The following is a 71,252-nucleotide window of genomic DNA, read 5'->3' as shown; positions in this document are numbered from 1 at the left end:
TGACTGAAAGGAAAAGGAAGAACAGATTTGTTGGGCTAAACACATGGGGGCTGTTCACGGCCATCAGTTGTTCGGGTGCTGTCATTAGCCCAGGCTCAGTTGGGAGCAGGTCTCTCTTGAGGGAAAAGGGTTGAGAGCCGTGCATTCTTGTGAGTCACACTCGCTCATCTGACGCCGTCCACAGGCCAGCTGCTTTCCCTACACACTCAGGCAGCAGCCATGTTTGTGCATCCATCCACGTCTGCCACCCGCCAAAGGGTCAGTGCTTTCATCAGTGCCTGCTGAGCAAATCCGTGGGCCTCTCTCCCCGAACGCGGACAGAGCCACACGGGCAGCACATGGGGACAGGCACCGCAGGACGTCAGCCTCACAGGCAGACAGGAGGAAGAGGGACCAGTTCATCTGGTTCTGTGGGCACAGTTAGGGGCTTCCATCTGCACGGGAAAGAGAGAGCGCCAGAAGACACCAGTGGAGGCTGTGAAGACGCTTTTCTCCATGCCTGGCTACTGGAAGGAATTTGCCAGCATCCAGTTTCATTGGGGTTGGGACATGATAGCCTCCCGATATCACTACTCGCAGGGGGTTGGCCTGATTGCAAGGTAGGAGCTCAACGTTTCCTTTTCTTTGGGTCTCTCTTGGGAATGGGATTTCCGTGTGAAATAGTCCTCAGTTCCAGGCTGCCAGCTCAGCCCAGCAACTGGAGCTGAACGCTGTCTCCCCCTTGAGAATCAAAAGGGACTTTCTGTTCCATGTTCTAGAGCCATGATCGAGTTTGAGAACCCTCAGCTCCCTGCAGTTTTCAGAGAGGCAATCACCATCGTCCAGAGTGGGAAGGAGGAGGAGCAGAGAACTATCGTCCTGGCTTTCTGCACTGAGGTAAGATTCATGAGTTGACAGGCATAATTGGGCTTTCTGGAGAGCAGCTCAGGACAGTAAGCTCTTGGCTACATTGTCAGCAGCTTAGCAGCCCTACCGCCAGCTAGCTCCTCTCCGCACATGGATGGATGCAGGGCATGGCAAAGAGAGGGAGGGAGAGACATGGTGAGATTGCTCCTGGCTGGATGTGCCCAGATGGGGTTATGGGACAAGAATCCATGTTTCTCCAGTGCCCCAAGGCCATGCTTCTCTCCTCACCTTTTCCTGGGGTTCTGCTTTTCTTCTGCCCCACGGCTCTCTGCATGGCACTCAATGAGGTCTGGAGATTCCCCTTTCCCTGGGGGCTTATTTGTGACTTCTGCATTAGTCTAAATTTGGGGAAGGAACCAACTGAAACAGCAGCAATTGGCTCCCTCCTCACCAGAGACTTTGCATAGGAGGAAGTGGCCCTTTGGGAAAGACAACTGTCCAGGGAACAGACCCCACAATAAGACCTCTGCTCCTCAACCTGATCTTCATTTGGCTCTTGCCAGTTTCTCCAGAGTCCTTCCATTGACACCATCCTGACAAGATCAGCCCTCCAGGCACAGCTCATGGACTGGACCAAAGATGCAAATTCCATCATACGGAGGCTCAGTCTGCGAGGCCTTGGCAGTATTGTGTTCCAGCCAGAAAAGGTGAGAGCCGGGGATTGCCCAGGGGACCCAGGAAGCCAATGTCCATCAAATAGCTCAGAAATGAGAGGGAGAGCCACACACAAGCCTTCTTGTTTAAAACACAGCCCTTAAATGGTGGAGGGTGCCTCACCTGCCTCAGGAATGGATTTGAGCAATTGGGGAATGTTCTGGGGCAGAGTGACCCATCCGGAGGTGGGTCACGTGACCCTCTAAGAGCTCCTCCCACTTGGGGTGGCCTCAGCCCCTTAGGAGCCACCAGAGAGGGGATTTCACCAAACAGGGTAAGTGCCTGGTGGGGCGACCTGCCCGCAAGAGGGGTCCATCACCCCTCAATGAAATCCCCGCACCGTCCTCTGCTAATCAGTCAGGGTTTCGAACACATGCTTTAGGCCATCCCAGAAGGGAAACGTAACGATCAGAATTGGCAGTGCCCGAAGGTCTAGGCCAGAAGCCGCCGATCTCTGGAGCTCCATGTTTGCGTGGCTGGCAGCATCGTCCTGGAAGTCGCAACACAACACTGCGGGGAAGAGCCCGTCTCGTTCCAAGGATGTCTTTTGAAGAAACCATGGCCCAGACCTTCGGGCTATACCAATTCTGGATTGGTACACATTTCCCTTCTGAGATGGCCTAAGGTGGGAGTGAAACCCTCGCCAACTACTAGAGGGTGGCGTGGGGACGTTTTAGAGTGACCACGGGATCCTGTTGCGGGCAGGTCACTCCACTGCAGCACTTCCCTTCTTTGGTCAAATCCCCTCTCGGGGTGGTCCTACGGGGCTGACGCCCACTTCAATTGGTAGAGGACACAGGGAGGAGTTCTCAGAGGGGATATACAACCCCCTTCTGCGTGGGTCACCCTGCCCCGCAACGTCCCCTGATTGGTCAAATCCAGTCTCCGGGTGTGTAAAATGCTGCTTGCCCCTGCCAGATTTTCCTAAAAGAAGGGAAGAAAGGCATGTACCTTTTGGGTTATCTGTCAGGTGGCCATCTTGGACTTGGGAAAAGAAGCTGGTGACCTTTAGCCATTTCCTATATTAGTTTGGGTTGGGAAGCACACTCCCACGCACGGATTGAATCCGCGTAGATAGGGTCTAACATCCAGGCAGAGACGATGCAAAGAGGGATAGGGAGGGTTTTTAGTGAGGTCTACTCACCCATTCCTGTGTCCATCATGGAGTCCCTCCCTGACATCCAATGTCAAGAGAGCAGCAGCCGTCCATCGCTGTCCCTGCAAGAGAAGGGAGAGGGAACATCAACATGACCTCCTGGGTGTAATTGTTTGGGAGACTGGAGCATTTCCAGAGTTAAAGTTTTGTTAATCCCCCCGTTCTCTAGCCTAGCCTAGTCCTTTTCCCTCTCGTAAATAAAGTCTTGTTTGTGTGCTTACCACTGCCTGGCGTTATTTTCTTGTGCTAAGGCAAGCTCTGACAGACTGGCTTTAGAAAGGGGACCATGTGGGAAGAATTCACTGTAAGATTGCCTGCATCTTCTGAATGGGGTTTGGGTTCTGCCCTTTTGAAAGGAAGGAAAAATCCTTCCAGGTGATCCTATGGGGCTGAAACCCACTGTGTTGACTTAAAAAGAAAAGGAGTACTTGTGGCACCTTAGAGACTAATTTATTTGAGCATAAGCTTTCGTGAGCTACAGCTCACTTCATCAGATGCATACTGTGGAAACTGCAGAAGACATTATATACACAGAGACCATGAAACAATACCGCCTCCCACCCCACTCTCCTGCTGGTAATAGCTTATCTAAAGTGATCACTCTCCTTACAATGTAGTGGTCACTTTGGATAAGTTATTACCAGCAGGAGAGTGAGTTTGTGTGTGTGGTTTTTGGAAGGGGGGGTGAGAAAACCTGGATTCGTGCTGGAAATGGCCCAACTTGATTATCATTCACATTGTAAGGAGAGTGATCACTTTAGATAAGCTATTACCAGCAGGAGAGTGGGGTGGGAGGCGGTATTGTTTCATGGTCTCTGTGTATATAATGTTTTCTGCAGTTTCCACAGTATGCATCCGATGAAGTGAGCTGTAGCTCACGAAAGCTCATGCTCAAATCAATTGGTTAGTCTCTAAGGTGCCACAAGTACTCCTTTTCTTTTTGCGAATACAGACTAACACGGCTGTTACTCTGAAATATATCTTCCTGCTGTATTTTCCCCTGCATGCATCTGATGAAGTGGGCTTTAGCCCATGAAAGCTTATGCTCAGATAATCCGGTTCGTCTCTAAGGTGCTACAAGTCCTCCTCATTCGCTTTTCCTGACTGATTGTGCTGGGGGCTCTGCCTGGTTCCAGCGCTCCGGTCCCTCAGCTACCAAGGCCACCTGGGAACCCTGATCAATTCCAGCTTCAAGGAGTGCTGAGATCCATCTGTCTCTTTCTGTGCCTCTGTCTCTCTCTAGGAATAGCCTCCTGACCCTGCCACCTGTGATCAGTTATAGTTTGCTAGCCCCCCACCCCACCTCCATGGATGTTTTTGGCTTCTCCATTCACTCTGCTGCAACACTCCTTGTACCCAAGCTAAAGATCCCTGCAGCCCCAAAAATACTCGGGGGTTTGCTCAGCAAGTGGGTTACGAACAGAATGGTTGTGGGGTGAAGGCGGGGATAGGAAGTTGCTGAACCTGGGGGCAGAGGAGGGTGGCAGATGAAGGTGTTGCTCAGCCCAGCCCGCCGAGTCCAAGGACATATGAGGGGACCAGCATTAAATTGCTGTTCAATCCAGCCCACTGAGTCCCAGGACACATCGGGGTCAGCTTGCGAGTGCTGATGACCCAGTCCTCTCTGACATGCTATGTTCATGTGTGTGTGCCTGTGTGTCTGTTCATGTTCATCACATTTGGGGGCTGGAAGAACCCAGCCCTGGGGAACCGAGGTCCTGCAGGGTAGCTCCATTGGGAGGGAACTTGCAGAAGGAAGGAGTAGCGCTCCATAGGAAAACACAAGTGACAAAAGCAGCACATTGACAGAATTGCAGAATCTCCCCCCACCAGAAGAGGAATCCTAACAAATGGGCGTACCCCAAGGTAAAGGGCAATTCTGGTAACAGCTCATTTGGGGCTTCTTTGGAAGGGGGATGGACGTCATTCTTGCGACAAGGCACCTGCTATGGCCAAAAACAATTTAGCCCTATGCGCCCTTCCAGACAAGTCTTATGTCCCGTATACTTTGGGTCTTCCGGGATAAGTCCCCAAATAATCAAGGATCTTGACCAAAAAGGTCATCACGTCTAAAAAGGAAGAAAGATTGTCGTTGTGTAGACCATGAAACAAGCCCTGCAACTTTTGGACACGTATCCCGACAGTCCACAGGGGGCACATCAAGGAAGGTTCAAAGCGAGACGGGCGTTCTTTTTGGGGAGACTAACCCCCATTGCGCTGACCAGGAGAAGGCGGAAGTGGGAGCCTGCAGCGCCATCTAGCGGCAAAAGGAGAAATCGCCGGCTTCTGGACCTGTGTGCGCCCTTGGTTCGGTTCACATGCAAAGCTGTGTCACGCCACGTTGGGAAAATGGGGTTCTGCTGCATGACATCATCCTCTGGAATGACTCAACCCGATAGGACACCTCCTACGATACTCTGCTCCGAGTGACGCTCTCAAACAGGTCCCCACAGCTCCCCAGCCTCCCCCGACCGGGAGGCAGGTGTGAGAGGATTGTTCTCCCCAACTGACAGAGGGAGAAACAAAGGCTGAGAAAGGCGAAGGGCCTTGTCTTCCATCACACAACCTGTCGGGATAGAGTTGGGAACAGGACCCGGGTGTCCTGACTTTCAAATGAACCATCAGTCTGGAGTTGCACACACTGAATGATCAGAATAAAGGGACCTGCAATGAGCTATTGAACAATAAATAAATAAAGGGAACAACAATGAGCTAATGAACAATTCACCAAGCAGATGATTGGTTCTGGCTTATTTGCTGGGCCTTAAATGAGAACAACAAAGTCCTGAGTCTCCTCCCTGCCATGAGACCCCCTGCTCAGCCAATCAGCGTGGAGACTCTGGCGGTGGGCTGAGGGTTCCCCAGATGGCCCAGGGATGGCTCAGGTCACCGGTGAGGATCACTCTCAGAGCACGCTTCCTGTCCCATCTCTTTGGGAGGCCTCCCACCATGAGGGCTACAGAGCAGCCCCCTCCTCGCCAGTGGAGGGAGGGAAGCAGGAAAAGGGAAACCAAAAAAGACAAACCCCAAAGACTCAAAGGGACAAAGGCCTAGCTGGGGGAAAATTGTCCCACCTTAACCTCCTGTTTTCCATGCCGAGAATTTGGCCAGCACCGGGCGGATCAGGCTGCCTCGGTACCAAACCTCTCCGGGGCTCTTCCCTTCTCCACAGGGACGTCTGTCTTCTCGCTCAATGAGCAGTGGGAAAGGAGAAAACTCCAGAGAGGCTCCACCTCGCGCTCACATACGAGACCCTGAATTCTCTCTCAGTCCTCAAGGAGACACCTCCAGAAGGAGACTCCCTGCAGCAAAGCCCCGGGGGTCTCTGAGATCCCCCTGCCCTGCAGCCTGTCCTCCCTGGCCGTTGTCGTGGACTCTCTGTGAGGTCACCGCCTCCCAACCTCCTTTCACCAATCAGATGAGTGCTGCAAAAGGCCCTTGTGATGTCACTGCCACCCCCACCCCTGCCCTGCAGGGCTCATGTCCTGCCCCGAGCCGGCTCCTGTGCGTGTTTGAGCTGCTCCCCCTGGGTCACCCCCACACACTCAGTGGTCGTGCAAGGGTTCACGCAGGCCACCCGTGGAACCATCAGAGGATGCTCAATGTGCCACACTCGATTTTGCAGAGATTTGGAGACTTGAAGGCCAGAAGAGACTCTTAGATCATCTCATCTGGCCCCCTACACATCACAGGCCTCCTGCATGGCGCAGTCGCGAGTTGTCATAAATATAAAGGGAAGGGTAAACCCCTTTAAAATCCCTCCTGGCCAGAGGAAAAATCCTCTCACCTGTAAAGGGTTCAGAAGCTCAAGGTAACCTCACTGGCACCTTACCAAAATGACCAATGAGGAGACAAGATACTTTCAAAAGCTGGGAGGAGGGAGAAAAACAAAGGGTCTGTGTCTGTCTGTGTGATGCTTTTGCAGGAGACAGAACAGGAATGGAGTCTTAGAATTTAGTAAGTAATCTAGCTAGGTAGGTGTTAGATTATGATTTCTTTAAATGGCTGAGAAAGGAACTGTGCTGAATAGAATGACTATTCTTGTCTGTGTGTCTTTTTTGTAACTTAAGGTTTTGCATAGAGGGATTCTCTATGTTTGAATCTAATTACCCTGTAAGATATCTACCATCCTGATTTTACAGAGGTGATTCCTTTTTACTTCTATTAAAAGTCTTCTTGTAAGAAAACTGAATGCTTTTTCATTGTTCTCAGATCCAAGGGTTTGGGTCTGTGGTCACCTATGCAAATTGGTGAGGATTTTACCAAACCTTCTCCAGGAAGTACGGTGCAAGGGTTGGGAGGATTTTGGGGGGAAAGACGTGTCCAAACGACATTTCCCAGTAAACCCAGTTAAAGTTTGGTGGTGGCAGTGGAAGTTCAGGGGCAAAAGGGTAAAATAGTTTGTACCTTGTGGAAGTTTTAACCTAAGCTGGTAAAAGTAAGCAGAGGTTTTCATGCAGGTCCCCACATCTGTACGCTAGAGTTCAGAGTGGGGAAGGAACCTTGACAGCATAACTGAAAAAACAGCTGCAGATTGACTCCTGCTAGCAAGAAGCTTCTGTACAATGTACAGTAAGATATTGGGCTTAACCCAACGCAGGGCTAGGCTGAATTAAAGTCAGTCAAAGTTTTGCCTGAGTAGGGTATGAGGCCCAGCTCCTCAAAGGTCTTTAGACTCCTAACTTCCACTGAAATCAGTGGAAGCTAGGAGCCTAAATACCTACTGTAGAATTTGACCCAATAACAACAATAATAATAATTTGCATTTTTAGAGAGATTTTCTTCTTCAAAGCATTTTACACACATGTTTTCTAACTCTCTGCTTCAAATAAAACCCATTATTGACAGACAATTATATTTTTCCCTCACAGCACAGATCAATAGGCGAGTGAAGAGAACACAGTTTATTAATGGGATTTTAAGCAGGTTCTCATATGGAAAAAAAATTAAAGATCCAGCACTCAAAAGATGACTCTGCTTAGCTGTGTGCCTTGTGGCTTAAAGCAGAATTCCAAGAACATTACTTCGCTTTTTGAAAGCATTTCTCAATTAATGACAGCTCAAAATATCCGCTTCCACCTAGTGGTGTGGGTTTGCATAACATGTGTTGTTTGTATTCCCTGTTTTCGATATCTTTGCCTAAAAGATAAAATACATCAGAATCTACTGAGACAATTCACACTTCTGCACAAAGCCACAACAGCACTAAGAATGTATATATTTGTTAGCAAATAGGATCATTAGGGAGAAGGAAAAGGATAATCTCAGAAAGAGGCTCTCTCTTGCTCCTTCACTTTATTCTATATAGGTTTTTATACTGTTCTCACCAATGAAGTATCTGAGCAGCTTCCTCTAGTACATTAATAATATGACTCACATCTGTCATGGTAATATCTTTTATTGGACTAACTTCTGTTGGTGAAAGGACTGCACAGAGTTCTCCTTCAGGTCCTTGAATGGTTATTTCTTTCACCAACAGAAGTTGGTCCAACAGAAGATATTACCTCAGCTAGGGTGACCAGATGTCCTAATTTTATAGGGACAGTCCAGATATTCGGGGTTTAGGCGCCTATCAATCCCACCCCACCCCCATCACAATTTTTCATACTTACTGTCTGGTCACCCTATCCCTCACCCACCTTGTCTCTCTAATATCCTCGGAATGATATGGGAGTGTGTTCTCCTGTCACAGACTGTCCCCTGAGAAAGCTCTATCTACTGCACAGACAAGCCTCATCCTAGTAGAAAACTTCATGGTGCCTGAGAAATAGGTCCTGTCAGCCACAACCCTAATCCCAGGGATTTACCTGATATTTTAGATATACTGGGCCCTAGCTACTGAGCCCCTGGAAGAGAAGGACTGCGACCTGGAACCTGACTTGATGTGTTCACGTTGCAGAAGTATGTACACAGTGTCTGAAGGCAAACAACAAACAACACTTCAATGGTCACTGAATGAGGGGCCTGTGGAAAAAAATAGTACAATTGTGCAATTAAAGACTGTGTCAAAATGCACTTGCACAGTACTCAGACTCCCTGAATCCTGGCATTTCTGAACTTTCCATTGCTCAGTTTTGCAAACTTACTAATTGTTATTTTAATGCAGATTTTTATATATTTGTTGGGCGTCTAAAGATATAAAAATACAGACATCGATTCATATCATTGTCGTGCAAACATCCCCATTTCATTGTTTGTTTTTAAAGAAAAAAGTACAGGACTAGGTTCTGGCAATTTCTGTATTGAGCTGTAAAGAAAGATATTTTTAAGGGTTTTCAACTGTTGAAACAGAGGCACAGAGATTGTCTCACACAGGGAAGAGTGGGTGATGCAGTGCACGCTTTCCCAAGCCAGCAGAGTTGCTGGACCCCAAGAGATTCCCCCTCTATTCCTGAGTCAACCTTTGCCAGAAGCAAGCAGACAGAAGGACAAAAGTAGCTCTCCATTTTAATAAAGGCTCTTGTAACTTTCTGGGTAAACTGGTCCCTTCCATTCTTTAGCTGACTATTACTCAGGCTCTTTTCTTACTGGCAAACTTGAATTTTGATTTTTCTATGTTATGGCCAGTCTTTATCGTCTCTCTTGTAAACTTGAATGTGCCAATCCCTGAGAGGACATACTTTCTTGTTTTTTCCTGATTCGGCAACCATAGCTCTGGGGATTGAGCTCCCATTTAAGGTACTTTTAATGATGATCCCCAGTCCTTTATTTCATCTATCAGGATGTTCAAAGAGAGCAGCTACCCTTCACTGGACGCCACTGCTCTAACTTTGGATTCCCTTGTAGAATGTGTGGGGCTGGGGTCGTTGTCTCAGCTGGATTCTTAATCCAGAGGAAAGACGCTCTCTCCTGTTCAATCAAGATCAGGAATGGCACATAGATTTGGGAGAAAAAGTACATTTTACTTTTACTCTATTTCTTATTTCTCAGAAGGAACAGTACAACAAAGATAAAAACCCCATTGTGAATAATCAATATAGGTATTGATGTATCTTGTCTGAAATGGGCAGCTGCTTTTCTACTCTTGGGATGGATGCCATATCAATAAATAAGATAAAAAGACAGGCCTAACTGAGAGACTGAACCCATATTAGGGCCAAATTCTGCTCCTCAGTTACATGAGTATGTCGCTCCCCGACTAGGGCACAAATCTGTGTAAAGAAGATTAAATCTGGTCCCGAGGGAGTATCGAACAACTTCCAAACTGTTTAAGAAGCGTGGTTGAGTCTAAACTATAAAGACAGTTCCAAATATGGACCGCAGTTCAGGAAAGCAGCCTTATTCATCCAAGCATATGAATGATGTAAGAAAATTCTGAAAATGTGGATCTTAGATCATGGTCATAATTTAAAAAAATTAATTGACACAGCTGGACACCATTCACATTTGAAACATAAAGTAGCTTAAAACTGTCCGAGCTTGAAGTGGTTTGAAACTGCTTCAGGAAATGTGGTCCTCTTACGAGTGTAGATGTGAGGTTGCATATATGGTAAAGCCATGTATACAGAATACATGCTGATTTTAATCCTACAAATTTCCTAAACACTATACAGACTATCCAATTGCTTATTTTTAAATCCCAATCAGAGAAAAATTAAAATGATTTGTGCAAATAATTGAATTCTAAGGATTGTGTAACAACAAACACTCTTACTTTCTAGATCTACTGAGAGCTAGCTCTGAGAGAACAAAACAGTATTTTCAGTGTTTATGGTTCTTTACTGAAGCACACTACAAATACTTCTCTGGGGCTCCTTTGTGCTTCTGCGGTGTCACACTCCTTCTCTTCCTCCCCCCCGCCCCGAACCCCATCCCCCTGCATTTGCATTCAGACCCTAGTGAAAGCCCCTTCCACTGTATGGCTCAACTCCTATTCCAGCTTTACTTGATGGTGACTTCTATTAAGTCAGCCATCTATTCCACAAAAGAGCTTGATTGTTTTACATTGATCCTGAATAAAGGACAACTGGTATGCCCACCAGCTTCAATAAGGCTTCCCCTTTCCCCAGCGTAACTACCTGTTTTCATGTTGTTTTTATAAATCTGTATCTTGTACACGTCCACAAAACCCACAGCATTCTTTTATTTTTACTAACCTGAAACAGGATATTGAATGCATCATTTCCGTTACACCAATGTAAATCTGTGGTAATTCATTAGAATTATTCCATCTTTATCCTGGTGGCAAAATATGTTAGCACGTCACTAGAGAAAACATGACACTTTTTGATAATTGTTATTGTTGCCGGCACCCAGTGCCGAGAGGCTAAACAACAGCTGGGGTTGGTTCGCTACCCGGTGTGCTACACCCAATAATCACAACCGGGTGGAGAAGCAGAAAAGTTTATTTGCAGCTGCAAAAAGATCCAGGGAGAATAGAATCTCAAATCCTGCACACAGAGCAGGAAGTTACACAGGCTTTTATACATCCTTTTCCCCAGCATACCTATCCAATAGCAAGCTGCACTAAGTATCCATATAGCCAGCCAATCCAGTTCCCTGTTAGTTCCCTTGTTCTCTGTATCATTTGTTAAGCTATACATAAAGCTGCTTTATTCAGCATTGTTCTTCCATATCTGCCCTGTTTGGCCTTGTTTAGTTTCAGGCAATCTGACTCTGCAACATATTGTTGCAGATCCTCAACATAACTGCTGCGAGTGCCTCCAGGTGGGGGGGCCAAGGACACTTGGGCCTAGTGTGAGGGGGCTTCATCGACACTCGTGGTCTTCCGTCCCCTCGAGTTACGTAGTGGCCATGCCCCAGTGTCCCCAACAACTCCCTGCTTTGAGAACACTCAACAGCCTTGGCTCTGAGTTTTCTCACTTGGGCTACTTATTTCTTTACAATAGGACTTTGCATAAGCACTTTGTGATAGCCCTGAAGAGAATGACTTATTAACTTTTGCAAAAGGGCCCTAACACATGAGACTGCACAGCATAATACCAGTAATACAAGCAATACAGGAAAGAAAAGTTTCAATAACAGGCTAAATAAACCACCCAGCCAAGACGACAAACCCCAGCCTGAAAACAAGGTTTGCAACCAATCGCTCTCGGGGGCAGTGTAGGCAACCTGTGCTCCGCCTCGGGCATGGGCCTCAGCCTGGGGACAGTGGAGTTCGAGCACATACCCAGTAATCAGTCTGGTTTGTTAAAATAGCAACATGGTGCACAAGCGAAACAAAGGAGTTATGCTCCCGATATGCACAGTTTGGAAATACCAATACAGAGAATAACAATGTTACCCAATTAATTATCACCCGAGTCTTCCCAAGCCAGGGTCTCCAGGACCTGGATGGGCCCATTTTAGCGTTAAGATGCCCGCTATTTGTGTCTTTTAAACAGTAGCTTTAGCCCGAGATCGTCACTAGATGAGGAGTCAGCAGGTTGGACGGTCCACGGTTCTGCTGACGAGGGGGCGGGTACTGCCTTCAGGCGAGAGTGATGGATCCAGTTCTTGTGTCCCTCGATCTTTGCCGCTGTATGGGAGACCAGCAGGACGGTACAGTGTCCTTTCCACTTTTCCTGGAGAGGCTCGTCTTTCCAGGTACGAACAAGCACGGAGTCACCGGCTGTAAAGAGTGGACAGGAGAGTCCAAGGGGAGAGGCTGGGAATCCTTGGTATACCTGTGAAGAGACAAGAGAACAGCAGAGAACAAGGGAACACATATACTGTGACAAAAAACCATTACCCAGCTCCCATTCCCCTGACAGAACCGGGGTGCCATTCATAGGCCATGCCCTTCCAAACATAATTTCAAAGGGACTAAGCCCTAATCTACCCTTTGGGAGAGCGCGGACACGGAGCAGGACGAGGGGCAAAGCATCAGGCCATCGCAGTGAGGCTTCTTGGCACACTTTTGAGAGATGCCGTTTAAGGGTCTGATTGATACGCTCCACTACCCTACTGGCTTGCGGTCTCCAGGGCGTATGGAGTTTCCAGGGGATCTGTAAGGCATGTGAGATGCTTTGAATGATTTTTGACGTGAAATGTGTCCCCTTGTCAGATTCCATCCACTGGGGGAGTCCAAAGCGAGGAATGATCTCCTTAACAAACTTGAGGGCCACTGTTCTGGCAGTGCAATTACGGCAGGGGAAGGCTTCTGGCCATCCGCTGAACCGATCCACTATAACAAGGAGATATTTGAACCCTTGGGTCCGGGGAAACTCAGTAAAGTCTATTTGCCACACTTGTCCGGGGCCCGGAGTGGGTTCTAGGGCAGCTGGTGGCACAGGATGTCCCGGTCGGGGGTTAGTCTTTTGGCAGACTAAGCAGTCCGCTTGTACCTGGGCAGCCAGGGGTCGGAGTCTGGATGTGATAAAATATTTTCCCATTAGCTGGATAAGTGCTTCCCTGCCAGCATGAGTGGTTTGATGTAGTTTCTGCAGCACTAGCCGGATTAGACCCTTTGGTAAGAGGACCTTCCCTTCTGGGGAATGGAGCCATCCCTCCTTTTCCCAGAGACCGAGTTTGTCAGTTAGCTGTCTCTCCTCCCCAGAGTACTGAGGAGTCGGAAGCTCCCCTACTGATGGGATAAGGGCATGCATATGGGCGTTCTCAGCCTGAGGGGATGGCAGGGTGGCAGCATGCTTAGCCTCTCTCTCCGCCCGGGCGTTACCCCTGGTCACATCTTGATCCTCCCTTTGATGGGCTTTACAGTGTACGACCGCCACTTCCGAGGGGAGTTGTACAGCTTCTAGGAGCCGGAGGATTTGGGGCCCGTACTTGACTGAGGAGCCTTGGGCTGTCAGCATTCCCCTTTGCTTCCATAGGCCAGCATGAGCATGCAGCACCCCAAAAGCATACTTTGAATCAGTAAAAATGTTGACCCGCTTTCCTTTTGACAGTTCAAGTGCACGGGTCAGGGCTATTAGTTCGGCAAGCTGGGCAGAGGTCCCAGCAGGCAAACCTTCAGCTTCCACAGTGTCATGGAGGGTCACGACAGCATAACCCACCCTCCTTTGCCTATCTATTACAGTACTGCTACCATCAGTGTACCACTCATAATCTGCATATGGGAGGGGTACATAAATCCGGACGGCTGGAGTACTGGGCATCTATGATCTCTAAACAGTCATGTTTCTGTTCCTCTGTTTCTGGCAAGAGGGTGGCTGGGTTAAGGGAGGGGCAAGGCTGTAAGGTGACTTCAGAGTTCTCTAACAGCTTAGCCTGGTACCGAGCAATCCGAGCCTGGGTGAGCCAAAGCCCTCCCTTTGCATCCAATAAGGCTTGGTCCATATGGGGAGTATAGATTTGCATAACCCCTCCCAATGTTAGCTTCTCGGCTTCCTCAAGCACTAGGGCAGTAGCTGCGACCGCCCGTAAACATGCCGGCCAACCCTTTGCAACCTGATCCAATTGCTTAGAAAAATAATCCACAGGATGTCTCCATGCTCCTAACAGCTGTGTAAGCACTCCTAGGGCCACCCCCCTTCTTTCATGTACATACAACTGAAACCGGCTTAGAGAGATCCGGCAGGGCCAGTGCTGGGGCTTCCATCAATTTTCTTTTCAGGATTTTAAATGCCCTGTCAGCCTCTGGGGTCCAATAGAAGGGGTCATGATCTGCTCCTTTTACACAGTCGTACAGGGGTTTAGCCCACAGTCCAAACTCTGGGATCCATATCCTGCAAAAGCCTGCCATACCCAGAAATGCCCTGAGCCGCTTACGGTTACTTGGGGTAGGAACTTGACAGATAGCTTCCTTTCTTTCGCTTGAAAGCTGACGCTTCCCTTGCCGTATGTGAAACCCGAGGTACCGTACCTCCGGGAGGGCAATTTGAGCCTTACTCCGTGCTACACGATATCCCCGGAGTCCAATAAAATTCAGGAGGCTCACGGTGGCTTTAAGGCAGGGTTTTTGGCCCACAGTGGCAATTAACAAATCATCTACATACTGCAGAAGGAGAGCCTCCTCATTATCCCACTCCTGTAGGTCCCTGGCCAGAGCCTGGCCAAAAAGGGTGGGAGAGTTTTTAAATCCCTGGGCCAACACTGTCCAGCAAAGTTGCTTTTTAACCCTTTTTCGGTCCTCCCACTCGAAGGAGAAGATCTCCTGTGATGGGGTGGCAACTGGGATGGTAAAGAAAGCATCTTTCAGATCAAGGACTGAAAAATGGGTATACTGTCCCCCTATAGAAGCCAATAAGGTGTACGGGTTAGGGACAAGAGGGTGCAGAGTCTTAACCCGTTCATTGACTGCCCTTAGGTCCTATACCAGCCGATACGTGCCATCAGCCTTCTGTACGGGTAGAATGGGAGTGTTCCAGGCTGACTGACATTCCCGGAGAATACCATACATTAGGAATCGATCTATAGTTTCCTGTAAACCTTCTCTGGCTTCCCTCTTGATTGGATACTGTTTTACTTGCACTGGGCCTTTCCCTGGTATGAGCTGAATAGTAATGGGGGTCTGGTGGGTGGCCTTTCCTGGAATCCCTGATGCCCACACGAGGGGGTACACCTGGTCTTCCCACGGACTCCATTTTGGGGCTTGCATGGCTGAGGGCTCAACTGCAAGGGTCATGATCCAGGCATTCTCAGGGGGTAAGGTAAGGGTTATTTCGTCCTCAGTAAAATGCAGGGTGGCACCGAGGCGACAAAGTAGATCCCGTCCCAGCAGAGGCGTTGGACACTCAGGGAGGTATACCAGCTTGTGGGATATAGTCCTGTCTCCCAAAGCACATTCCGCTGGGGCATACACTGGGCACTTGGTGTCCCTGCCTGTGGCTCCCACCACAGTAAGGGAATCTGCTACTGGCAACTGAAGAGGCTGATTTACGGCAGTTCGGGCCGCTCCAGAGTCCACTAAAAAATCTATTTCTGAGCTTCCCACCCGCATCTTTACTCGGGGTTCCGGGGGTAGGGTGGTCCGTCTCCCCTGACACCCCTATTCCTGCTCCACCATCGCCATCATAGGGGCACCCCCCTTTTCTTTCCTCTTTGGGCACTCATTTTTCCAGTGTCCCTCCTGTCGACACAGGGCACACTGGTTGCGACCCAGTCGTCTCTCCTGCAGGCCCGGACGGTCGCGTCCACAGCCCCTTCCTCCCCGGCCACTTCTCTTAGTGCCGGCCTGTACCGCTGTTACCATCAATCTCACTTGCTTTCTCTCCTTCTCTGTCTCTCTCAGACTATAAGCTCGGTTTGCAGTCTCTAAAATTTGTGCCATGGTCATACCCATTAAATCCTCCTTTTTCTGTAACTTTCTCTTAATATCAGGGGCTGCTCTGCTCGTAAAAATTCCCTTAATAATTGACTCAGTTGCCTGATCATCGGGGTCTGCATTAGTGTTCTGTCGAATGGTGTCCCGAATACGCTGTAGAAAGGCCCCTGGGCTTTCTTTTAAATCCTGCATTACTTCATATGGCTTTGCCCAATTATTATGTCAGACAGCCAAGTGACGGAGTCCATGCAAAAGCAACTCCTTATAGGAGGTAAGGCGGGTCATATCCCCATGATCATTTGGATCCCACCTGGGGTCTGCTCGGGGGACTTGTGCATCCGGGTCAGGGACATTAATACGATCCCGGTCGTACCGTTTCTGCGCCTCCTCCCTTGCCTTGGACACAACCTGTTGTCTTTCAACCTCAGACAATAGGGTTCGCAGGAGGACGTTACAATCATCCCAGTCCTGCTTGTGACTACTGAGGCACCCCTCAAAGACTGATATAAACCTGCTTGGGTTGGTGGAAAACTCTCCTGCCTGTGCTTTGAAAGCAGCCAAATCCACAGGATTAAAGGGCACATGAGTATAAACCTGCATAGTTGTGGCAGGACGCCTGTCTGATACAGACCGGGCGACTTTAGTTTCAGTGATGAAGGGGTATAGGCCAACCATTGGGGACTTACAAGGTGTGGGTGTAGGGGCCGAAGGGGACACCAGCTCTGCCATTACAGTGGGGGTGGGGGTCTGGAGACTAACATTAGCTGCTACCAAACCAGTTGGAGTCAGATTACAGCGCTGTAAAATATCTGGTCGAGTACATAAAGTCAGAAACAAATGTGCATACATATGTTCATTCCATTTCCTTGTTCTCTGACAAAACAGGAGTAACTGAAGGATCGTGTTGTAATTAATTGACCCTCCTGGTGGCCACCACTCCTGGTCCTCTAGTTGATATTGAGGCCAGTCAACTGTACAGAATCGTTTTAATTGGCTCTTAGTCGTTGGATCCACACCAAATACCTTCCAGTTTGCTAGAATGCACTCTAGGGACGTACACCGTGCCCTAACCTCTGAGCTCTGTCCCTGTCCCATACCTACAGGGTAACTCTGGGCGTCCCCAGGTTCCAACAGAGCATATAATCCGGATTTTAAAAGGTTCCTACCTTATCCAAGGGACCGGTTCTTCACCGCCGTCCTGCAGCTGCTGCTCCCCCACGTCTAAGGGACCGGTTCTTCACCGCCGTCCACAACAGCTTCTCCACTATATGAGTGCGTTGCACCGTTGTGCCCTCTGGGGTCGATCAAATCGCGTCTCCTCCGAGGCCCCCGATGAACTCACCGGTGCGCGCTGGGCGTCGGTTCTCGCCGCAATCCTTGACCTCCAGGAGGGGTCCGGGCAAGGCTAAATTGCAGCCTCGTCGCCCACCCAGGGACGCCGAAAGCTGTTGCCGGCACCCAGTGCCGAGAGGCTGAACAACAGCTTGAGTTGGTTCGTTACCCGGTGTGCTGCACCCAATAATCACAACGGGGTGGAGAAGCAGAAAAGTTTATTTGAAGCTTCAAAAAGGTACAGGGAGATTTGAATCTCAAATCCTGCACCCAGAGCAGGAAGTTACACAGGCTTTTATACATCCTTTTTCCCAGCATACTTATCCAATAGCAAGCTGCTCCAAGTTTCCATATAGCCAGCCAATCCAGTTCCCAGCTAGTTCCCTGATTCTCTGTATCATTTGTTAAACTATACATAAAGCTGCTTTATTCAGCATTGTTCTTCCATATCTGCCCTGTGTGGCCTTGTTTAGTTTCAGGCAGTCTGACTCTGCAACATATTGTTGCAGATTCTCAGCATAACTGCTGTGTGTGCCTCCAGGCAGCGGGGCCAAGGACACTTGGGCCTAGCACGCAGAGCTGCTGCGAGTGCCTCCAGGCAGGAGGGGGGGGGGGCAAGGACACCGGGGCCTAGTGCGAGGGGGCTTCATCGACACTCGTGGTCTTCCATCCCCTCGAGTTACCTAGTGGCCATGCCCCAGTGTTCCCAACAACTCTGCACACGCCCTGGCACCAGCCACTGGTCTCTGCTACTCCTGCAGCACATGGCTGGGGGAGGCCCCAAAGCCCTAGAGGGGGCCCCACAAAATCACCTCCTTCTCCCAAAATTCTCTCACCAGGGCAGCAGGGTGCATTTACCAAAGTAACTGTGATGCCCTTGGGGCCAGCACCTCAGACCAGGGGAGCCCAAGACATGGCCAGCCCCACTCTGCAGACTGGGGGCAGCTGGCCCCAAGCTCTCCTGGCTGGCTCCTGGTCCCAGCTAGACTCAGGAGCTGTCACTGGCGTTTCCAGAGCTTGGGTATCTCCAAGGCCAGGCTGACGGTGCCCCTGGGGGGCCGAGGAACCAGCAGCAGCTAGCCCAGCCAGGAGCAGTTGTGGGGAGGGCAGGGTGGCAGGGGGCAGAGATGCTGGCTTGGCACAGCAATGGGATAAGGACAGACACCATCTGGCCGCGGAGGCCCCATAACTGACTCCTCTGGGACCAGGTCCAGCCCGTGCAGAGCCTGGGGCTGGGACATGTGTGGGGAGGGGGGAAAGGGGGAGAGAAAGGGCCTCTCGGCAAGGCAAGATTTGCCCTGCAGTTCTGGGGTTTGTCACCATACAGGGACATCCCTCGGTGGGTCCCTTGGCGACAGCCCCTGGTGGCTGCTCTTTGCCAGGCTCTCCTAGTGCTGCAGTCATTGCTCTATTGCCCTCGTCTCCCATTGGGTCTGGCTGGGTTTCCTGCCGGTCCTGAGGGAGCAGAGAGGAGAGGAGGGACGGGCCAGGCCTCTCCTCCACAAGGGTAGTGTGGGCAGAACTGCTGGTCGTGGCCCCTACACCATGGCATGGCTAGCTGTGCCTCAAGCAACCAAGCCCCTTAGGCCTGTCAACACCACAGTTCGGCTGGCATACATTGCCTTGCATTCACCTCGCTGTGCCCAGGTCTACACTCAAATTTGTCTTTGGCCAATGTAATTGCTCCCTTACGGTGATGCAGTAAAACCACCTCTCCAGATGGCATTGGCCTACATCTACCCTAACCATCCTCCAGCAGCTGTCCCGCAATACCCCATTCCCTGCAACAGTGACCGCAGTGGCCATGTTGTAAACTCCACGCAGCACCCCTCGCCCCATGAAGTGATTCCTGCACTGCAGGGAGCCTGGTCTGCTCCCCGGGGTTCCCTAAACCCAAAGCTCATGGTAACTTTACTCTCTGTGAGGCCGTTGTGACGTTGCACTCATATGCTTTATGAAAATATGCTTATGAACAGGAACATAACATGCCTGGAATATGCTTTATGCTAAATGCCCCATGTAACATATCATTAGAAAGCTTAAAATCTACTAAGTGTGTACTACTAGGGGCAGATGGGGGGCATCCCAGGTGCTGGGGGAGGAGGCCCGGGACCCCACTGGTGCTGGGGGAGGGGGCTGCAGTGCGCAGCCAGGGAGTGGGACCCCTGCTGGTCCTGGGGGGTGGGCACAGTTCCCATTGGCCAGGAACCTCAGCCAATGGGAGCTGCGGGGGGCAGGGCCTGCAGGCAGAGGCAGAGTGGTGTGGAGACCCCCCCCTCCAACCCCTCTGCCACCTAGGAGCTGCAGGGCTATGCCGGTGGGAGCTGGGGAGCCCCCCATCCCGAATTAAGCCGCCCCACATCCCTCAACACCCTGCCCCAGCCCCCTCCCACACTCCTTTCAAGGTTCCTTCCCCACTCTGAATTCTAGGGTACAGATGTGGGGACCTGCATGCAAACCTCCTAAGCTTACTTTTACCAGCTTAGGTTAAAACTTCCCCAAGGTACAAACTATTTTACCCTTTTGCCCCCGAACTTCCACTGCCACCACCAAACTTTTTCTGGGTTCCTGAGAAAACGTAGTTTGGACATGTCTTTCCCCCCCAAATCCTCCCAACCCTTGCACCCAACTTCCTGGGGATGGTTTGGTAAAAATCCTCACCAATTTGCATAGGTGACCACAGACCCAAATCCTTGGATCTTAGAACAATGAAAAAGCATTCAGTTTTCTTACAAGCAGACTTTTAATAGAAGTAAAAAGAATCACCTCTGTAAAATCAGGATGGTAGATATCTTACAGGGTAATTAGATTCAAACATAGAGAATCCCTCTAGGCAAAACCTTAAATTACAAAAAAGACACACAGACAGGAATAGTCATTCTATTCAGCACAGCTATTTTCTCAGCCATTTAAAGAAATCATAATCTAACACCTACCTAGCTAGATTACTTACTAAATTCTAAGACTCCATTCCTGTTCTGTCTCTGGCAAAAGCATCACACAGACTGAAACAGACCCTTTGTTTTTCTCCCTCCTCCCAGCTTTTGAAAGTATCTTGTCTCCTCATTGGTCATTTTGGTCAGGTGCCAGTGAGGTTACCTTTAGCTTCTTAATCCTTTACAGGTGAGAGGATTTTTCCTCTGGCCAGGAGGGATTTTAAAGGGGTTTACCCTTCCCTTTATATTTATGACAACTCGCGACTGCGCCATGCAGGAGGCCTGTGATGTGTAGGGAGCCAGATGAGATGATCTAAGAGTCTCTTCTGGCCTTCAAGTCTCCAAATCTCTGCAAAACCGAGTGCGGCACATTGAGCATCCTCTGATGGTTCCACGTGTGGCCTGCGTGAACCCTTGCACGACCACTGAGTGTGTGGGGGTGACCCAGGGGGAGCAGCTCAAACACGCACAGGAGCCGGCTCGGGGCAGGACATGAGCCCTGCAGGGCAGGGGTGGGGGTGGCAGTGACATCACAAGGGCCTTTTGCAGCACTCATCTGATTGGTGAAAGGAGGTTGGGAGGCGGTGACCTCACAGAGAGTCCACGACAACGGCCAGGGAGGACAGGCTGCAGGGCAGGGGGATCTCAGAGACCCCCGGGGCTTTGCTGCAGGGAGTCTCCTTCTGGAGGTGTCTCCTTGAGGACTGAGAGAGAATTCAGGGTCTCGTATGTGAGCGCGAGGTGGAGCCTCTCTGGAGTTTTCTCCTTTCCCACTGCTCATTGAGCGAGAAGACAGACGTCCCTGTGGAGAAGGGAAGAGCCCCGGAGAGGTTTGGTACCGAGGCAGCCTGATCCGCCCGGTACTGGCCCAATTCTTGGCACGGAAAACAGGAGGTTAAGGTGGGACAATTTTCCCCCAGCTAGGCCTTTGCCCCTTCGAGTCTTTGGGGTTTGTCTTTTTTGGTTTCCCTTTTCCTGCTTCCCTCCCTCCACTGGCAAGGAGGGGGTTGCTCTGTAGCCCTCATGGTGGGAGGCCTCCCAAAGAGATGGGACAGGAAGCGTGCTCTGAGAGTGATCCTCACCGGTGACCTGAGCCATCCCTGGGCCATCTGGGGAACCCTCAGCCACCGCCAGAGTCTCCACGCTGATTGGCTGAGCAGGGGGTCTCGTGGCAGGGAGGAGACTCAGGACTTTGTTGTTCTCGTTTAAGGCCCAGCAAATAAGCCAGAACCAATCATCTGCTTGGTGAATTGTTCTCCTTCTCGCTGCTGATTGTCTCTGAGCCATTCCTGGTTCTCGCTGGTGTTCTTGTGCTTCTAAAAGACTTGCTGAAGAATCAGTGTGAATGGTTGTTGGTCCGTAGCTCATTGCAGGTCCCTTTATTCTGATCATTCAGTGTGTGAAACTCCAGACTGATCATAGAATCATAGAATATCAGGGTTGGAAGGGACCTCAGGAGTTCATCTCGTCCAACCCCCTGCTCAAAGCAGGACCGACCCCCAACTAAATCATCCCAGCCAGGGCTTTGTCAAGCCTGACCTTAAAAACTTCTGAGGAAGGAGATGCCACCACTTCCCTAGGGAACGCATTCCAGTGTTTCACCACCCTCCCAGTGACAAAGTTTTTCCTAATATCCAACCTAAACCTCCCCCACTGTAACTTGAGACCATTACTCTTTGTAATGTCATTAGCTACAACTGAGAACAGTCTAGGTCCATCCTCTTTGGAACCACCTTTCAGGTAGTTGAAAACAGCTATCAAATCCCCCCTCATTCTTCTCTTCCGCAGACTAAACAATCCCAGTTCCCTCAGCTTCTCCTCATAAGTCATGTTCTCCAGTCCGCTAATCATTTTTGTTGCCCTCCGCAGGACTCTTTCCAATTTTTCCTCATCCTTCTTGTACTGTGGGTCCCAAAATTGGACACAGTACTCCAGATGAGGCCTCACCAATGTCGAATAGAGGGGAACGATCTCGTCCCTCGATCTGCTAGCAATGTCCCTACTTATACATCCCAAAATGCCATTGGCCTTCTTGGCAAGAAGGGCACACTGTTGACTCATATCCAGCTTCTCGTCCACTTTCACCCCGAGGTCCTTTTCTGCAGAACTGCTGCCTAGCCATTCAGTCCCTAGTTTGTAGCGGTGCATGGGATTCTTCCGTCCTAAGTGCAGGACTCTGCACTTGTCCTTGTTGAACCTCATCAGATTTCTTTTGGCCCAATCCTCTAATTTGTCTAGGGACCTCTGTTTCCTATCCCTACCCTCCAGTGTATCTACCTCTCCTCCCAGTTTAGTGTCATCTACAAACTTGCTGAGGGTGCAATCCATGCCATCCTCCAGATCATTAATGAAGATATTGAACAAAACTGACCCCAGGACCGACCCTTGGGGCACTCCGCTAGATACCGGCTGCCAACTAGACATGGAGCCACTGATCACTACCCGTTGAGCCCGACAATCTAGCCAGCTTTCTACCCACCTTATAGTGCATTCATCCAGCCCATACTTCCTTAACTTGCTGGCAAGAATACTGTGGGAGACAGTGTCAAAAGCTTTGCTAAAGTCAAGGACCAACACATCCACTGCTTTCCCCTCATCCACAGAGCCAGTTATCTCATCATAGAATGATGATTAATTTGAAAGTCAGGACACCCGGGTCCTGTTCCCAACTCTATCCCGACAGGTTGTGTGATGGAAGACAAGGCCCTTCACCTTTCTCAGCCTTCGTTTCTCCCTCTGTCAGTTGGGGAAAACAATCCTCTCACACCTGCCTCCCGGTGGGGGGAGGCTGGGGAGCTGTGGGGACCTGTTTGAGAGCGTCTCTCGGAGCAGTGTATCGTAGGAGGTGTCCTGTCGGGTTGAGTCATTCCAGAGGATGATGTCGGGCAGCAGAACCCCATTTTCCCAACCTGGCGTGACACAGCTTTCCATGTGAACCGAACCAAGGGCGCACACAGGTCCAGAAACCGGCGATTTCTCCTTTGGCCACTAGATGGCGCTGCAGCCTCCCACTTTCCACTTCCCCCTCCTCCTGGTCAGCACAATGGGGGTTAGTCTCCCCAAAAAGAACGCCCGTCTCGCTTTGAACGTTCCTTGATATGTACCCTGTGGACTGTCGGGATACGTGTCCAAAAGTTGCAGGGCTTGTTTCATGGTCTCCACAACGACAATCTTTCTTCCTTTTTAGACGTGATGAGCTTTTTGGTTAAGATCCTTGATTATTCGGGGACTTATCCTGGAAGACCCAAAGTATTTGGGATATAAGACTTGTCTGGAAGGGCGCACAGGGCGAAAGTGTTTTTGGCCATAGCAGGTGACTTGTCCCAAGAATGACGTCCATCCCCCTTCCAAACAAGCCCCAAATGAGCTGTTACCAGAATTGCCGTTTACCTTGGGGTACGCCCATTTGTTAGGGTTACTCTGCTGGTGGGGGGAGATTCTGCAATTCTGTCAATGTGCTGCTTTTGTCACTTGTGTTTTCCTATGGATCGCTACTCCTTCCTTCTGCAAGTTCCCTCCCAATGGAGCTACCCTGCAGGACCTCGGTTCCCCAGGGCTGGGGTCTTCCAGCCCCCAAATGTGATGAACACACACACACACAAACATGAACATAGCATGTCAGAGAGGACTGGGTATTCAGCACTCACAAGCTGACCCCTGATGTGTCCCTGGACTCAGTCGGCTGGATTGAACAGCAATTTAAAGCAATTTAAAGCACTTTAATTTAAATTGTCCTCATATGACCTTGGTCTCACAGGGCTGGACTGAGCAACAGCTTAATCTGCAACCCTCCTATGCCCCAGGTTCAGCACCTCCCTATCCCCACCTTCACACCACAACCATTCTGCTAGTAACCCACTTGATGAGCAAACCCCACTGGATTTTTGGGGCTGCAGGGATCTTTAGCTTCCGGACAAGGAGTGTTGCTGCAGAGTGAATGGAGAAGCCAAAAACACCCACGGAGGTGGGGGACGGGGGTAAGGGGGAGAGCAATCAGCTTAACCATGAAAGTTATTTATTTCCAGGTAGTAACCTTACAAGGGGAGCCAAACAAAGAAAACCGTTCCAATATTAAATCTAACTTCAATTTGATTACAAAAGTTAGGGCTAGCAAACGATAACTGATCACATAAGGCAGGGTCAGGAGGCTATACCTAGAGAGAGACAGAGGCACAGAAAGAGACAGATGGATCTCAGCACTCCTTGAAGCTGGAATCGATCAGGGTTCCCAGGTGGCCTTGGTCGCTGAGGGACCGGAGCGCTGGAGCGAGGCAGAGCCCCCAGCACAATCAGTCAGGAAAAGCGAATGAGGAGGACTTGTGGCACCTTAGAAACTAACCAATTTATTTGAGCATAAGTTTTCATGGGCTAAAGCCCACTTCATCAGACGCATGCAGTGGAAAATACAGCAGGAAGATATAGATATAGATATATCGATACAGAGAAGACAAGAAAATGGGGGTTGCCCTACCAACTCTTAACGAGACCAATCAATTAATTGGGCTATTAGCAGCAGGAGAAAAAAACACTGTTGTTGTGATCTCTTAATCAATTGATCTCGTTAAGAGTTAGAATGGCGACCGCCATTTTCTCATCTTCTCTGTGTATATATATCTATATATCTTCCTGCTGTATTTTCCCCTGCATGCATCTGATGAAGTGGGCTTTAGCCCATGAAAGCTTATGCTGAAATAAATTGGTTAGTCTCTAAGGTGCCACAGGTCCTCCTCCTTCTTTCTGCTGAAACAGACTAACACGGCTATCACTCTGAAGCCGCACCAAAGGCTCTTACATAAATTAAGTTGTCATGGGATAAGAGGGAAGATCCTTTCACGGGTTGAGACCTGGTTAAAAGACAGGGAACAAAGGGTAGGAATAAATGGTAAATTTCCAGAATGGAGAGGGGTAACCAGTGGTGTTCCCCACGGGTCAGTCCTAGGACCAATCCTATTCAACTTATTCATAAACAATCTGGTGAAAGGGGTAAACAGTGAGGTGGCAAAATTTGCAGGTGATACTAAACTGCTCAAGATAGTTAAGACCAAAGCAGACTGTGAAGAACTTCGAAAAGATCTCACAAAACTAAGTGATTGGGCAACAAAATGACAAATGAAATGTAATGTGGCTAAATGTAAAGTAACGCACATTGGAAAAAATAACCCCAACTATACATACAATATGATGGGGGCTAATTTAGCTACAACTAATCAGGAGAAAGATCTTGGAGACATCGTGGATAATTCTCTGAAGACGTCCACGCGGTGCGCAGCGGCAGTCAAAAAAGCAAACAGGATGTTTGGAATCATTAAAAAAGGGATAGAGAATAAGAGGGAGAATATCTTATTGCCCTTATATAAATCCATGGTATGCCCACATCTTGAATACTATGTACAGATGTGGTCTCCTCATCTCAATAAAGATATTGACATTAGAAAAGGTTCAGAAAAGGACAACTAAAATGATTAGGAGTTTGGAACGGGTCCCATATGAGGAGAGATTAAAGAGGCTAGGATATTTGACTTGGAAAAGAGGAGACTAACGGGGGATATGATAGAGCTCTATAAAATCATGAGTGGTTTGGAGAAAGCGAATAAGGAAAAGTTATTTACTTGTTCCCATAATATAAGAGCTGGGGGCCACCAAATGAAATTAATGGGTAGCAGGTTTAAAACAAATAAAAGGAAGTTCTTCTTCACTCAGCGCACAGTCAACCTGTGGAACTCCTTGCCTGAGGAGGTTGTGAAGGCTACGACTATAACAGGGTTTAAAAGAGAACTGGATAAATTCATGGCGGTTAAGTCCATTAATGGCTATTAGCGAGGATGGGTAAGGAACAGTGTCCCTATCCTCTGTTTGTCAGAGGGTGGAGATGGATGGCAGGAGAGAGATCACTTGATCATTACCTCTTAGGTTCACTCCCTCTGGGGTACCTGGTATTGGCCACTGTCGGTAGACAGGATACTGGGCTGGATGGACCTTTGGTCTGACCCAGTATGGCCATTCTTATGTTCTTATGTTCTTGTGTTTTCAAACAACAGGTCTTGGTTTTGTTTTGGTGTTTCTCCTACCTGTCCACATTTTCATCAGCACCCTTTGGGAGCTCCTCTTCTTAGGGTGACTAAAAATCACAACTAAAGTTTTTATTTAAATTATGACATTTAAATATAGGGTTTTTTTGAAAATTTAAATCAAATTTCTTATCTACATATTGCTAGTTCTTCTCTTCCATTTTATGGTCTGAAATTGTCAAAGTGGATGTTTTCTACTTGTGGTTTTTTTTAGTTTCCTAAGTGTTAATAAGATTTCGGATTTTATGTCGATATTTTTCTACTAAGAAGTTTCACACTTAAAATGCTCATCTGTGCTGAAAAAGACAAGCCCAAGGCCTCATTAATATCCCCTAGTATGAGACTATACAGACGCAGAATTGAAAATCAAGAAGCCTGTGCTCTGCGCCTCCTTGGTCAAGAGCTTTGAGATCTACTAGTGAAAAGCGACGTGGAAGAGCGAGAGGATTTCTGGCCAGGACACTGTACTTCCACAAGTAAAGAGCTGAAATGCTTCAACCATCAGGTTTTGCAGGTTGAAGTCAATAGGACTTGTGCCCTGAGCATGCTTGAAAACCCCTCCCTTAGGTGGCTTAAGGCAGGCTGAAGAGCCTAATTTTGTGCTCCACTTTTTGCAAACTTTGGCCCGTATAAAAAAATTGCTATTGTAAATTACTGAGAGTTTAAATAACTTTTTATTGTTAAAACAAAATTGTTTCACTGTTGAAGTGACAGATTTTATGCCACTACATGACAAGTTCTTAATAAAAATACACGGAGTCCCTGACGCTGCAAACGCTCACTGAACTTTAAACCACGGGGCTGTTTCTAGAGTAAAGTTCTGTGTCTGTTTAAGTGTCTGCAGGACCCGGGAATTAATTTTCAGTATTTGGATTTTTGCATACAGCAATGTTATAAATCATGAGACCCAGTGGCTGGGAGGTGTGGGGGCTGCGGGCTCTGGGGTGGGGCTGGGATGAGGAGTTTGGGGTGCAGACAGGGCAGGATTAATGCAGGGGCTCTAGGGGCTGCAGCCTGGGCTAAGGGGGACTCCGCAAAAAGATCTCCAGGCTGCCAGAAGTGCAGATCTTTTGGTGGGGCCCCCTTAGCCCGGGACCCTGGACTGCGGCCACTGACGTCCCTGCGTCCGGCCCTTCCTAGCGGGGAGCAGGGAGGCGGCTCCGTGCACGGCTGTCCCTGCCCCACCGTGCTGGGCTGGAGCTGTGAGCGCCTGGAAGCTCCGCCCACCCGCTGCCCTCGCCTGCAGGCTCCACCCCCGCAGCTCCCATTGGCCGGGAACCGCAGCCAATGGGATCTGTGGGGGCGGTGCCTGCAGGCAGATGCAGGACAGCGCAAGGAGCCACCTCCCCCCCCGGGGCCGCAGCCAGGGACATCCGTGCCGTGCCGGCAGCTGCAGGGTCACTCCGGGAGGAGCAGCGCAGGGCCAGGGCAGGCAAGGAGCCTGCCTCAACCCCAGTGCGCCCCCAAATGGGAGCTGCCCCAGGCAAGCACCCCGCTCCTCACGCCCCAGCCCTGAGCCCCCTCCTGCACCCTAGCTCCCTCCCAGAACCCACCCCAACCTCCTGCCTGAGCCCCCTCCTGCACCCTAACTCCCTCCCAGACCCCCACCCAAATCTCCTGCCCTGAGCCCCCTCCTGCACCCTAACTCCCTCCCAGACCCCCACCCCCACCCCAACCTCCTGCCCTGAGCCCCCTCCTGCACCCTCACTCTCTCCCAGACCCCCACCCCAACCCCCTGCCCTGAGCCCCCTCCCACATCCTAACTCTCTCCCAGACCCCCACTCCCACCCCAAACTCCTGCCCTGAGCACCCTCTGCACCCTAACTCTCTCCCAGACCCCCACCCCCACTTCCTGCCCTGAGCCCCCTCCCGCACCCTAACTCCCTCCCAGACCCCCACCCCAACCCCCTGCCCTGAGCTCCCTCCTGCACCCTAACTCCCTCCCAGACCCCACCCCACCCCAACCTCCTGCCCTGAGCCCCCTCCCACGTTCCAAACCCCTGATCCCCAGCCCTGCCCCAGAGCCCGCACCCCCAGTTGGGCCCCTCACCACCATCCGCACCCACCCCCCTGCCTCAACCTGCAGCCCCTCCTGTGCTCTGAACCCTGCATTTTTCACCACAGCCTGGAGCCTGGGGGCCACAAACTCGAATAGCCCTGGGCCCAAAGAGGCTCCACGGGGGCTCAGGCCAGAGGACTCCCCCAAGCCCTCTCCCCACCTGCAGCATGGTGCTCCAGGGGGAAGGGGCCTCTCTCCCTTGCCGGGTGCTGGCAAGAGGGAGCTCTGGGGGGAAGGGGCCTCTCTCCCTGCTGGCAGCAGCGAGCTCTGGGGCCAGGAGAGAGGCCTGTGGCAGCCCTTCATCCCCATCTGGCTCCCCTCCCATCTACCCCTCTCCACTCCAGGCCCTGCTGCGTGGCCCTTCATCGCTGGTGTGCGAGCGCGCGGCTGAGAGGGAACTTAGACTCCAACCCCCTGCTCGAAGCAGGGCCAAGCCCAACTAAATCATCCCAGCCAGGGCTTGGTCAAGCCGGGCCTGAAACACCTCGAAGGAAGGAGATTCCACCACCTCCCGAGGGAACCCATCCCAGTGCTTCACCACCCTCCTAGTGAACTAGTGTTTCCTAACATCCAACCTCGACCTCCCCCACTGCAACTGGAGACCATTGCTCCTTCTTCTCTCATCTGCCACCACTGAGAACAGCCGAGCTCCATCCTCTTCAGGTCGTTGAAGGCTGCTCTCAAATCCCCCCTCACTCTTCTCTTCTGCAGACTAAATAAGCCCAGTTCCCTCAGCCTCTCCTCAGAAATCATGTGCTCCAGCCCCCTAATCATTTTCATTGCCCTCTGTTGGACTCCCTCCAATTTGTCCACATCCTTTCTGTAGTGGGGGGCCCAAAACTGGACACAGTACTCCAGGTGTGGCCTCACCAGTGCCGAAGAGAGGGGAAGAATCATTTCCCTCGATCTGCTGGCAATGCCCCTACTAATGCAGCCCAATAGGCCGTTAGCCTCTTGCTGTTAGCCTCCATCTCCAGCTTCTCGTCCACTGTAACCCCAGGTCCTTTTCTGCAGAACTGCTGCTTAGCCAGTCGGTCCCTAGTCTGTAGTGGTGCATGGGATTCTTCCGTCCTAAGTGCAGGACTCTGCACTTGTCCTTGTTGAACCTCATCAGATTTCTTTTGGCCCAGTCCTCCAGTTTGTCTATCCAGCATAGGGGTAGGGTCCAACTTTTCATTTCTACTTGATAGCACGTTATTTAATAAAATGGATACATTCAGGAGCAGTAATGGTCTCGATGAGGTTTGAAATGCAATGTCCTGAGCTTGGCCTTGGGGTGACGGTTTTTTTCTGACTTTCCTGCAGTGAAGGAGGAGGAATAACATGGGTCTGGATTTCTCAGATTCATTCATCTGCAGAGGGGAAGAATGTGAGAATGGGCCTTCATGGGGTGAGATGGGACCTTCAGGGAAGTCTCTTGACGTGTTTCTTTTAAATTACAGAGTCTAGCAGAGCTCTGCTGTTTATTCCCTGCAGGTATCATGCATTCCTAGATCTGGAAGATTTAGCTCAGTGGTTCTGAACCCACGGCCCGTGGGCTACTTGCAGCCCAATCCGCACACAGCTGTGGCTCATGTGACATCCTCAGGGGCATTCAGGTACTATCTGTGTTGTGTGGATGCAGCCCACATAAGGAGGGGGCTGAGGACTGGGGCAGAGGGTTGGAGTGCTGGGCATGCAGGCTCTGGGATGGGGTTGGGGCTGAGGGGTTTGGGGTGCAGGATGGGTCTCAGGACTGGGACAGAGGGCTAGAGTGTTGGGGGAGAGGGCTCCAGCTGCAGGGGGGGGCTCTGGGGTGGGGTTGGGGCTGAGGGGTTTGGGGTGCAGAAAGGGGCTCAGGACTGGGGCAGAGGGTTGGGGTATGGGGAGTGAGGGTTCCTGCTAGGGGTGCAGGCTCTGGGGTGGAGCCAGGGATGAGGTGTACAGGCTGCAGCGGGGAGTGAGGAGTCCCCCCAGACCTCTCTCTGTGCAGGAGCCCGGGGCCAAGGGAGAGGCACCTCTCCCCACCTGCACGGCCTTGATAGCCTGCTGCACAGCCGCGCGGCTTAGAGGGAACTTAGGTAGCTGCCAGGCAGCATGAAGGAAACACCACTGCGTGGTGTGATCCCCACAGTCATTGATACAAACAGGCTGCGCCAGGTGTCATGGCAGTCACACAGGCAGACAGCTTTGGACGGGTTGGGAGACACCCCCAGTGATGCCCTGGATGTATGGCTGGCGGAGGAGGAGGAGGAAATTGGGCAGTTACCTCTGCATGACATTTTCCTGGAGTGGCTTCCCTGTGTGGAGTGCCATGTCTGGGCTTGGCCGACTAGCATGGGCTGGTGGGGCAGGAGAGTGCTGCAGAGCTGGGAGGAACGGCTGTGAGAACCGGACGTGGGGAGGTTGAAGTGTAGGTTCCTGGAGACCTGTGCAGCGCTCAGCCCGGAGCTGCAGGGGTGGAGTCCTGACACGAGAGTTCCCCTCGGCCCCAAGAAGCATGTGGCCAGGGCCAGTCTTAGGGCAGGGCAGTGTGGCCCCTGCCGAGAGTGCTGTAGCCAGGGGGCACCGTGGTGCAGAGGCTGCCTGCGGGGTGCAGCCTGGCGTGGCAAGAGCGTCTGCTTCCCTGCTCCTGAGCAGAGTCCCCCTGCTCCCCACCCCCAGGGTGTCCCTCCCAGTCTGGCTCCACGTTCTGCCCCTGCCCTCTGCCCCTGCGAGCCGGGTCTCCCTGTGACGCTGAACTCCGTATTCTGTACGGAAATGTGCTCACGAGTATGAATATGACGTAACTGGAATATGCTTTATGCAAACTGCCTCTTGTGACAGATCATTGAAAAAGTTCTCATCGACTGAATGAGTTCATCCTATTTGTATGCATGTGTCATTTCCATGTCTGAAGTTAGAAATATGAGGTATAAACGTGGATTACTAATGTCGTCAGACGAAGGGAGGGCCATTAATGGTATTTCAGGAACTGGATGGCTCCAGTTAACTAGAACTAGTTGTGAATGGTTTTGTTTTCCTGTAAGCCTTCCTGCGGATATGTGGGCTCGCCCATAAAGTATGGAGACTGGGGTCTCACAGGGACATGTGACCATGTCACCTGATACTGGAATCCATCTTAAACCAGGTAGTTTTCCATAAGGAACTGGGAGGGTCAAGCTGAAATAAGGACTGCCTCCTTTTGCCAAATCTATATAAGGGGGTGAAACAGGAGGGAAGCTGCGGCCAGTCAGCAGAAAGCCCCTGCTCACCATCCAGGATGTCTGCTGGAACTAACATAAACTAAACAGGGGGAAGGATTGGGACCGGACTAGAAATGCGTCCAGTCTGTGAAAAAAAGCTCATTGGAACATCTTTGAGGGTGAGATATTACATGGAGCCAGTTTCTTAGTGTATTAGGTTTAGCCTTGTGTTTGTTTTATTTTACTTAGTAACTTACTTTGTTCTGTCTGTTATCTCGTAGAAACACTGAAATCCAACCTTTTATACTTAATAAAATCACTTTTGTTCATTAATAATCCCAGTGTAAGTCATTGGTCCCTGGGGGGAGAGCAGTCTGTGCAGATCTCTCTTTACAAGGAGAAACAGGGTGAATAATATGAACTCACACTGCGTACAACTTATACAGGGTGAGAGAAGTTTATCTGGGGTTCAGGCTCCCAGGAAGGCGCTGCACTGGGTGCTGGGGCAGGACCCTGTTCACTGAGCCGCCCCAGGGCTGAGGGATTCTCCGCGTCTGCATTCGGCAGAGGGTGTGGCCCTATCTCTGGGTCTGTGCTGGAGGGGGCCTGCAGGGTCTGGGTCAGCAAGGCAGAGTCAAGGGGTGCCCAGGCTGGCAGAAGGGTTAGGCTCCGTGGTAGCTCAGGACATCAAGTGACAGTCCCAAGGGGGGCTCTACAAGTGAACCCGCCATACTCCCCTTCCCCTCCCACCACCACCCCAGATTGTCCCAGCCCTGCCGTTCCTCTTTCCATGGGCCCAATGGAAGATGAATGGGGCCAGCCAACGGGAGCGGGAAGTTGCCAGACTCTTCCAGGTTGGGATGTGAGGGGAAGGGAAGGGAAGGGACTGGGAACTAAAACTGCAGAGCAGAGAGACCAGTAAATCTTAGGGGGTCCTGATCCAGTCCCCCAGCTTCTAGCCCACCCCCGCTCCAAGGGGACCTCTCCCTGTGCCCCAGCTCACACCCACCCAGCTTCCAGAGGCCCCCCTGTGCCTCTAGGTCCCAGCCCACCCAACTCCCAGGAGGCCCCTCTCTGTGCCCCCAGAGCCAGGCGGACTCCTCCCTATACCCAGAGCTCCCAGCCCCCGGCCATGTCCACACAGCTCCCAGGAGGCCCCTTCCCTGTGCCCCACAGGTCCAAGCCTCCCAGTTCTCAGCCTCCTGCTGCAATTCTCCCCAGTTTTCAGGGTCCCCTGCTGCAGGCCACACTCTGACCCGACAGGTCCCCATGCTCCCCAGCTCTCAGGGGCTCCCCCTTTTTCTTACTCAGCCCAAAGGGACAGGCTAGTGCAGGGGGTTGGGGAGATTTCGGGAGTCAACCTTCCACCCTCACCACCCACCCTAGCTCCCTCCATTGCGCTGGAGCATGTTAACCGCCCCCTCCCCCAATCACCCCCTTCTCTGGGCCGGGGGAGGGGCACTCGAACATTGGTGATGCTCAGCATTGGGGTGGGAGAAATCTGCCCTTCTGGAGCCCGCATGTCACTGCCCCCTCCCGGTATCCCCACACCAGTGTGAGTCTATCTAGCCACGTCCGGTTCCTTCCCCCCCGTTCTGGGGCTCTCAGGTCACCGTGCGCCCCGGCCACCACAGCCCTCTGGTGCCCTCCTGGCACAGCGCCCCCCTTGGGCTGCGACCCTCTGGGCTCTGGCAGAGGAGCTGGATGCGGGGCTGAGTGGGAGAGGTTGGGAGGTGCAGGAGAGGGACGCCGGCCCCAGAGCCCCCTCGCCCTGTCGGAGCGCGGCCGAACGCCTGCTCCATCGTCTTGGCTGTCCTGCTCCGCGACCAGACGAGGGGTCCCTGGGGCACTGGCTGGGGGAGTCAACGTGACCGCTGTGGGGTTTCCCCTGGGGCCCGTCACCGTGGCATCCAGACGTGAGTCACTGCGGGGCAAGACCGGCCCTCCGGTCTTTCCCCAGAGCCAAAGCTGGTAAGGACAGAAGGCCCCATTCTGATCAGCTCACCTGGCCTTTGAGAAAGGCTAGATTAGGAAAGTGAGACACGAGGGGACATTTTAAGGAATGATTGGATTTGAACCCTATATTTAGCCAATTTTCCCCCAGAAAATTCAGCTGCCCTGTGAGTGCTGTTGGGCCGGAGCTGGAGTCTCTGTGTGAGGATCACACTGCGGGAGAGGCAGGTCAGTCCTGCTCCTTGTGCATTTTCCAGCACAGGCTGGGGACAGAACCAGGACTCAGGACCCCGGAGACAGGAGCCGGAGTACAGGTCTGCCAGGAGGTCGCTGCTGCCCTCTGCTGGCTCCAGGACGCCTCACACCCCCCTCCCCGCAGTCCAGATCCCTCTGCCCACAGAACTGTCCTTTATCCTGTGTTTACCATCGGGGCCATGGGCATGAACCAGGGTCCCGCTGCGCTCGGCGCTGTACAAACACAGAACCGACTATCCCTGGTTTCTTCGTCAGGCGCTATTAAACTGTCTTAGTTGCATTACAGTTTGACCAGCATTGGCTGTGATAATGAAGGCAAAAGCCGTGTTATAATGGAGGCTGGGAGGCAGGAATTATGGGGGAGAGGTGGTCAAATTCTGGAATTTCTATTTTAGGGGGAATTTTAACATATTGAAATTTGCTTTTGATCCAATTCAGAATGAAAACAAATATTTTTGAAACTGCCAATTAGAGAGAATTAAAAAAATAATAATTTTAGAAAATATAACAATTTTGAAATTTCATTTAGTTATTTTAGAAGATTATTTTTACATGGTTTCTTGTATTTAATGGCTACTATGGACATATCAGAATAGACTATGTAAAACATTCTCTTTTATAAAATCATTAAGGGCAGCTGCTACTTAGGTACCAGTAAAAACATTTTAACTTTCTAGATCAGTGGGTCTCAAACTGTGGGTTGGGACCCCAAAGTGGGCTGCGAACCCATTTTAGTGGGGTCACCAGGCTGGCTTAGACATGCCTGAGGGCTTCGGTGATGGGGCTCAGGTTACAGGACCCCTGCCTGGGGCTGAAGCAGTGGGGACCCAGAGCAGTGGGGCTCAGGCAGGCTTGGACTTCGGCCCCCCTCCTGGGGACATGTCGTAGTTTTTGTTGTCAGAAAGGGGTCATGGTGCAGTGAAGTTGGAGAACTCCTGTTCTAGATCAAACATCCCCTGTCAGCCGCTCCCTCACCCAGAGCCCCTGGGCTGCCTGACACCGGCACAGTCGTCCTCACAGCCACAACAGAGTGAAACTACACCAGATCACAGCAGCTGCAAGAGCCCTCCAACAAGAAGGGAACTCATCACACAGAGAGGAGGCAGCCCCAGCTCCTGGGAGACTGCAGGGGGGTATGGATGAGCCTGGAGTGGGCTCCGGGGTGGGGGATATGGACAGGGAGCTCCCCAACCAACACCAGGCCCCCCCATCCCCACACCAACTAGTGCAAATCACTGTCCACGTAGCTCAGACGCTATTCATCTCTTAAAGGAAGATTTGAGGGGGATTTTTGACCTTTCAACTCTGGAGAAATAGGGGTAGGGAAGGGTACAAGGCCCTGCCCAGAGTGAGCTGTTTGATGCCAGCTCACGCCCTGCGATGGGCCAGGAATCAGCTCCCTTTTGGGTGAAGGTGCCTGGCTCAGAGGCATCTTTAAGCCCAGCCACCCATGAGCAGAGGGGAAGGCTATACAGTTTGCACTGGCTGCTCCTGTGCTCTCTGCCACCAGGAGAGATGAACCCTGGGCACCAAGCACCCAAATTCCCCAGGGAGGAGCCACAAGCACGTCCCCGTTACACTGTGGTACGATCCAGTCTCACCCCGGAGGTGAGAGTTAAACCCAGCAAGCCCTGCAGGCTGCATGGGACAGGCAGAGGGGCTTGGCTCCGTCTGTGGAGGCTGGTCAGGGAGGGGTCTCCAGGCCATCTGTGTCTCTCACCTGCCGCCTTCCCCAGCCTGCGGTGGGTCCAGGCAGCCCCACGACGGGGGAAGGAACAAGGCAGCTCCCCTGCTGTGCTCCTGAGCGCAGGGACAAGGAATGCCGGGGCAGCTGCAGCATCACTCCCCGGGACAGACCCAGGAACGTCACAGAGCGACTGGACCGGGAGGGAGGACGGACCCGCTGCCCTGGCGTGTCTGCGAGGCTCTGACTGGGCGCCCGTGGGAGTTTGAGTTAAAAGTTGATAAGCAGAAATTATAAGGTTTTGCTGTTGTAGAGAAATTGCTTTAGCCCATGAGGAGTTATGATTGGTGAGACGTCTAGTCATGCTTTGAGTAAAACACTTGGCGAAGAAGGTATTGTAAGAAGAACTCTCATTTTAACTCTGTCCGGAGGGTGAGAAAACAAGCTCATTGGAACGTAACTCGGGGATTCGGCTCAAGGCCAGAACGGCTCGGATTTTTATCCCTTGCATGACCAGACTGTGGAGAAGCCAGAGCCCCAGATGACACAACGCTGACTGGCCATTAGGAGAGGTCTGTCTGCTTTATTGGGAGTGGTGAGCATTAGAGGCTCGGTGAGTGTATTCTGCTGATCAGCTGCTGATTGCTAACAAATACATGTACATGTTTAAGAATATTCACAGTGTGATAAAGGCTCTTTCACTGGAAAAAGGTCCTGTTAACCCGTAGAGGGTCATTGCACCCCAAGGGGGAGGAGAGAGCTGTAAATTGTGAGGGCAAAAGAGAAGGTCTTAAGTGGGGTTCCCCAGGGATCTGTTCTGGGTCCAGCGTTTAACATCGTTATTAATGACCTGGATGTAGGTACAGAGAGCAGACTGATCAATGCTGCAGATGACACAAAGCTGCGGGGTGGGGGGAAGGATGTTGCCAGCACTTTGGAGGATAGAGCTAAAATTCAGAGGGACTTGGATAAATTGGAGAACTGGGCAACAGACGGCAGAATGAAATTCAACAAAGAATAATGTGAGGTGCGCCATGTAGGGAAGGAAAACCAGATGCACAAATACAGAATGAGGCAAACTGGCTCGGCAGCAGCAGTGCTGAGAAGGATCTGGGAGTGGTGGTGGGTGGGTGTTTGTTAGCGGAAAGGCTTGAATCATAAATGATGAAGAGTTCAGGTGTACTAAGTGTTTCTTTCAAACTCTGATACTGATGGTAAATAAACCACAAACGGCTGAAAAAGTTTTGAATCTGTTTCTCTCTCTCTGTGCGGATATGCCTACAATAACTGTATTTGACAAAACTCACACAAAACTTAAACCTGTTGCCTGAAAGTATTTTTAATGCTAATAGTTGCATCTATTTGACATTTTTCTAAACACTTTCTCAACATTTCAGATAAATTACATTTTTCTTGGAGACAAGTATCGGGGGGAGCTGTGTTAGTCTGTATCCCCAAAAACAACGAGGAGTCCGGTGGCACCTTAAAGACTGTTGCCGGCACCCAGTGCCCAGAGGCAAACAACAGCAGGGGTTCGTTACCCGGTATGCTTCACTCAATAATCACAACGGAGTGGAGAAGCAGAAAAGTTTATTTGCAGCTGCAAACAAGGTGCAGGGAGAATAGAATCTTAAATCCTGCACCCAGAGCAGGTCATTACACACACTTTTATATTCCTTAATGCTACTGCACTACACATCAGCCAATTAAAACGTTTCACAAATACTCTGCCTTCCTTATATGGGTTACAACAATGTTTATTTCCTGCAACCTCTAACAAGCATTCCTAGCAACTTAAACAACCAGCACGTCCTGCCTGGCCTTGTAGTTCTCTCTCCTATTATCTTTAACTTGGCGTCAGCAAACCTTACACGATGAGGCATTATCTGCGGCTGCAACATTGTTTTAAGAGCAAAAGAGCTTACTCAAACCAGCCAGGCCTGAATTCTATTAAGGGGGGTTAAGAAGAAGCCCTTCGGCCTTCAGCAGGGAGACTTCCTCGACCGTTATGACCTTCCATCCCCTCAACTTAACTAGTGGCCATGCCTTGGGGTCTCCAGGGTTTTGCTGTTGTAAAAGACTCACCAATTTGTTTGGGCATAAGCTTTCGTGGGCCCATGAAAGCTTATGCCCAAACAAATCGGTTAGTCTTTAAGGTGCCACCAGACTCCTCGTTATCTTTCTTGGAAGTTATTTTTAGGCTATACCATGGCTTGATTTTATTTTTCATTTAAGGCACTAAGAATATAAACAATATAGGCCCTGGGCACATTTCACAGCACTGCAGGCGGTCGTTGAACAGGGGCAGTTGTGGTGTGAAAAATGCTTCTCTTGAGTCTGGACCGTGGCTATATCTTGACCAAGAAATTTGGACCTTGACAAAAAATAATTATCTACCCCGGCATTAAGGGCTGCTCTGAAGAGGACGGTGATCAAGTGTTCTCCAGCTGCACTGACAGTAGGAGACGGGGGGATTTAGGTTAGACATTAGGAAAACTCTCTAGCTCTAAGGACAGTTCACTGTGGGACAGGTTGCCACAGACTCACAGGCCAGTGCCCTCTTGTCTCCGTATGGCCCCTGGGGGGAACCGGCCTTTCAGAGTATTGACCCTACACGAGGTCACACTCTTTGCTCAGGGTTTAAACTGTAGGCTTCTCCTCTGCCTCCCAGTACCACCCGCCCGTCTGAGCCTCCAGCATGCCTGCCTCTCTCGAGCCTGCAGCAACTCTCAGCCAGCACAGCACAGAAGGGTTTATTGTACGTCTGGAGCACAGCACAAGACATTCTCAGGGGCGTCCATCAGGGTCTGTCCCCATCCAGGTGGGCTCAGGCTGCTCTTTGTTCCCAGACCAGAAGTGAATCCTCCTTTCTGCAGCCCACCCCATATCACCTCCAAGGCCCCACCTCCATCTGTCTTCTTTCCCGGGAAAACAGGTCTCCAGGTGACTCTCTCTTCAGCTCTTTGTTCTCTCCGCTGCCCATAACTGGCTGGCTCCAAGTTGGGATGGGCCTTCAGATCATCAGTCGCTACGTTACAAAGTGCCCAGGCCATGGTCTGGGGTCCAGGCTGCTAGACTGGGTCACACCTGGTCTTCTAAAACAACAGACACCCCCCTCCCACCTGGGTTAGACATGCAGCACACGGGGGAAACTGAGGCACACAGTATACATATGCAACATGAGGAAAATATCCCACTTTGTCACACAGGTTGCCTAGAGAGGATGTGGAATCCCCGTCGTTGGAGGTTTTTAAGGACAGGTTGGACAAACACCTGTCAGGGATGGTCTAGGTTAACTTGGTTCTGCCTGAGATTGGGGCTGGACTTGATGATCTATTGAGGGCCCTTCTAGCCCAGCATTTCTATGGCTCTATGAATGGTGAAAAGGACATTAGAGGCACTTACAAACTAAACGCAGACACTTATTCCTGTCCAACAGACGTCCTTAGCTGATGATGGCAACAGCGCGACCAGCTGTGAGTAGACCCGGCCATTTACCGTGTTATAATCATGAAATTCGACAGAAAAAAAAGCCGTCCCCACCACAGACACACGAGCAGTTACTGCTGACAGACCTAGCTCACCGCACCGCGCAGCTAGAGGACGGCGCCCACACTGAATGGGGCAAACACTGAACTCTGACTAACAGAGTTTTTATCCATTAAAATGTTGGAAATTATTTTGTGCAAATAAAACATTATTACAGAAAACTATGACACCTGGAAAGCAAAATGTGGTTCAGTGAGCAGAGAGACGAGGCCGGAAATCCCACACGGGACGCTCCAAGTGCCAGAGAAAAGCTAGGGAGGGGTTGACTGGTTCTTGCAGGGAGACAGAGCAGAGCTCATCCGTCTTCCTCTCGGGGGTCCCCTCAGGCCGTGGCACGGACTCCACCAGGCTCAGTTAAGCTGCAGAAGTTAAACACAGGCAATGTCTGTCAAAGGGAACCTGCCATCATGTTTTGCAATGACAGTGCAGGCTGCGGTCGGGGCGGTCGCCCGAGTGGCTGCAGGGTTCAGTGGATAAAATCTCTAACCCCGCTGACAAAGCTTGTAGCTCCAGGGTCAGAGACCCGGGTTCCTGGAGCCCCAAGTGCTGGGCTCTGTCCCTGCTGCTTCCTCCCTGCAGTTCACTGGAGACTGTTCTCTGAAGCAGCTGGAGTTATCCTTGCAAACGCTGAGCTCAGCCCACGCTGTACCAGCAGCCACAGAGAAATCCCTCTCACTAGCGTCTTTCACTCCGAAAGTCATCGCAGCGAAAACAAGGGGGATTTGGCGGCAAACCTGTTCCTGCACCCCCAGTGTGAATAAAAGGGAAATAAGAGATCCCAAACTCCCCTGTTCTGCTCCTTGGGGCTGGTTTGCTCGAGGGGACGGGCCAGGGAGAATCAGGGTCCAATGACTTGGACTAGGTCTCTCTCTCCAGAGGCCTCAGTGAGAGCAGTGAACCCCTAGGCTAGAGCCCCCCTCACTTACCCTGGGCAGATAGGTCAGAGCCACTAGATCCTTGGTCGTTTGCTGTGCAGAGGAGGAGGAGAAGAGAGAGTGTATTAGCGTCTCTCACAGGGCAGGGTTTCAGCGTAGTTAGTACATACGGGGACTCCTATCCAAAGGGAACAGTCATCACCTGACTCTTCCCGAGCAGTGAGCTGGTTGGTGCAGAGACCAGCCTACAGGGCAGCTGCCCAGGATTTCCATTATTCACGTGGAAAAAACATCACCACTGCAGGGGGACAGCACTGCTCTGTGCTCTTCATGCCTCGTCAGAACGGGAGCCCAGACTACTCAACATTCAACGGCTGGCAAAGCAGGAGATGCTGGCCTAAGGATACTCCTGCCAAACAACCTCAACTCCGCCTCCTTTGGTCTGTGCCCAGAGGGGTCCCTCACGCAGACCACAGACGTCACCCTCCCCCCGCCAATGAACAGCAATTCCCGCCTTAATCAATGGCACTGCACTGAACAGTGTGGACGGTATGAAGACGAATGCGGATTTGGGGTGGTGCTGGGCACACAGACAAGGACAAGTTTGGTTTGGCATGGTGCTGGTCTACTTCCTGTTCCTATTCCCAGACCCACTGGGGCAGAGTTTGAGTTGCGTGGGAAGCATCATAATTAAGACCGTACCAAATTCACGGTCGGTTTTGGTTAATTTCAGTCACAGGATGTAAAAAATTGTCATTTTCATTATTTCAGCTATTTAAATCTGAAATTTCACAGTGTTGTACCTGTAGGGTCCTGACCCAAAAAGGGGCTGGGGGGAGGGGGGGCAGCAAGGTTACTGTCGATGGGTCACGGCATTGCCACCCTTACGTCTAGGGTGCTGCTGGGGGGGCACTGCCTTCAGGGCTGGGTGCCTGGCCAGCAGCCACCGTTCTCTGGCTCCCCAGCTCTGAAGGCAGCACAGAAGTAAGGGTGGCTATACTGTGATCCCCTCCAATAACCTTGCAAACCCCCTCCGCCCCCCACAACCCTCTTCTGGGTCAGGACCCCCTGTTAGAGAAATGCAGGTCTCCCCTGTGAAATCTGTATAGATTTCATGGTCCGTGATGCGTTTTTTATGGCTGTGAATTGGGCCATAATATCTCTGCATATCCTGGTTTGCCAACCTTTGACTTCTGGGAATTAAACATTCCCATTCTGAAAGGACACAGGGAGCCCAGGGCAGGGCTGAGCACCTGCCACCTTAACTCCCCATTAACAAAGTTCTTGCATGTGAATTTCTGTTGTTCTGGAGTAACGAGGAGGAGGGAAGGAGGCACGACTGAGGGCCAGCTGTAGGAGAAAGGGTGGTGCTCTCCGGAGGTTTTGTTGGCACTTCTCAAACCCCCTCCGTTACCTGCTGGGGGACCCCTGAGAGCACAGAGAGAGAGCTGGATGACTACACCCTAGCAGGGCCCGGCAGATCTGTGCACTTTATACTGGCTCTTCATACCAGACATTAGAGGGCCTCAGATGCAGTCAATAATGTATGTAAATATTTCCCATAATTTTATGGTCCTGTTGGTAAAGCTAATTACAGGAGACAATTGAGGAGGGGATTTGAACTTGTTGTAATCGAGGCGACAGAGTTGTGCTGATCTGAAGTCAGTGGAAAGACTCCCATTGGCTTCAACAGGCTTTGGATCAGGCCCAGATTTCACAAGCACCAAACCAACTTTCAGGTAAATCAAAAGTGTAACATTAAAAGCAAGTCAGACACCTTCAGGGTCACACTCAGCCACAAACAGCACAGCTCTAGGGGGATAATAATTCAGCCCAAAACCACCGTATACATTCCTGACTATCACCTTGTCTACACTACTAAAATTGGGACCCATGCCCGCAAGCCATGCAGTTCCACCAGAGAGAGCAGGGGTGGAGCAATTGAGGAGATGGGGTTCAGGTGTTTTTAACCCTTGTATCATCTAGGACTTCCTCGGAGCAAGGTTAGAGAACACGTGTCTACAGCCACTCTACACTACTGAAGAAGACCTCTGCTGGGAAAATAACACAGCAGGGCACAGATTATCCAACAAGTTCTTGGAATGTGTTGGAGACAATTTTTCTTTCAGAATGTGGAGAAAGCTATTAGGGGAGAGGCTGTTCTAGATTTGGTTTGACAAATAGGGAGGAACTGGTTGAGAATTTGAAAGTGGAAGGAAGCTTGGGTGAATGTGATCATGAAATGACAGAATTCATGATTCTAAAGAATGGTAGGAGGGAAAACAACACAATAAAATAATGGATTTCAAGAGGGCAGACTTTAGCAACTCCCTGAGTTTGCTAAGGTAAGATCCCATGGGAAGCAAGTCTAAGGGGAAAAACAGTTCAGGAGAGTTGGAAAGTTCTCAAGGAGACATTATCAAGAGCACAAGTGCAAATTATCCCACTGCACAGGAAAGAAATGAAGGATGGCAAGAGACCACGCTGGCTTAACCAGGAGATCTTCAATGATCTAAAAATCAGAAGAGAGTCCTACACAAAGTGGAAACTAGATCAAATTACAAAGGAAAACTGTAAACAAATAACACAAGTATGTAGGGGGGAAATTGGAAAGGCCAAGGTGCAAAACGAGATCAAACTAGCTAGAGACATAAAGGGTAACAAGAAAACATTCTACAAATACACTAGAAGCAAGAGGAAGACCAAGGACAAGGTAGGCCCATTAGTCAATGAGGAAGGAAAGACAATAACAGAATATGTGAAAATGGGAAAAGGGCTAAATGACTTTTTTGTTTCAGTTTTCACCCAAACGTTTCATAGTGATTGGATGTCTAACATAGTGAACACCAGTGAAATTGAGGGAGAATCTGAGGCTAAAATAGGGAAAGAACAAGTTAAAAATTATTTAGACAAGTTAGAGGTCTTCAAGTCACCAAGGCCTGATGAAAAGCATCCTAGAATAGTCAAGGAACTGACAGAGGAGATATCTGAGTCAATACCTCAGAAAAGTCATGGAAGATGGGAGAGAGGACTGGAAGAGGTGGTTAAGCACTGGAATAAATTGCCTAGAGAGGTTGTGGAATCTCCCTCATTGGAGGATTTTAAGAGCAGGTTACTCAGGGATGGTCTAGATAATACCTAGTCCTGCCATGAGTACAGGGAACAGGATGAGGTGTCCTCTCAAGGTCCCTTCCAGTCCTACGATTCTATGGTACTAGAGCAATAGTTGGAGATTTCCCTAAAATCCTCAGTGTAGACAAGGCCTATGAGTGGGAGTGAGGATCTCCTGTCAGTGGCTCCAGGCTAAAATCCACAAGCAAATACTGATGGCCGTTCAGAGATGGCCACTTGAAAAGAGGCGATGGGTCTCTTGTCACTTACCCTGAGCTACAGCATAGCCATCTCCCTTCTTCCCTGCAGAGAGAAGGCAAATTTCAGTGAACGCAGCTCCCAAGGCAGGAACCAACTCCGATCTGTGTCCACAGCTCAGAAACCAGGCCCCTGGCCCAGCACAGCCCCCCTGGCGCTCAGTAATGGACTCAAGGTCCCAGGCGCTCACAATTGGCAGGAGAGAAAGACACAATGAGACAGTTTCCACAGACCTCGGCGCACTGGGTGCTGAGCTCTTTGGAAAACCTAGCCCCATCTAAACTCTAACCCACACCCAGTTTCTGGGTCTGGCCCTCCAGCAGCTCCCATTGGGGGTCATTGGCTCAGTCCCGCAATGGGGCAGTTACACCGTACTGACACAGGCTCCTGAACTGCTGTTGCCCTTAGGCGGGTGTGCAGGGCCCGGCAAGTCCAGAGAATCCCCCCATCCCAGGCTCTTTACCTGGGTGTTTCTTTTTCCAGACAACTACTACTCCGATTATAACACCAACCAGGACAACTGCAGTGATAACTCCAGCCACAGTGGGAATCAGATTGTTATTTGGTTCTGAAATGGAATGGAGAGAATGATCAATGGGGAAAAAATCCCTCCCTTCCCTCCCACCCCCCCAACTAAAACCCCCTTTCATCCCATTGCAGGGATCCGTCAATCAGCTCCCCAGGTTAGGGCTGAGTCCTGCAACGCTCCACCTCTTCCATTGAGCTCCATGCAGCCACCATGCACTACGCCCCACTGTAGAAAGTCCTGCACTCAGCCTCTACTACTTCAATTCATAACAAATATGTAGCACTTAAAATAGAAGACTTTTGGAACATTCATCAATCCTCATAAAGGGGGGGAGAAACAAAGGGTCTGGGTCTGTCTGTGTGATGCTTTCGCTGGGGACAGAACAGGAATGGAGTCTTAGAATTTAGTAAATAATCTAGCTAGATATGCATGAGATTATGATTTCTTTAAATAGCTGAGAAAATAAGCTATGCTGAATAGAATGGATATTCCTGTCTGTGTGTCTTTTTGTAACTTAAGGTTTTGCCTAGAGGGATTCTCTATGTTTTGAATCTAATTACCCTGTAAGGTATTTACCATCCTGAGTTTACAGAGGTGATTCTTTTTACCTTTTCTTCTATTAAAATTCTTCTTGTAAGAATCTGATTGCTTTTTTTATTGTTCTTAAGATCCAAGGGTCTGGGTCTGTGGTCACCTATGCAAATTGGTGAGGATTTTTATCACACCTTCCCCAGGAAGGGGGGTGCAAGGTTTTGGTGAGGATTTTTTGGGGGAAAGACGTTTCCAAACGACTCTTTCCCAGTAACCGGTTAAACGTTTGGTGGTGGCAGCGAAAGTCCCAGGGCAAAGGGTAAAATAGTTTGTACCTTGGGGAAGTTTTAACCTAAGCTGGTAAAAATAAGCATAGGAGGTTTTCATGCAGGTCCCCACATCTGTACCCTAGAGTTCAGAGTGGGGAAGGAACCTTGACAGGGCCAAAGAGGACAGGGCCTCACAGACTCTGAGGAAATTCCAGCTTCAGCCTAGAAATCTGAATGAGAATTTTTCAGGGTTTGAGTTTAATGGATTCCCCCTCTCCCAATAAAAATACAGACAAAACACACAAACTCCTTACCCCAGGAGACAGAGAGTGGCTCTAACAGACTTTCATGCTCTACGTAACATGAATAATGGGCTTTGATCTTGGGATCAATCTCCATTGTCACCCAGGTCTGGTAGGTCCCGTCCCCATTGGGTAGGATGCCTTCAGAGTAGATCTCCTGCTGTCTGCTCTCCCCATTTTTCAGCCAGGTCACGGTGATGTCCCGGGGGTAGAACCCACTGACCTTACAGGAGAGGGTGGTGAGGCCGTCATGAGATGATCTGTCACTCACTCTAGCTGTTGGGTGCACTGGGAAAAAAGAAGAAACTGAAGTTAGCTGTTTCCAAGCTCTAATCCAGGAATTCTTTGCTGGAGCTTTGCAACATGAAATTCTGAGACCCCAGCAGTGGGAGAGGAGAGTCCATGAGATGGAATCTCTCTGATGAGAGAGAACCACCATGTTTGTGGATTTCTGTGCCCAATTCACAGCATCAGCAACGGTGAACCCCCAGTCCAGGTCCCTGACCAGATTCTGTGAGTGTGGAAATGAGAAGCCTCTGCTCCAGCCACAGTGACACAAGTACCTTAAAAGGCTTCACTAAGCTCCAGATACAGGTGTCACAGATGTGAATCCTTAATCACATGCTACGTTTGTGCTCATCTCCTATCAGTCCCTGGTTATGAAAGAGCGAAGAATCTTGCCCTGGTTAGGGCTCAAAAAATGAACTAGATAAACTGACCAATTAGAGATGGAAAGGACCAGTAAACAAAAAAATGACACATGGTTGTAAACTGCCCCTCAAACTAGCTAATATTAATTGGCTAATTTCTTCTTACCGAAACGATTTACCCCAATATTATGGATTTCAAAAGGATTTACACACGTTGAAAAATCAGTTTCCCAGCCCCTTGGCACTGAAATACACATTACACTGCTGTGTTTGGCTTTTTCTTCCTGACATTTGTAAAGATGACAAAGGACAAGATAATGTTCTGCTGAAGTTGGTGAGAGAAATAAGCAACTAGTATAATTGTTGCAAAAAACTGGGTACAAATTTCAAGAATCCTTGAACAGCAAGTGCAAACTGTTTGGGAATGGAAAGATTAGGGTGTTCATGATGCTAACTAATTTGGGAAATTTGTGTCCATGATAACAGACAAGGTACATATGTGGGTAATAGCGAGTTAACATTTTGAAGCAGACTACGCTGCAACTGTCCTCCTGAGTCGGAGTGGTAAAGCATTTAACCTCTTCCCTTCTATGTTTGTGCTGATTAATCTTTAACTAAAAAGCTTTGGTAATAAATGTGACTGTGATTAACTGATGTCTTACTGATAAAAGAATCAAGTAAAAAGTAAGAAAGCGTTGCAGCAAAGGTAGGTCTTGGGGAAAACTTTAAGGACAAGGGGAGCCTTCTTCCAGATTAGTATAGGGAGGGCAATTCCACATGGAGGGGATGGCATGGAAGGAAGCACATAGATGTCTGTGGGAAAAGTTTGGACAAAGAGGCAACAAGGACAAAACCACCGTCATTGGTGGAACACAGGGGCTGGGCTCACACAACAAATATGATGGTGAAGAGAGCGAACGAGGAAGAATTACATAGTGAATGAAGCTGGTGTCCACAGAAGTGGTGGCACTTCCATAATTAAGCTTGCGTGGCACTTTCTCCACAGAGTCTATTTTTCAGACTGCTCTAACATATGCACGCCCAGGCAGACTGCCTTGAGAACGCTGCGTCACACCAGGGGAAGAGCTAGAATTTGTGGTGTGAATTTGGGCTCATTTGGTCAAGTGGCTCTGGAGATGCAGCTTCTCTACAGTGAGCTGCTTTTAACATTTTCAATTTCTTATCTGTTTTTCCAGAAGAGCTGGGGGGCGGGGGAGAAGAGAGAAGAGTTGTTTCCCCACACATCCCTGGTGCAAGGTTAGATGAACTGCCCCCTATCCCCGCTCCACTTTGGAACTGGGGCATGAAGATGTAACTTGTAATGAACTCCTGCGTGGGGCTTGTCCCCCTGCCTTACCTTTCCTCTGTAGAGTCTCCTTCCCGTACTCTATTTCCTGCCTAAGGAATTCTGTACATAACTTCTCCAGGTAGTATTTCCATCCCTGGTTGTCATCTACTTCAGCATGCCACCTCCTCTTGGTGATCTGAGCCCCAATATCTGCTGCTACCCAAGTCATGGTCTCCTTATCGAAGGTAAGGAAGTCTCGTCCATCATACGAATCCTGGTAAAACACCTGAGTGGTGTTGTCTTCCCGGAGATCACAGCCGTATATCGTCTGGATAATGTGAAACCCTGAAACACAGCTGAGGGTCAGCAGCAGCCTCTCTCTGAAAATCTCACCAAGACCCCACTGCAGCTAGCCCAGTGGGTCCTCCCCTTGCTACTGGGCCCTCCCTCCCCTGAGAAATGGGATTCCCACTTATGTGGTTGGGTCCTACACCCTCCCAGCTCCTTTCAGGAGGGAACCCAAACTCGCAGGGGGCGCCCTCTCCATCTGTTGGGTCTTTGTACACTAAAGACCCCCGCTGCAGAGAGTTCACACCCTTCAAGGAGTACCTCACTGCTGCTTGTTCTTGTTTGCTCCCTGCAGGGGTGCAGGGTGGCACAACCCCAAAGGGAGTACTCCGGATACTGCAGGGGTCTATCCCCTCCAGGTCTCTTCTGCTCTCTGATGATCCCCCAATACTGGTAGTCAGGGTCATTCTCGAGAAGAGAGAGAGTTCAGGGTGTCTATACCCCACTCTCTCCTGCTCTGGTTGTATTAATTTTGCAGGATCCTCAGGGTCACTTGGTCCCCCATCTCCTCCATTCACATTACCCCCACGTTCCTGTGGGGAGGGGGTACAGGTCTGTCCCCCACACTAACCTCTGCTCTGGTTTAAGGACCTTACAGAATCCCCAGGGTCCCTCTGTTTCCCTGCCCCATCGTCCCCATGCCCCCAACTCAATCTAGGAACGGCAAAGCACCAACTTCGGATGCTTGGCCTCTTTTTCACATGGCCACTGTCTCCAGGTGATTCCCTGTAAGGATCAGGCCACTGACGGCCCTTAGTTCAGCTGGCCACCATTTTCCTACAGCCAGGCTAATCTTCACAACAGCAGCCACTCTCACACACAACCAAGAGCAGAGTCAGTTAATACAGCCACCCCTGGGCTGACAGGAGGCAGGAAGGGAGACTAGAGGGGGCAGGGGGATGGGAACAGGAAGGAGAATTTAGGGGACAGGGAGAGAGGCTGTGGTGAACAGAGAACACTGTGAGGATCACGAGGAAGACTGAAACATGTGGGGAACGGATCAGACCCCTCGCTTGGCAAACAAGGCAGAATGTGGGGGCACAAAAATACCCCACACAGGGTCCCAAGTATTTTCACCCCACCCCCACCCTGCATTAGATACCTGGAGATAAATGCCTAGATTTTCAGCAATCACTAGTGATTTTGGGTGCCCAACTGAGACCTTTTAAAGCAGCTTGATCAGAAAGTGGGAGCACCCGGCCGCTGAATCTCAGACACCCAAAAAATCACGAATCACGTTTGGAAAAACATCGGCCAAGGGATTAAAATACAATTTGGGGTCACAGCCACAGGTGAGAGCCGAGCCCACTGAGCTGTGTCCCTGAACCATGCCCCAGGCTTGGGCAAAAACCGGTTACTAACCTTCCTGTGACGGCTGTTCTCAGAGATCATAGAATCATAGAATATCAGGGTTGGAAGGGACCTCAGGAGGTCATCTAGCCCAACCCCCTTTTCAAAGCAGGACCTATCCCCAACTAAATCATCCCAGCCAGAGCGTTGTCAAGCCTGACCTTAAAAACTTCTAAGGAAGGAGATTCTACCACCTCCCTAGGTAACGCATTCCAGTGTTTCACCACCCTCCTAGTGAAAAAGATTTTCCTAATATCCAACCTGAACCTCCCCCACTGCAACGTGAGACCATTACTCCTTGTTCTGTCATCTTCGACCACTGAGAACAGTCTAGAGCCATCCTCTTTGGATCCACCTTTCAGGGAGTTAAAAGCAGCTATCAAATCCTCCCTCATTCTTCTCTTCCGCAGACTAAAAAATCCCAGTTCCCTCAGCCTCTCCTCTTAACTCATGTGTTCCAGACCCCTAATCATTTTTGTTGCCCTCCGCTGGACTCTTCCCAATTTTTCCACATCCTTCTTGTAGTTTGGGGCCCAAAACTGGACACAGTACTCCAGAGGAGGCCTCACCAATGTCGAATAGAGGGGAACGATCACGTCCCTCCATCTGCTGGCAATGCCCCTACTTATACATCCCAAAATGCCACTGGCCTTCTTGGCAACAAGGGCATACTGTTGACTCATATCCAGCTTCTCGTCCATGTAACCCCTAGGTCCTTTTCTGCAGAACTGCTGCCGAGCCATTCGGTCCCTAGTCTGTAGCAGTGCATGGGATTCTTCCGTCCTAAGTGCAGGACTCTGCATTTGTCCTTGTTGAACCTCATCAGATTTCTTTTGGACCAATCCTCTAATTTGTCTAGGGCCCTCTGTATCCTATCCCTACCCTCCAGTGTATCTAGCTCTCCTCCCAGTTTAGCGTCATCTCCAAACTTGCTGAGGGTGCAATCCACACCATCCTCCAGATCATTTATGAAGATATTGAACAAAACCAGCCTGAGGACCGATCCTTGGGGCACTCCACTTGATACCGGCTGCCAACTAGACATGGAGCCATTGATCACTACCCGTTGAGCCCGACAATCTAGCCAATTTTCTATCCACCTTATAGTCCATTCATCCAGCCCATACCTCTTTAACTTGCTGGCAAGAATACTGTGGGAGACCGTGTCAAAAGCTTTGCTAAAGTCAAGAAACAACACATTCACTGCTTTCCCCTCATCCACAGAGCTAGTTATCTCGTCATAGAAGGCAATTGGATTAGTCAGGCATGACTTGCCCTTGGTGAATCCATGCTGACTGTTCCTGATCACTTTCCTCTCTAAGTGCTTCAGAACTGATTCCTTGAGGACATGCTCCATAATTTTTCCAAGGACTGAGGTGAGGCTGACTGGCCTGTAGTTCCCAAGATCCTCCTTCTTCCCTTTTTTAAAGATGGGAACTATATTAGCCTTTTTCCAATTGTCCAGGACCTCCCCCAATCGCCATGAGTTTTCAAAGATAATGGCCAATGGCTCTGCAATCACATCCGCCAACTTCTTTAGCACTCTCGGATGCAGTGCATCCAGCGCCATGGACTTGTGTTTGTCCAGCTTTTCTAAATAGTCCCGAACCACTTCTTTCTCCACTGAGGGCTGCTCACCTCCTCCCCATGCTGTGCTGCCCAGTGCAGTAGTCTGGGAGCTGACCTTGTTCGTGAAGACAGAGGTGAAAAAAGCATTGAGTACATTAGCTTTTTCTACATCCTCTGTCACTAGGTTGCCTCCCTCATTCAGTAAGGGGCCTACACTTTCCTTGACTTTCTTCCTGTTGCTAACATACCTGAAGAAACTTGTGTTGCACACGTCCATTCCACGCTAGGTGTGTGTGCCCCGCACACAGTCGCCTGAAATTTTTCGTGATACCCCTCAGGCCGGCTCTCGCGCCCTCTAATGCGGCGGGCTCATATCGTGGTGCGAGGGGACCGGATGACCCCCCCGCACCTTCTCAGTTCCTTCTTGCCAGCAACTCCAACAGAGGGGTAGGAGGGTGGCTCGTGGAATGGGCGTGTGCCACATGTTTCAAAGAACAACAATTACAGAAAGGTTAGTAACTTTTTTTTCTTCTTCAAATGCTTGCACACGTCCCTTCCACCTTTGGTGACTCCCAAGCAGACCATAAGAGGTGGGCTCGGAGTTCATGGACACGTGGATTATGACACTGCCCAACCAAACCCAGTGTCATCTCTAGCTTGCTGGGTGATGGCATAGTTGGAAGAAAAAGTATGTCTTGACGCCTAGGTCGCTGCTCTGCAAATGTCCTGGATCAGGCCTGGGCCATGAACACCACTGAGGAAGCTCGTGCTCTCATAGAACCGGGCCGTCAGGAAGGTGGGAGTGAAAGTCAAATCTGCCCAGCAGTGCCTGTTGGCTGAAGCTGTAGTCCGTTGGTAGAATACATTTTCCTACCAAAATGGTCTTGTTTTTTTGAGTCTTTCGCCTTGGGCGTTGCCCTTTACAACCCCGGCCTTTCCTTCTCATTGGCTGTCGAGGCCACCAAGGATCCAGGAGAGGGATGGGAGTATAAGTTCTCCTACCCTTTAGTGGTGACATAATATTTCCTATCTGCCTTCTTTGACGTGGGGGGCAGTGAGGAAGGGATCTGCCACAGGGTTTTAACTGGACCCATGATGACCCCATTGAGAGGCAGAGCTACCTTTGATGGGGCCACTGCAGCCCAGATGTTGACCAGGCTGTTGGAGGATTTTTTAAACTACCTTCACTTCCAGCCCTATGTTTGGGGTCACCTTCTTCCATAACACCTGGAGAGCCCTGAAGTGTCCTGGGGAGGGGAAACACCCAACCCTGCCTCTTCTGGGATGGGGGGAGGAGGAGGAGGCAGCCTGCACCAGCATGGGACCTTCCTCCTCTCCTTCTGCACCAACCGGATCCCATAGCTCCGGGTTCTGAGAGTCAATACCTGGCTCATAGTCCGGATCAGCTGCTGTTCAGTGTGACAGAGGAATCCTCCTCTCAGACACCACTGAGTAGGAGCATCGACACGGGGGCCCAGGCAGCAGAGGGAAACACCAGGGGTTTCAAAAAGGTCATTGCATCTGGGTACTGGACTGAACAGAGCCTGTGAACAGGGCGGAGTCGATGGTATCACCTGCGGAGGTGGGGCAGAGGAGTGGCCAGATGCAGGTCGCACTCCCCTGCACTCCCCATGCTTGTCCATTCTTAGAGATGGGGAACCTCTCAGACAGCTGCTGCTTATGTTTCTTTCTTGGCCCTGGGCATGGGGAACGGTGCCGAGAGTCCCGTACAGACTCTCTCTGCAGCAGCTCTTCGTACCAGCACTGAGGTACACGGTGCCAAGTTTGACTGGCTCGGCTCCGAAGCAGGTCTGAGTGCGGCTTCCATCAGGAGGGACTTCGGCCTGGCCTCCCTGTCCTTTTTCAGATGTGGACTGAACCGGTGGCAGAGCTGACAGTGATCCACAAGAGGAGTCTCATCCAAGCATTTCAGACAGCTAGAGTGCAGGTCACTCAAAGGCATGGGCTCGCTGCAGGAGGCCCTGGGTTTGAAGCCCGGAGATAGAGACATGCCCAGTTCCAGGAGCAGAGGAAACTCTGCTACGAGAGTCCAACTAACTATTTACACCAATCAACTAAAGTCAAAAGGTGAGAAAACAACGGGGAGGAAAAGAGATGGAGTAACAACGAGAGAACCACTGAGAATCTTGAGAGGTGCAGGGCAGCTGGTCACAGACACGCAGAGATCCCAAGCCAGGAGCCCGAGAGGAGTGGAGTGGGTCAGGCCTCCCCACCCACTCCTCTTCTCCTCCATGCTGCACTCCACAGGGATGAGCAGGGTGGGAGCACTGATGGGGTCTCAGAGGGACCAGACCCCAAATTTCCCCATGTGTGTATTGGGGGCAGACGCAGCTAGAGAGGGGAACACTGTTGGTGGCCAAAATGCAGAACTCAGGACAGTCTACAGCGAGCTGGCTGCCCCAGGACTGCGAGGAAGGGGTAAATGGGGGGAGGAGGGCAGGAGGGGGCAGCCGGGACAGTGGTTGGAGAGGGGGCGGTGGGGACAGAACAGCAGCTCCCCAGCACAGGTTTAGGGGCGGGCGAGTGGAGCCCCTCTCTCAGCACTGGGGAGGCCAGTGTCCATGTGAGCAGGTCAGGTTGGACAGACTCAGCAGCAGGGGACGAATGAGTGAGACTAGTCAGGAGAGGGTTAAACTAGCTACAGAAAGGGCTCCCACATTAGGGGGGCAGACACTTGGCAACCCTCCGCCCTGTTGTTTAGTCCTGGGGCAGGGCTGCCAGGAGCCCATGTGTCCAGGACAGAATGGGAATTAGTTCTCATCGCTGCTGTCTCAGTGCTGGGAGCCAGGAGGGATTTGGGGTGGGGGTTTACAACAAGGGGCTGGGGACACTCCTGGGTGAGGACCAATGCGACAGGCCAGTACCACTGACACGGGAGAATCAGGGGACTGTCGAGTGAAAATCACCGTGCTAAGTAAGACAGCACAATCAGGGGTCTGGCCAGGCGGCTATAGTCCCGCACACTGCGGACCGAGCAGGAAGAAAGGCTCTTTACACATCTATGGATAGTGTGCAGGGGAACCTGCCTGACCCTGGAGGCTCCAACCGGGGGACACGGGCAGGGGTTTGTGCTGCCAGGAGTAAGGAACCCGGGAGTCTCTGCACGTTGCAGGGGCTGATTCTCTCACTAACTCTCCAGCCCAAGTCAATGTCAGACCCTCACTCTGCGGAGTGAAGAGGAATCTGACCTTAGATAAACTCACCTGAGAAATAAGACAAAGCGAACAATGAAGGAGGCTCACCGGTGAGCAGCTTCTCCCCAGGGCTGGGTGAATGCAGCACTGCCTGCTCTTGTGACTTTACCGTGTGTCTCATGATAGCGGGGGTATTAAAACCCCAGTTCCTGCACTCATGGGATTAGGGGAGAGTCTCAGCTCTCTTTTCTTACAGCACTAACTTCTAGTCCTTCTAGGAGCAGGGAAAACCCTGGAAATTATCCCCTAAAGGCTCAAACCAGAGGGCAAATAAAAATAAGCTCCAATATTATCCCCAAAATACGACATTTAAGCCAAACTCAGGATTTTGGGGGCCTGACTGGTGATGTCTCAACACTGGGGGCTGTTGATATTGGGATTCCCCATCACTCGGTGTCTGGGAATTGAGACAAGACGTCTCAGAGCCCTCCCTGCTCTAGATCTAGGGTCTTTGGGACCTTCTGGCCTATGCACCTCTGCTGCTCTGCCCGGGAAATGACCACACACGGGGGGCGGGGGGTCCCCCGAAGGGCGGCAGAGGCAGCTGCAAGTGAGAGTGGTAGCAGAAATCTGGGGTGTTTGGGGAAGGAACAGCATGAGAGTCCTATTTTGGAGGGTGTCAAAAATGCTTTTGCATGGATCTTCGATCCTGCAGCCCCCTGCCCCCTCTGTGTCCCTCTGTCCCCCACCTTCACACTTCTCCGGTGAGAAAATGCCCCTGCGGGCCTCTCCGTCCCATCACCCCGTTCACACTGACACCACCATCCCCTGCTCTGTCCATCAGGCCGTGTCCCTCACTCACCCTCAGTCCGGTTGCAGAGCTGACCCAGGGCGTTCAGACTGATTCTGAACCAGGCCTCCCAGCGCCGTGCCCACAAGGTCCTCAATTCCCACAACTCCGGGCCCTCGTTCTCCGCCATCCACGCTGGGCGAGGCTCCGCCCTCTGCTTCTCACTGGTGTAGACGTAGATGACCTGATCGTCCACGTACCCCACACGGCTGTACCAGGGCAGCCCCGGGCCGGGCTCGGACACCACCGTGTGGAATATGCGCCTGGAGTGCAGGCCTGGGGGGAAAGATTGGGGGCAGGGAGGTCAGACCCAACCAGACCCTGCCAGGAGCCCCTGGCAATACACATGAGGCGGTGCCAGCCCTCAGGAGCGCTCCTGTGGGAGGGAGACCTGGGAAAGGGCTCACAGACCGGCCTGACCCAGGAGAAAGAGGGGTTGGGGGAGGAGGAGAACGGGGGCAAGGCTGGAGGGGTGGATGAGGGGGAGAGGAGCTGGAGCGTGTGAGGAGTAGGGGAGCTGACAGGGAGAGTGTACTTGGGGCACGGGGGGGTAAAGGGGAATGTGAAGAAGGAAAGGGGGTTCAGGTGGGAGCAGGGGGGAGGGGGGAGCAGGAGAAGGGCTGGGGCAGTAGGAGATGCAGGAGCTGAAGCTCGGGATACAAGGGGGGCGGGGGCGGTGGGAGCCACAGACCCGAGCTGTGCACACAATGTACGATAATTTATTAAGAACATAAGAACAGCCATAGTGGGTCAGACCAAAGGTCCATCTAGCCCAGTCTCCTGTCTTCCGACAGTGGCCTATGCCCGGTGCCCCAGAAGGAACGAACAGAACAGGCAATCAGCAACTGATCATCTCCTGTCGTCCATTCCCAGCTTCTGACAAACAGAGGCTAGGGACACCCTCCCTGCCCATCCTGGCTAACAGCCATTGATGGACCTATCCTCCATGAACTTATCTAGTTCTTTTTTGAACCCTGTTATAGTCTTGGCCTTCACAACATCCTCTGGCAAGGAGTTCCACAGGTTGACTGTGCGTTGTGTGAAGAAATACTTCCTTTTGTTTGTTTTAAACCTGCTGCCTATTAATTTCATCTGGTGACCCCTAGTTCTTGTGTTATGTAAAGGGGGTAAATAACACTCCCGGATTCACTTTCTTCACACCAGTCATGACTTTATAGACCTCAGTCAGAGCCACCTTAGTCGTCTCTTTTCCAAGCTGAAAAGTTCAAGTCATATTAATCTCTCCTCCTGTGGAAGCTGTTCTATACCCCATATCATGTTTGTTGCCCTTTTCGGTACCTTTTCCAGTTCCAATAGGTATTTTTCTGATGGGGTGACCACATCTGCACAGAGTATCCACGATGTGGGCATCCCATGGATTTATATAGAGGCAATAAGATATTTTCTTATTATCTCTCCCTTTCCTAATGATTCCCAACATTCTGTTCGCTTTTGTGACTGCCGCTGCACATTGAGTGGATGTTTTCAGAGAACTGTCCACAGTGACTCCAAGAGCTCTTTCTTGAGTGGTAACAGCTAATTTAGACCCCATCATTTGATATGTAGAGTTGGGATATGTTTTCCAATGTACTTTGCATTTATCCACACTGATTTTCACCTGCCATTTTGTTGCTCAGTCACCAAATTTTGTGAGATCCCTTTGTAACTCTTTGCAGTCTGCTTTGGACTTAGGTGCAGCCACAGCGTGAATAAGTTATGTCCCATGTAGGGACCAGGCCCCCTCCTGTGCCAGTCACTGCACGGGCCCTTCCCCCAAGGAGCTCACAGGCTGATCACCCGTCCCTACAGTCGGGTTCACCCCACAGATCCACAGGCAGGATCAGGGCCAAAGCAGGGGGTGGGGAAGAGCAACAGCTCCCAGACAAAGGGCCTGGTGCTGCAAAGACTGAACCCCTGATCCCTTCATGCCGGTGAGCGTCCCACTGACGTCAGACACTGCTCAGGGGAATTATACACTGCCTCTCTGATCCCCACAACTGGCTGTCCCTTCCAGCCTCCCACACTCATCCTTGGTAACTTCAGCTTCCAAGGCGATGGCCTATCCGACCCTCTGCTCCCCATCTCCTCACCCTCCCCTCTGCATTTACCCAGCAGCCCTGGGTCAGCTCCCCCACCCTTCAAAAGGGCCATGCACTGAACTTGTGTTCACCAAGCCCTGCTCTCTGAGCTATCCAGTGCTGATTCCCCTTCTCCGACCATCACCGGGTCTGTCTCAGCATCACCCACCTCTCCCCATGTGTTATAATGAATATTGTGTGTGCCTCAGTTTCCCCCGTGAGCTGCATGGTTAACAAGGTGGGGGAAAAGATTAATTGCTCTCCAGAGATCCAGGTGTGACTGATGACTCACTATCTGGGGTCTGGGCCCCACGCTGATGGGGGGTCCCAGAAGACAACTGCCCGGACATTTGGCACCTAGCAACTAATGACCATGGAGGACCCATCCTCTGCAGGAAGCCAGCCAGCTGAGACCAGCTGGAAAACAAAGAGCTGAGGACGAGGCCAGGTGACAATGTTTGGCAGGAACAAGAACAAAAGACAAAGGAGGGGCCTCTGGGGGCTAAGTATGGGCTGTTGGAGGGAGGAGAAGCTTCTGGACTGGGACAAAAGAGAAAGTTCTGGACAGACCCAGATGGCCTTGGCTGTAAGTTTCCATTCTCTAGTCTTTAGGTTAAGTTTAGAGATGAGAGCAACAAGGGTGAGGTTGTGGTGGGTGTCTGCTATAGACCACCAGACCAGGAGGATGAGGTAGACGAGGCTTTCTTCGGACATCTAACAAGTTTCCAGATCACAGGCCCTGGTTCTAATTGGGGACTCCAATTACCCTGACATCTGCTGGGAGAGCAATACAGCAGTGCACAGACAATCCAGGAAGTTTTTGGAGAGTGTTGAGGACAACTTCCTGGTACAAGTGCTGGAGGAACCAACTAGGGGCTGTGCTCCTCTTGACCTGCTCACCAACAAGGAAGAATGGGTAGGGGAAGTAGAAGTGGATGGCAACCTGGGCAGCAGTGACCATGAGATGGTTGAGTTCAGGATCCTGACAAAAGGAAGAAAGTAGAGCAGCAGAATACGGACCCTGGACTTGAGAAAAGCAGACTTTGACTGATGGGCAGGATCCCCTGAGAGGCTAATATGAGGGGGAAAGGAGTCCAGGAGAGCTGGCTCTATTTTGGAGAAGACTTATTTAGGGCACAAGAACAAACCATCCCGATGTGTAGAAAGAATAGCAAATATGGCAGGTGACCAGCTTGGCTTAACAGTGAAATCTTCAGTGAGCTTAAACTCAAAAAGGAAGCGTACAAGAAGTGGAAACGTGGACAGATGATTAGGGAGGAGTATAACAATACTTCTTGAGCATGAAGGGATGTAATCAGGAAGGCCAAAGCACAGTTTGAGTTACAGCTAGCAAGGAATGTGAAGGGTAACAAGACGGGCTTCTGCATGTATGTTAGCAACAAGAAGGTGGTCAGGGAACATGTGGGCCCCTTACTGAATGGGAAAGGCAACCTAGTGACAGATGATGAGGAAGAAGCTGAAGTACTCACAATGCTTTTTCTGCCTCGGTCTTCACAGACAGGGTCAGCTCCCAGACTGCTGCACTGGGCAGCACAGTGTGGGGAGGAGGTGAGCAGCCCTCAGTGGTGAAAGAACAGGTTAAGGCAGCGGTTCTCAAACTGGGGTTCAGGACTCCTCAGGGGTTGCAAGGTTATTACAGGGGGGTCGCAAGCTGTCAATCTCCACCCCAAACCCCGCTTTGCTCCAGCATTTATAATTGGTGTTAAATCTATTAAAAAGTGTTTTTAATTTATGGGGGGGGGTCGGACTCAGAGGCTTGCGATGTGAAACGGGTCACCAGTAAAAAAGTTTAAGAGCCACTTGGTTAAGGACTATTTAGAAAAGCTGACATTCACAAATCCACGGAGCCGGATCTAATGCATCCGAGGGTGCTGAGCGAGTTGGCTGATGTGACTGCAGAGTCATTGGCCATTATCTTTGAAAACTCGTGGCCATCGGGGGAGGTGCCGGACGACTGGAGAAAGGCAAATATAGTGCCCATCTTTAAAAAAGGGGAGAAGGAGAATACGGGGAACTACTGTACAGACTGGTCAGCCTCACCTCAGTCCCTGGAAAAATCATGGAGCAGATCCTCAAGGAATTCATTTTGAAGCACTTGGAGGAGAGGAAGCTGATCGGTAACAGTCAACATGGATCCACCAAGGGCAAGTCATGCCTGACCAACCTGATTGCCTTCTATGATGAGAGAACTGGCTCTCTGGATATGGGGAAAGTGGTGCATGTGATATATCTTGAGTTTAGCAAAGCTTTTGACACGGTCTCCCACAGTATTCTTGCCAGCAAGTAAAACAAGTATGGGCTGGATGAATGGACTATAAGGTGGATAGAAAGCTGGCTAGATCATCGGGCTCAACGGGTAGGGATCAATGGCTCCATGTCTAGTTGGCAGCTGGTATCAAGCGGAGTGCCCCAGGGGTCGGTTCTGGGGCTGGTTTTGTTCAACATCTTTATTAATAATCTGGATGATGGGATGGATTGCACCCTCAGAAAGTTCATGGATGACACTAAACTGGGAGGAGAGGTGGATACGCTGGAGGGTAGGCTCCAGAGTGACCTAGACAAACTGGAGGATTGGGCCAAAAGAAATTTGATGAGGTTCAACAAGGACAAGTGCAGAGTCCTGCACTTAGGATGGAAGAATCCCATGCACCGCTACAGGCTGGGGGCCGACTGGCTAAGCGGCAGTTCTGCAGAAAGGACCTGGGATTACAGTGGACAAGAAGCTGGGGATGAGTCAGCAGTGTGCCCTTGTTGCCAAGAAGGCGAACGGCATATTGGGCTGCATTAGTAGGAGCATTGCCAGCAGATCGAGGGACGTGATCGTTCCCCTCTATTTGGCACTGGTGAGGCCACATCTGGAGTACTGCATCCAGTTTTGGTCCCCCCACTCCAGAAAGGATGTAGACAAATTGGAAAGAGTCCAGCGGAGGGCAACAAAAATGACTAGGGGGCTGGGGCACATGACTTATGAGGAGAGGCTGAGGGAACTGGGGTTATTTAGTCTGCAGAAGAGAAGAGTGAGGGGGGATTTGACAGCAGCCTTCAACTACTGGAACGGGGGTTCCAAAGATGATGGATCTAGGCTGTTCTCAGTGATGGCAGATGACAGAACAAGGAGCAATGGTCTCAAGTTGAAGTGGGGGAGGTCTAGGTTGGATATTAGGAAAAACTATTTCACTAGGAGGTTTACCTAGGGAGATGGTAGAATCTCCATCCTTCAAGGTCAGCTTGACAAAGCCCTGGCTGGGATGATTTAGTTGATGTTGGTCCTGCTTTGAGCAGCGGGTTGGACTAGATGCCCTCCTGAGAATCATCATAGAATATCAGGGTTGGAAGGGACCTCAGGAGGTCATCTAGTCCAACTCCCTGCTCAAAGAAGGACCAATCCCCATTTAAATCACCCCAGCCAGGGCTTTGTCAAGCCTGGCCTTAAAAACTTCTAAGGAAGGAGATTCCACCACCTCCCTAGGTAATGCATTCCAGTGTTTCACCACCCTCCCAGTGAAAAAGGTTTTCATAATATCCAACCTAAACCTTCCTCACTACAACTTGAGACCATTACTCCTTGTCCTGTCATCTTCGACCACTGAGAATAGTCTAGAACCATCCTCTTTGGAACCACCTCTCAGGTAGTTGAAAGCAGCTATCAAATCCCCCCTCGTTCTTCTCTTCTGCAGATTAAACAATCCCAGTTCCCTCAGCCTCTCCTCATAAGTCATGTGTTCCAGACCCTTAATCATTTTTGTTGCCCTTCGCTGGACTCTCTCCAATTTTTCCACATCCTTCTTCTAGTGTGGGGCCCAAAACTGGACACAGTACTCCAGATGAGGCCTCACCAGTGTCAAATAGAGGGGAACGATCACATCCCTCCATCTGCTGGCTATGCCCCTACTTATACATCCCAAAATGCCATTGGCCTTCTTGGCAACAAGGGCACACTGTTGACTCAGATCCAGCTTCTCGTCCACTGTCACCCCTAGATCCTTTTCTGCAGAACTGCTGCCTAGCCATTCGGTCCCTAGTCTGTAGCCGTGCATTGGATTCTTCCGTCCTAAGTGCAGGACCCTGCACTTATCCTTATTGAACCTCATCAGATTCCTTTTGGCCCAATCCTCCAATTTGTCTAGGTCCCTCTGTATCCTATCCCTACCTGCCACCGTATCTACCACTTCTCCTAGTTTAGTATCATCCGCAAATTTGCTGAGAGTGCAATCCACACCATCCTCCAGATAATTTATGAAGATATTGAACAAAACCGGCCCCAGGACCTACCCTTGGGGCACTCCACTTGATACTGGCTGCCAACTAGACATGGAGCCATTGATCACTACCCGTTGAGCCCGACAATCTAGCCAACTTTCTATCCACCTTATAGTGCATTCATCCAGCCCATACTTCTTTAACTTGCTGACAAGAATACTGTGGGAGACAGTGTCAAAAGCTTTGCTAAAGTCAAGAAACAATACATCCACTGCTTTCCCTTCATCCACAGAACCAGTAATCTCATCATAGAAGGCGATTAGATTAGTCAGGCATGACCTTCCCTTGGTGAATCCATGCTGACTGTTCCTGATCACTTTCCTCTCATGTAAGTGCTTCAGGATTGATTCCTTGAGGACCTGCTCCATGATTTTTCTGGGGACTGAGGTGAGGCTGACTGGCCTGTAGTTCCCAGGATCCTCCTTCTTCCCTTTTTTAAAAGATGGGCACTACATTAGCCTTCTTCCAGTTGTCCGGGACTTCCCCCGATCGCCATGAGTTTTCAAAGATAATGGCCAATGGCTCTGCAATCACAGCCACTAACTCCTTTAGCACTCTCGGATGCAACGCATCCGGCCCCATGGACTTGTGCACGTCCAGCTTTTCTAAATAGTCCCTAACCACTTCTTTCTCCACAGAGGGCTGGCCACCTACTCCCCATGCTGTGTTGCCCAGCGCAGCAGTCTGGGAGCTGACCTTGTTTGTGAAGACAGAGGAAAAAAAAAGCATTGAGTACATTAGCTTTTTCCACATCCTCCGTTACTTGGTTGCCTCCCTCATTCAGTAAGGGGCCCACACATTCCTTGGCTTTCTTCTTGTTGCCAACATACCTGAAGAAACCCTTCTTGTTACTCTTAACATCTCTTGCTCGCTGCAGCTCCAGGTGCAATTTGGCCCTCCTGATTTCATTCCTACACGCCCGAGCAACATTTTTATACTCTTCTCTGGTCATTTGTCCAATCTTCCACTTATAGATTCATAGATATTTAGGTCAGAAGGGACCATTATGATCATCTAGTCTGACCTCCTGCACAATGCAGGCCACAGAATTTCACCCACCACTCCTAAAAAAGACCTCACACCTATATCTGTGCTATTGAAGTCCTCAAATCTTGTAAGCTTCTTTTTTATGTTTAAGATCTGCAAGGATTTCACTGTTAAGCCAAGCTGGTCGCCTGCCATATTTACTATTCTTTCAAAACATCGGGATGGTTTGTCCCTGTAACCTCAATAGGGATTCCTTGAAATACAGCCAGCTCTCCTGGACTCCTTTCCCCTTCATGTTAGTCCCCCAGGGAATCCTACCCATCAGTTCCCTGAGGGAGTCGAAGTCTGCTTTCCTGAAGTCCAGGGTCCGTATTCTGCTGCTTACCTTTCTTCCCTGTGTCAGGATCCTGAACTCGACCAACTCATGGTCACTGCCTCCCAGATTCCCATCCACTTTTGCTTCCCCTACTAATTCTTCCCGGTTTGTGAGCAGCAGGTCAAGAAGAGCTCTGTCCCTAGTTGGTTCCTTCAGCACTTGCATCAGGAAATTGTCCCCTACACTTTCCAAAAACTTCCTGGATTGTCTATGCACCGCTGTAATGCTCTCTCAGCAGATACCAGGATGATTAAAGTCGCCCATGAGAACCAGGGCGTGCGATCTAGTAGCTTCTGCGAGTTGCCGAAAGAAAGCGTCGTCCACCTCATCCCCCTGGTCCGGTGGTCCATAGCAGACTCCCACCACTACATCACTCTTGTTGCTCACACTTCTAAACTTAATCCAGAGACACTCAGGTTTTTCTGCACTTTCATACCAGAGCTCTGAGCAGTCATACTGCTCCCTTACATACAGTGCTACTCCCCCACCTTTTCTGCCCTGCCTGTCCTTCCTGAACAGTTTATAACCATCCATGACAGTACTCCAGTCATGTGAGTTATCCCACCAAGTCTCTGTTATCCCAATCACGTCATAATTCCTTGCCTTCACCAGGACCTCCAGTTCTCCCTGCTTGTTTCCAAGGTTTTGTGCATTTGTATATAGGCACTTGAGATAACCTGCTGATCGCCCCTCATTCTGTCAGCACCAGTCTAGTCGCACCCACAGTCCCCAATGGGTCATATGTGTCCTGGAAGCAGGTCGTTCAAGGTGTCATCCTAGGAAGGAGATGTTACCCCGCTCTGTCTCTGGCTGCGTGTTTGCTCCCCTGAGGTCTCTTCCAGCCCTGATATTCTATGATTCTGTGCTCTGTGGCCTAACCCTGTTTAGGTCAAACCAAGCCTGTTACTGAGGTGACACAGGGGCACCAATGCGCGTTAAACCACTTTAAGGAAACCCCAAACCCACCCCGCTGCCTCACCCAGCTCAATACGGGCTGCTCAGCTCCCCAGGGCCTGAGCTGCTGCCTCCTGGGGAACAAGGAAGATTCAAGTCCACGCCTGGAAAAGCAGGATGGGCCTTCCCCTCTCCTCACCCCACCCTGCAGGGATCCGGAAGCTCTTTCTCCGGCAGGTTCAGGAGACCCCAACCGCACAAACGCAGCAGCTGTTCTGGGCTCTGCCGCGGGAGCTCACCTCGCCCAAACGAAGACCCGACTAACGCACAGATCCAGGGGCTCCAAACTCTCCCCCGCCCCGGGGCGCCAACACGCGGCCAGAGAGAGAGCGGGGCTGACATCTCCTCCCTGGGATGACGCCTCGAAGGACCTGCTTCCAGGACAGACAGGACCCATTGGGGACGGTGGGTGCGAGGAGACTGGTGCTGACGGAGCCCGGCTGGACGGAGCCGAGGACAAGCCGCACGCGGGAGTCCCGGGCCCTGGGGTGACGCCCGGCGTGAGGAACCGTCCGGGAGCCATTAAAGGTCCGAGAGACCCGAGAAGCCTTTTCCCGTCACTGACCCCTGGTCTGTCTGGGGGGTCAATTTCCTCCCCCCGCGAACCCTCAGCCCGGCTCTGCCCACGGGACGCGGGTCTGAGCGCCCCGCCCGGCCCGGAGACGCGGGCAGGGACCCGGCCTGGGCAGCGCCTGGCCCCGGGGATGCCCCGCAGCCCGGGAGCCGCACGGGGCCGCGAGGGGCTGGTCGGCGGGTGCAGCACCCATGGGTGCCGGTCCGAGCGGGGCCGCACCCCCCGGCTGGGGGCGGTGGGCGGGAGACGCCGGGGTCACCGCTCGGGTCAGGGGCGCTCCGCCCCCCACAGCACATTGTCCCCGCAGCCCCCGGCAGCGCCGGGCACAAGGGGGCCAGGACCCCCCCCCCCCGGTCACTATAGCAACGTCACCGATCCCTGTCAGCGACCGCTCAGTGCCGGGGGGGGGGCGCGGGGGGGTCTCCCGACACCTCTGAACGCAGAGCCCAGAACCGCCCCCCCCGGCACCCAGCTCCCACCACCCCCCCGACACCCCCCTGGCCCGGCTGCTCCCCGACCCGACCCCCAGCTCCCCCCCGGCCCGGCTGCCCCCCCCCCCCCGGCACCCAGCTCCCCCCAGCCCGGCTGCCCCCGTCCTGCCCCCCCGATGCTGACGGGATCGGGCCCCCGGCAGGGCTGCAGCCCCCAGCAGCGGCAGCAGGAGGCGCAGCGCCAGCGCCTGGCCCGGACCCCCCGCAGCGAAGCCGGACGCGGCCCCAAGATTGGAGAACGCCGCGGGGGGCGGAGCCAGCTCCTGCCCCGGGAGCCTCCGGCCTGCAGGGATTGGCTGGGGAGAGGGCATCCCGCCAATCGCGACGCGGAGTCCCGTTTCGTCACCAGTCGCTGGGCAGATCCCGGCGGGGCAGGTTGGGGAGGGAAAGCGAAAGTCCGAGCGGGAGAGGAGGGGCGGGTTCGGCGCGGGACCCGAGAACGCCGCGGGGGGCGGAGCCAGCTCCTGCCCCGGGAGCCTCCCGCCAATCGCGACGCGGAGCCCCGGCGCCGTCACCGGTCGCTGGGCAGAGCCCGGCGGGGCCGGCAGGCGGAGGGGGGGGCAGTACGAGCGGGACAGGACGGGCGGAGGGTTCGGCGCGGCGGGGACCGTGGCCTCGGGGCTGCCCGGCCCGGAGCCGCGACTCGCTCCCCGGCCGAGGTCGCTGCTCCATGGATGCCGGGGCTGGAGCCCGGGGGGGGCCGCACCCCCCGGCTGGGGGCGGCCGGCGGGAGAGGGGGGGTCACAGCTCGGGCCGGGCCCCGCCCCCCTTGTCCCCCCGCCCCCGGCCGGGGACCCCCCCGAGCCTCCAGGGGCCCCGCAGCCCGCGGGGGACGGGCCGCGGCAGCTCGGGCTCCGGTCGGTCCGGGGGCCCCGGGGCCGGGGCTCTCGCCGCTCTCCCGGAGCTCGGCCGCTGCTCCGGCCGGCGAGGGGCTCGAACCGCTCCGCGGGGCCGGTGAAGGAAGCGCTCGCCCCGCTCTCCCCTGGGGGGAGTGAGACACGGTCATCCCGGCACCTCCCTGGGCATGGGGAGAGGAGTCCGGGCCCCAGCCCCCTGCTCTAACCCCTAGACGCCACTTCCCTCCCGGAGCAAGGGAGAGAACCCAGGAGTCCGGGCCCCAGCCCCCTGCTCTAACCCATAGACCCCACTTCCCTCCCAGAGCCGGGGAGAGAACCCAGGAGTCCTGGCTCCAGCCCCCTGCTCTACCCCCCTAGACCCCACTTCCCTCCCGGAGCAAGGGAGAGAACCCAGGAGTCCAGGCTCCAGCCCCCTGCTCTAACCCCTAGACCCCACTTCCCTCCCAGAGCCGGGGAGAGAACCCAGGAGTCCTGGCTCCAGCCCCCTGCTCTACCCCCCTAGACCCCACTTCCCTCCCGGAGCAAGGGAGAGAACCCAGGAGTCCGGGCTGCAGCCCCCTGCTCTAACCCCTAGACCCCACTTCCCTCCCGGAGCAAGGGAGAGAACCCAGGGGTCCGGGCTGCAGCCCCCTGCTCTAACCCCTAGACCCCACCTCCCTCCCAGAGCCAAGGGAGAGAACCCAGGAGTCCGGGCTGCAGCCCCCTGCTCTAACCCCTAGACCCCACCTCCCTCCCAGAGCCAAGGGAGAGAACCCAGGAGTCCGGGCTCCAGCCCCCTGCTCTAACCCCTAGTCCCCACTTCCCTCCCAGAGCAAGGGAGAGAACCCAGGAGTCCGGGCTCCAGCCCCCTGCTCTAACCCCTAGACCCCACCTCCCTCCCAGAGGAAGGGAGAGAACCCAGGAGTCCGGGCTCCAGCCCCCTGCTCTAACCCCTAGACCCCACTTCCCTCCCGGAGCAAGGGAGAGAACCCAGGAGTCCGGGCTGCAGCCCCCTGCTCTACCCCCCTAGACCCCACTTCCCTCCCAGAGCAAGGGAGAGAACCCAGGAGTCCGGGCTCCAGCCCCCTGATCTAACCCCTAGACCCCACTTCCCTCCCGGAGCAAGGGAGAGAACCCAGGAGTCCGGGCTCCAGCCCTCTGCTCTACCCCCCTAGACCCCACTTCCCTCCCAGAGCAAGGGAGAGAACCCAGGAGTCCTGGCTCCAGCCCCCTGCTCTACCCCCCTAGACCCCACTTCCCTCCCAGAGCAAGGGAGAGAACCCAGGAGTCCGGGCTCCAGCCCTCTGCTCTACCCCCCTAGACCCCACTTCCCTCCCAGAGCAAGGGAGAGAACCCAGGAGTCTGGGCTCCAGCCCCCTGCTCTACCCCCCTAGACCCCACTTCCCTCCCAGAGCAAGGGAGAGAACCCAGGAGTCCTGGCTCCAGCCCCCTGCTCTACCCCCCTAGACCCCACTTCCCTCCCAGAGCAAGGGAAAGAACCCAGGAGTCCGGGCTCCAGCCCCCTGCTCTACCCCCCTAGACCCCACTTCCCTCCCAGAGCAAGGGATAGAACCCAGGAGTCCTGGCTCCAGCCCCCTGCTCTACCCCCCTAGACCCCACTTCCCTCCCAGAGCCAAGGGATAGAACCCAGGACTCCGGACTCCAGCCCCCTGATCTAGGCACAGGCAGATGATGACCTAACCCCTTTATTTTCTCTGCTTTTGCCGGTCACTCGGCTGTTTACATCATTTCTGGGAACTCTTTTTGGTGCATCTCCTCCTCTGGCGGGGAGAGGAGGTTCCGAGGCTCTGGGGCCTGGGAAGGTTGCCCCATGCTGCAGTAGGGTCACTGTGGGCGTTAGTATCACTGGGTTTTGGATCCTGCCCTGGGCTGGTCTCTCCTGGTCTGGGGAGCCAGGCTCATGGGAAACTTCCCCATCTGGGATGCTGTCAAGGCGGATTCCCCACTGGCACTTCGAGCGCAGAAGGCCGGGATCCACAAGGTCTCTACACATTAATACTGGCCACTCCAGGCTTGTATTAAACTCCCTTGGTTCCAGATCCCCCTGGCCTTGGGCTGGGAAATGCTGCCACCAAATGCAGAACCCCCCTGAGAGCCCAGGAAGGCACATTCGGAAATTCTTTCCTGTGGGGTACCCCCAAGCTCTTCCACCACCACCCCCAACCCCCAGGGAAGAGCTGAGAAAAGGAAAAGAAAAAGAAATCAGCTGTTGCCAGCAACTAACTGAAAAATGTGCACGGACCTCTAAAGACACAGAAATCCAAGCATGGTCTTCAAAAAGGTAAATTTTATTAAGAAAGAAATAAAGAACAAGCATGTGGAGACTCAGGCAGTTGCTAGATATTAAAAGAGCAGCTGCAAGGATTCAGCACCAAGAGTGATGTTCTTGGGGTCCAGCTTAAAGGTTACAAAAAACCCTGCGCTTCAGGGCAGGGGAAAGCAAGTCACAAAGTTCCATGAAAGTGCCCTTACGCACGCGAAAGTTTCGCAGCCACTGGGAATCGTCCCAGACCTGCAACACTATGCGGTCCCACCAGTCTGTGCTTGTTTCCCGGGCCCAGAATCGGCGTTCCACCGCATGAACCTGCCCCATTAGCACCATGGTGCACCATGATGGGTAACGCGTGCGGTATTTAATGTGATCCTAATTGCCCAAGTGAGCTGAGCGGGCTCCATGCTTGCCGTGGTATGGCATCCGCACAGGTAACTCAAGAAAAAAGGCGCAAAACGATTGTCTGCTGTTGCTTTCACGGAGGGAGGGAGGGAACGGGGGCCTGATGATTTGGACCCAGAACCACCCGCGACAATGTTTTAGCCCCATCAGGCATTGGGATCTCAACCCAGAATTCCAATGGGCAGCGGAGACTGCGGGAACTGCGGGATAGCTACCCACAGTGCAACGCTCCGGAAGTCGACGCTAGCCTCGGTCCTGTGGAAGCACTCCGCCGAGTGAATGCACTTAATGCACTTAGAGCATTTTGTGTGGGGACACACACAAATCGACTATCTAAAAAGGATTTCTAAAAAAACGACTTCTATAAATTCGACCTAATTTCGAAGTGTAGACATACCCTTAGAATTTAGTAAGTAATCTAGCTAGGTATGTGTCAGATTATGATTTCTTTAAATGGCTGAGAAAATAGCTGTGCTGAAGAGAATGAATATTCCTGTCTGTGTGTCTTTTTTGTAACTTAAGGTTTTGCCTAGAGGGATTCTTTATGTTTTGAATCTAATTACCCTGTAAGGTGTCTACCATCCTGATTTTACAGAGGTGATCCTTTTTTTTTTTTTTACTGTTTCTTTTATTAAAATGTTTCTTTTCAAGAACTGAATGCTTTTTTCATTGTTCTAAGATCCAAGGGCTTGGGTCTGTGGTCACCTATGCAAATTGGTGAGGATTTTTACCAAACCTTCCCCAGGAAGTGGGGTGCAAGAGTTGGGAGAATTTTGGGGGGAAAGACGTTTCCAAACAACGCTTTCCCAGTAACCCAGATAAACATTTGGTGGTGGCAGTGGAAGTCCAAGGGCAAAGGGTAAAATAGTTTGTACCTTGGGGAAGTTTTATCCTAAGCTGGTAAGAGTAAGCTTAGGAGGTTTTCATGCAGGTCCCCACATCTGTACCCTAGAGTTCAGAGTGGGGAAGGAACCTTAACACCAGTGGATGCATCCGATGAAGTGGGTTTTAGCCCATGAAAGTTTATGCCCAAATATGTTTGTTAGTCTCTAAGGTGCCAGAAGTACTCCTCGTTTTTGGGGGGTTCTTGCTGATACAGACTAACACGGCTACCACTCTGAAATAAATTAGTGCATCTCTCCTCAAAATAGATCTGTAAGCACAAAGAACACCCTGGAGGCCAGGCCTTTAAACGTTAGGAGACATCAGAGTTAAGGTGACGTGTACATACTTCGCGCAGTGCTGTTGTGCATGTGTGTTATGATACAGACTCACAAGTATGGCCTTGGGGTCAATTCCTTGCCCCCCACAGCATCAATTTCCTCCAGACTCCCAAGGGAAGTGGTGCTTCCTCCATCCCTTGATGAGATGCCTTTCTGGAGTCTGCTTTGGTCCAAAACTCGCTACTTCGCCATGCAGGAGGCCTGTGATGTGTAGGGGGCCAGATGAGATGATCTAAGAGTCTCTTCTGGCCTTCAAGTCTCCAAATCTCTGCAAAACCGAGTGCGGCACATTGAGCATCCTCTGATGGTTCCACGTGTGGCCTGCGTGAACCCTTGCACGACCACTGAGTGTGTGGGGGTGACCCAGGGGGAGCAGCTCAAACACGCACAGGAGCCGGCTCGGGGCAGGACATGAGCCCTGCAGGGCAGGGGTGGGGGTGGCCGTGACATCACAAGGGCCTTTTGCAGCACTCAGCTGATTGGTGAAAGGAGGTTGGGAGGCGGTGACCTCACAGAGAGTCCACGACAACGGCCAGGGAGGACAGGCTGCAGGGCAGGGGGATCTCAGAGACCCCCGGGGCTTTGCTGCAGGGAGTCTCCTTCTGGAGGTGTCTCCTTGAGGACTGAGAGAGAATTCAGGGTCTCGTATGTGAGCGCGAGGTGGAGCCTCTCTGGAGTTTTCTCCTTTCCCACTGCTCACTGAGCGAGAAGACAGACGTCGCTGTGTCGAAGGGAAGAGCCCCAGAGAGGTTTGGTACCGAGGCAGCCTGATCCACCCGGTGCTGGCCAAATTCTCGGCACGGAAAACAGGAGGTTAAGGTGGGACAATTTTCCCCCAGCTAGGCCTTTGTCCCTTCGAGTCCTGGGGGTTTGTCTTTTTTGGTTTCCCTTTTCCTGCTTCCCTCCCTCCACTGGCGAGGAGGGGGCTGCTCTGTAGCCCTCATGGTGGGAGGCCTCCCAAAGAGATGGGACAGGAAGTGTGCTCTGAGAGTGATCCTCACCGGTGACCTGAGCCATCCCTGGGCCATCTGGGGAACCCTCAGCCCACCGCCAGAGTCTCCACGCTGATTGCTGAGCAGGGGGTCTCGTGGCAGGGAGGAGATTCAGGACTTTGTTGTTCTTGTTCAAGGCCCAGCAAATGAGCCAGAAAAATTATTTGCTTGGTGAATTGTTCTCCTTCTCGCTGCTGATTGTCTCTGAGCCGTTCCTGGTTCTCGCTGGTGTTCTCCTTCTTCTAAAACACTTGCTGAAGAATCAGTGTGAATGGTTGTTGGTCTGTAGCTCATTCCAGGTCCGCTTATTCAGTGTGTGAAACTCCAGACTGATGGTACGTTTGAAAGTCAGGACACCCGGGTCCTGTTCCCAACTCTATCCCGACAGGTTGTGTGATGGAAGACAAGGCCCTTCACCTTTCTCAGCCTTCGCTTCTCCCTCTGTCAGTTGGGGAGAACAATCCTCTCACACCTACCTCCCAGTGGGGGGAGGCTGGGTGTAACTCATTCGGCCAAGCATCCGAAGTTGGTGCTTTGCCGTTCCTAGATTGAGCTGGAGGCACGGGGAAGAAGGGGCAGGGAAACAGAGGGACCCTGGGGATTCTGTGAGGTCATTAAACCAGAGAAGAAGTTAGTGTGGGGGACAGATCTCCTGTACCCCTTCCCTACAGGGACATGCGGGTAATGTGAATGGAGGAGGTGGGGGACCAAGTCACCCTGAGGATCCTGCAAAATTAATACAACCAGAGCAGCAGAGAGTGGGGTATAGACACCCCGAACTCTCTCTCTTCTCCAGAATGACCCTGATTACCAGAACTGGGGGACTCCTCAGAGAGCAAAAGAGAGCTGGAGGGGATAGACCTCTGCAATATGGACTATATGGTGGATAGAAAATTGGTCCTCGAGCCAGTTTTGTTCAATACCTTCATAAATGATCTGGAGGATGGTGTGGATTGCACCCTCAGCAAGTTTGCAGATGACACTAAACTGGGAGGAGAGGTAGATACGCTGAAGGGTAGGGATACGATACAGAGGGACCTAGACAAATTGGAGGATTGGGCCAAAAGAAATCTGATGAGGTTCAACAAGGACAAGTGCAGAGTCCTGCACTTAGGACGGAAGAATCCCATGCATCGCTACAGACTAGGGACCGAATGGCTAGGCAGCAGTTCTGCAGAAAAGGACCTAGGGGTTATAGTGGACGAGAAGCTGCATATGAGTCAACAGTGTGCCCTTGTTGCCAAGAAGGCCAATGGCATTTTGGGATGTATATGTAGGGGCATTGCCAGAAGATCGAGGGACGTGATCGTTCCCCTCTATTCGACATTGGTGAGGCCTCATCTGGAGTCCTGTGTCCAATTTTGGGCCCCACACTACAAGAAGGATGTGGACAAATTGGAAAGCATCCAGCGGAGGGCAACAAAAATGATTAGGGGACTGGAACACATGACTTATGAGGAGAGGCTGAGGGAACTGGGATTGTTTAGTCTGTGGAAGAGAAGAATGAGGGGGGATTTGATAGCTGCTTTCAACTACTTGAAAGGGGGTTCCAGAGAGGATGGTTCTAGACTATTCTCAGTGGTGGCAGATGACAGAACAAGGAGTAATGGTCTCAAATTGCAGTGGAGGAGGTTTAGGTTGGATATTAGGAAAAACTTTTTCACTAGGAGGATGGTGAAACACTGGAATGCGTTCCCTAGGGAGTTGGTGGAATCTCCTTCCCTAGAAGTTTTTAAGGTCAGGCTTGACAAAGCCCTGGCTAGGATGATTTAGTTGGGGATTGGTCCTGCTTTGAGCAG

The 71,252-nt window shown here is 51.7% G+C and overlaps 1 protein-coding gene across 1 annotated transcript; it reads right to left on the bottom strand.

Moving 5' to 3' along the window:
* Positions 1-36,651: 36,651 nt before the first annotated feature.
* On the bottom strand, positions 36,652-67,176 carry LOC311520113 (class I histocompatibility antigen, F10 alpha chain-like; the record flags this gene model as incomplete). The annotated part of the gene is made up of 9 exons (XM_084627353.1): positions 36,652-39,240; positions 39,808-39,849; positions 43,138-43,170; positions 43,589-43,693; positions 44,769-45,044; positions 46,764-47,039; positions 53,979-54,242; positions 63,832-64,689; positions 67,149-67,176. 9 exons carry the CDS (start codon positions 67,174-67,176, stop codon positions 39,236-39,238), a joined length of 1,887 nt encoding a protein of 628 aa, XP_084483479.1. The 3' UTR covers positions 36,652-39,235.
* Between the last annotated feature and the right edge of the window lie 4,076 nt (positions 67,177-71,252).

The sequence above is a fragment of the Lepidochelys olivacea genome (assembly GCF_965140295.1).
Source record: "Lepidochelys olivacea isolate rLepOli2 genome assembly, chromosome: 4".
In the NCBI taxonomy this organism is placed as follows: Eukaryota; Metazoa; Chordata; order Testudines; family Cheloniidae; genus Lepidochelys; species Lepidochelys olivacea.
The sequence above is the reverse complement of the archived record's forward strand: the minus strand, read 5'-3'. Positions and strand labels throughout refer to the sequence as shown.